The sequence below is a fragment of the Panthera pardus genome, unplaced genomic scaffold (assembly GCF_024362965.1).
Source record: "Panthera pardus isolate Hobbes unplaced genomic scaffold, ASM2436296v1 HiC_scaffold_17, whole genome shotgun sequence".
In the NCBI taxonomy this organism is placed as follows: domain Eukaryota; kingdom Metazoa; phylum Chordata; class Mammalia; order Carnivora; family Felidae; genus Panthera; species Panthera pardus.
Window position 1 is genome coordinate 104,866,059 of NW_026526732.1, and position 72,089 is coordinate 104,938,147.

The window sequence follows — 72,089 nt, forward strand, 5'->3', positions numbered from 1 at the left end:
CTTTTAGTATTCAAGTCAATTTCTTGGTTATTTAGGGTGATTTGATAGTTATCTAGTTGTGTTTATGGGACAAGACCAGCATAGGGACCTCCAACTCCACTGCCATCTTGTAAAATGTTCTTGTATTGTTTTTATCCTGACTTGGTGTCAGAGCTTTATAGAATGATTTTGAATGTGTTCCTTCTATTCAATTTGTAAGATTTTAATAAATATTGCCATTTTTTAAAATGCTTAGTAGAATTCACCAATAAAACAATGTAGTCTTGGGCTTTTCTGTACTGGGACATTCTTGGTTCTTAATTCAACTTTCATTCTTATTTCTGGTCTCTATGTCTTGGATTCAAGATTCACAATTCAGTATTGGTAACTTGTGCATTTTTAGGAATTATCTTCTTGTTTTTTTCCTAAGTTTTCTGATGTGTTAGTATATTATTGTGTATTGTAATCTGTTATCACACTATGTATTTCTGTGGTACCTTTTATATTGTTTTCTGTTCCATTTCTAATTTTGTTTTTTGGTCTTCTCTCTTTGTTTTCTTAGTTAATGTAGTTAAAACATTGCCAATTTTATTTTTTTTAATTGGTCATTATTTTCAATGTTATGTTATTGTCTATTCTAGTGTCTATTTTATCTATTTTTTGTTTGTTTATATTTTACTGTATAAACAACTCACTTCTGGAGGCTGGGAAATCCAAGATCAAGGCAATAGCAAGGTCATATTCTGGTAAAGGCATGCTTCCTGGTTGATAGCTGGTGCCTTCTCCCTTTGCCCTCACATGGAGAAAGGGCTAAGGATTTCTTGGGAGCCTCTTTTATAAGGCACTAATTCCATCTATGAGGGTTTCACACTCATGACTTAGGGACCTCCCAAATGTCCCACCTACAGGTGCAATTTTGGGGGTTCAGAATTTTAACACATGAGTTTGGGAAAGACACAAACATTTAGACCATAGCTTATATTCATTTTACTTCAATACAGCTGTAAAAAATGCTTAGATCCAATTTACTTGAAATAAAGCATTTCAAAATTGCATTATGCATCACTTCTCTAAGTATCTCCTTCAGGACTAACAACCCATGGATTTTATTTATTTATTTATTTATCTATTTATTTATTTATTATTTCCTTCCTCCACTAAATTTCAGGTAAATTTCTTCTTTTTATAGTTTCTTGTGGTATAATATTTATTTGAACTAATTTTTTAACACAAGCATTTATAGTGTAAAAAGTAAAAAAAGAGTATATTAAAACAAGAAAATCAAATAAAATGAAAAAAAAAACAACACAAAACAAATAGAACAAGACAAACAACAACAAAAAAACCCAGAAGCATATTCATAGATACATGAAACAAACTGTTGGTTACCAGAAGGGGATCATTTGAAGGGTCAGGTGAAATAGGTGAAGGTAATTAATAGGTACAAACTTTCAGGTACCAAATAAATAAGTCATGGGGATGGAAAGCACAGCATAGGGAATATAGCCATTAATAGTATAGTAAGTTTGTGTGGTGACAGATACTAACTTGATGTATCATGCAGATCATTTCAAAATGTGTAAACACATAAAATAAATATGTATACCTGAAACTAATAGAATATTGTATGTCAGTTATACTTAAAAATAATTACAATGATCCAAAATAAAACATCTATTTTTAAAACAATGGGTTGTTACAAATTCAAGGTAATTAATTATCAAATGCCAGCAAGAACAATTAAGGATATTACTCTATATTTGACTGAATCTTATAAAATGATTGACATATACATTTAGTATAAATTGGACAATCTGGAAATATGTATAAATTTCATCTTTCAAATACTTCATATTTAATATTACCTAGTATTACTTTCTTTAATCCATGAACCTGGAATGTTCTATTCATTTGGGTCTTTAATTTCTTTCAATGACATGTAATTTTCAGTGTACATGCTTTCAAATTTTTCATTAAATTTATTCAATAAAACATCTTGAAAAGTTTTATATACACACACACACATATATATACACATTATGTATATACGCTCATATATATATACACATTATATATATACACATCAAATACATATATAAATATATACACATTTATATACAAACACACATATACATACACACACCAAAACCTCCACAGAATAATCTTTGTAAAATAATCTGCTAGATAATGCTTCTACTGAAATTCTTTGGATTTTATACAGTTGAATTATATAAAATGTCTGTATTATCTCAGAGTTTCTGTAAAAAGTTTAGTTGTATCAACAGTATTTCTCACTTTTGACTATATATTCAGAGATAAGTGATTTCACAGTATGGCTATGTGTTCTTGATCTCTATTTTTAAAACAAAATTAATTCAAGGAACATTTTTTTTCTTACGGAAAATAAATATCCTGGAAATATAAGATAAGTGGATCTATAGTCATTCTAGACTATACCACAGTTTTATTTCCAAAGGCAGCAGATGGGCCTGAATATCACATAATCTTTTATTCTATTTATCTGGAGTTTAATTATGGCCTACACCAGGAAGTTTGTGCAGAAAAATAATACTCTTCACACCATTGTATTTGGTTATAAAGCACAGTCCTTGGCATGACTTCAGTCCAGAAAAATGTCTATTTACATGACTCCAAATTCATTCAGAAGACAATAAACTGACGGGGCGCCTGGGTGGCTCAGTCAGCATCTAACCTCGGCTCAGGTCATGACCTCACAGTTCGTGAGTTAGAGCTCGGCATCGGGCTTGTGCTGACAGCTTAGGGCCTGGATCCTGCTTCAGATTCTGCATCTCCCTCTCTCTCTGCCCCTCCCCCACTTGCACTCTGTCTCTCTGTCTCTCAAAAATGAATAAACGTTAAAAAAGAATTTTTTAAAAAAGACAATAGCCTGATAAGAAATTCACCAACTTTGATATTTTCCCTCTATTCTCTCTCTGCATATTGAACTCTGTATATTGAACTCTGACATGAAGATAAAAGTATTTTAGTTTGATGACTTCTCCAAATTCATGTATTATTTTTTAAAGTTATGAAAGAAACTCTTTAAATGATAGGGTACTTTAAATCAACACTGACAGACTAATGCATTTTACCTTTAGGATTATAAGTGTATATTTATTTTTCAAAGAAAAGGAGCATGTCAAGTTTTGAAACTTATAAACTATTAATTTTTTTTCTTATGATTGCCAGAATTGGTAGGTATATTGTTCCTTCACTCTTAGAGAACTTAAATTTTAACTTCTCCATGCCTTTATCTCTCCATTCCTGTTTTTTTTCCCCTTATTGTTAAAATTAGGCTTTTTTTTAACTTATGAAGTGACAATAATTCATACTTGAAAAATTGTTATACTAATCCAAAATAACTTTCACATTAGTTTTGTGTTATCAGCTTTAAATTTACTACCTAACTTTGTGACTGAGCTAAGTGTAAACAGTGTTATCTGAGAGATGACTGAACTAAATTATTTTGTTTTGGGTTATCGACACCATCAATTCAATGAAAAATTAGTAATAGATAAAACTGTGTCTATAAGAAAAAAATGTATTTATTTGTTAACCAAGGTGTACAAGTTGGAATAAGCTGGAAGAAAACAACTTTGGGACATTCATTGTAATGTTGAAAACATACGATCCCTGGGTTATTATGTTGTATTTAACAAGAAGAGCTTGCGTGCATACTGGAGACATGGGTGAACTTCATTAGGGATGTAGAAAAAGATGAATGGATATTCTGCCTTCGTAACATCAGGTGAAAGCACTTGTTAGCCAGCTTCTGCTATAATCTGACTGGCATGTGATACAGTAATTATGATAAACAGCCACATTTAGAGAAGTGGCAGATAAAAATAAATAGCATGTATAGGTTAGATATAATCTCATGGTCAAACCCTATAAAAACTGAATAGGTCTCTGAGGGTCAGAAAAACTGCAATAAAAATTTTGCTAGTAGAGTTTTGAAATAAATAGCTTAAGGGCATATGATATTCGAAAAAAACAACAAGCACAAGTATTTTGCTGAGTACAGCATATTTTAGAATGGAGTGAAGCACTAAATAAAATTACTCAGCTAAATATATGAATAAAAGCAATATAATCACTTGAATGTGAATGAGAACATAACCCTGAGGTTTTGACAAGAGAATCTTGTTTTTTTCTCCTCTCCTGCTTAAGAAACTGATTTAAAAGAAAGAAATTGTATTGAATTTTCAGACTGCTTTAAATATGTTTTGTGTCCTCAGGCTTACATTATCTGAGAAATAATGAATTGTTGGGAAGACAGTGATAGGAGAAGGGACTTGGGGAGAGGGTTTTAAGAAAAGGAGACACATTAAGATTGGAATAAATAAGTAAATAAATACATTGCTATTCCTTCTATAGTTTATTATTGCTGCCATCACCATTATCATTTTAAAAATCAGTATATGTGTAAATTATCATTCTAAAAGTTTCAAGAAAATTTAGTGGTAGGACAGAAATATGGAAAATGTCCATTTACACCTCCGTTTATAGATAAGATTTTGCTACGTATTTTTCATTTCTCGGGCTAATGCCACATGTATGCACAAATACATGTAAATACACACAGAATCATACTTCCGATGAATTGATCCATTTAATACATTTGGTCTGATTTGATGCTTTGATGCAGCTGTGTGTGTTGGCACATTTCCCAAGAAGGAATACACAGGCCTACCTTCCTTTTAATGGCTGCATAATTTCCTGCACAATATAGCTTTATCATACCTGCATAACCACTTTCTCAGAGATGGATATTCACATCAAGTTCATGTTTTTATGTTTTAAACAAATTTGCAACAAACATCCTTGAACTTAAATATTTAAGTTATGATAAAGTATTCCTTTAAGGTAGAATTTAAGGCATTGTATCAAATACACATACATTTTATTTTCGGATACATACTGTCCATCTAATTGCCCTCCAAAAAATTGTTTTACATTTTTGTTGTCCTACCTGCAGTTATGCCCCCCTGGCTACTGTCTCACACTCTTACCGGTACCATACATTTTCCAACTTTTACATTGTTGATAGATGATTCTATAAATCTTGAGACAGTTTCTATCTTCTATTAGATAAATATGTGGACTCAAATTCAAAGGCCTTTGGGAGTCAGACATGTAAAATAAATGTTTAAATCAGAGTAAAAGAGTGATAGCTTGGCCACGACAGGTTTTACAACAACAGATATTGACATTTAGACTTTTTGGAAAATACTCTGCTTACCACATACAACAATATTGTGGCTTGAGGACCACTGATTTCAAACACGACTCTAAAAGTACAGAATTCTCTCTTCTGCACTTTCAGAGTCTGTCCTCCTGCATATATTTTCAAGGTCGGTCCTTGTCCGTGCCAACTCAGAGATCCATATGGGAACATCCTATTTTGAGGACTGAGGTGTGAGAGAATCATTCTCTGTTACCTTAGCATGGGGTGAGTTATTTCACAGTCTGCAGAAAAGTTACTTATCACAGCCAGAGTCAGCATGATAAAAGATAAAGCATTTGTTTAAAAAAAAAAAAAAAAAAACTGACATGTTTTCTGCTATTTTCATGCAAAATATGCAGTTTGCTGCAATAACTCAGCTTTTTAAAGATACCAATTACCTCTCCAGTGAAACCATGAATTTTAGGCTTTCACCCCATCTCCTACCACCTTTCCATTCCTGTCTCTTAACACATTGCTGAAAGTTGTACAACTGAAAAGTTCTATTTAAAAACTGCTTTTTTTTTTTTTTTACTTTTTGTAGCCATTCAACTTACTGTATTTTAAGTGGCAGTGCTGTGCTTTATTAATTGGATTGTCATTAAACTACATTGTAGGGCAGTTTTTATTATTTAAAAGGAAATTGTTCTTCTGTTCATATATATTTTCTCAAGGTGGTGAAAGTCCCTCTTCTTACAGTACCCGGAAGGGCTATAGATGGTCACATATCTCATGGCCATGAGCCTGAAGACTATCATTAATTTTCTTTAAAGTTATTTCTGGCTTTTATCCGAAGGCCAGCTTTAATATCCATGAGGTACTGGATTCTTGAGTCTTGGAAAACTGTCATGATTTTAGTGGGCAAAGAACAGTTACTTTTCCAAAATCAGCATCCACCTGCTTTAAAAGAGCTCACTCAGCTGCTCACTGTTCTACTTTCCCTGGGTTTGCAAACATATGAATGTGGTAAAAAAAATTCTTGTAGGATGAATTTTATGATCGAAACCAAAGCCAGCCCCTAGCCAAGTGATGAAGTAAGAGTGAATGACAAGGGGTATTTGGAAAATCTGTAGGAGTATCAGAATTGGAAATACCTTTTTTAGACCCCAAATTTGGCACATTTATACTATGAATTCACAGCGCATTTGCTGTAACATTCAAAACCATTAGTTTCCTAATAGGATGTACTGGGAAAACTTCAGTTCTCCTCCTGTGTGTCTTTCTTTTACTCTCACACAGAAGACTTCACTTCTGACACTTCCTGTCACCAAATGTGTATGTTTCCCCTGCCCCCCCCCCCCCCCCACACAGCAAGTAATTATCTGACACAAGCTAGGTATCTATTTAACTCAATTCTTACCTGAAGACAGCTTCAGATCCTGCAGGTTAAGGATTCAATCCCATGAGACTGCCCCCCTTTTCAGATGCCAGTTACAAGTAATAGATCCCCCGGGTTACCCACCATATCTATCTGACTTGGCTACAAAAAAGAGGTTCTCATGATCTCCTCTCCTTGTATTTGATTATTTACTAAAGCAGCTCAGCTCACAAAACACAGAGAAACACTTACTTATGTTTATCAGTTTATTGAAAAATATGAGAAAGGATAAAGCTGAGTGGCCATATGAAGAGATGCATAGGGCGAGGTCTGGGAAAGATCTGAGTGTGGGGGCTCTGTCCCCATGGAGTTGAGGCATCTCACCTCCCTGGCATGTGGATGTGTTCACCAACCTGGAAGCTCTCCAAACCCACTACTGTTGGGATTTTATAGAGGCCTCTTCATGTAGGCATGATCAATTATTAACTCCATTTCCAGCCCCTCTCTCCTCCCTGGAGGATGGGCTGAAAATTCTAAGCTTCTAATCATGATTTGGTCTTTTGGTGACCAGCCCTCACCCTGGAACCATCTAGGAGCTCACCCAGAGTTACCTCAGAAGAATAAAAGACATTCCTAGTGTTTTATTACTTACGAAATCATAAGGGTTTTAAGGGCCCTGTGTCAGGGATGGGGTCAAACACCAAATATTAGAATAAAAGGTTCTCTTGCCATTAGAAAATTACAAGGGTTTTAAGAGTTGTGTGCCAAGAACCAGGGGCAAAGACCAATACATATATTTTCTGTTATCTCACATAGATAAAGTAGTACTAATAAAAACCTATCTCCTTAGGTTGTCTGGATTAGCCACATTGAGGTAAATAAGAGAAAGCACTATGCTAGCTCTAGTCTCTCAGTGAATGTCATTAACTGAGAAGTACAATATAATGATTCAACAACTCTCTATACGTTACTCGGTGCTCATTATAGTAAATGTACTCTTAACCCACTTTATCCATTTCACCTATCTCCCTGGCTACCACCCCTGTGCCAAACACCAGCTTGTTCTCTGTATTTAAGAGTCTAATTTTTTGTTTGTCTCTGTTTTTCCCTTCATCCATTTATTTTGTTAAATTCCACATATGCATGAATTTATACAGTATTTGTCTTTCTCTGTCTGATTTATTTTACTTATTTATTTGTTTATGCACTTTAGGACCATCCATGTTGCCACAAATGGCAGTATCTCATTATTTTTTGTGGCCAAGTAATTTTCCATTGTATAAATATGATACTTCTTTATCCATTTATCTATGGATAGATGCTTGGGCTGCTTCCATATCTTGGCTATTGTAACTAATGCTGCAGTAAACATAGGGATGAATATAGTTTTTCAAATCAGTGTTTTCATTCTGTTTAAGTAATGGAACCCAGTATTGGAATTACTGGATCACATAATAATTCTATTTTTATTTTGCTGTGGAAGCTTCATACTGTCTTCTTCAGTGGCTGCACCAATTTGCATTTCCACCAGCAGTGCATGAGGGTTCCTTTTTCTCCACATCCTTCCTTGCCAGCACTAGTTATTTCTTGTTTTTTTTTTTTTTTTTTTTTTTTTTTTTTATTCCAGCATCTCATTGGTGTGAGACAGGTGTGAGAGCATCTCATTGTGGTTTTGATTTGCATTTCTCTAATTATCAGTGAAGTTGAGCACCTTTTCAGGTGTCTGTTGACCATTTGGATATCTTCTTTGGAAAAATGTCTCTTCAGGTCCTCTGCCTGTTTTAATCAGATTATTATCTTGAGGGGAGGTGTTAAGTTATATGTTTTATATCTATTTTGAGTATTAAACTCTTTCTGGGAACAGCATTTACAAATGCCTTCTCCCATTCACTAGGTTGCCTGGTTGTTTTGTTGATGGTTTTCTTTGCTGTGCAGAAGCTTTTTGATTTAGGTACAGTTGCAATAGTTTAATACTGCTTTTGTTTCCCTTGCCTGAGGAGACAGATCTGGAAAAATTGCATGTTTTCTTTGAGGATGGTTATAGTTTCAAGTCTCACAGTTCGGTCTTTAATTCATTTTGAGTTTATTTTTGTGTGTAAAATTAGAAAGTGATCCAGTTTTATTCTTTTGTGTGTAGCTATCCAGTTTTCCCAGCACCTTTTGTTGAAGACACTGTATTTCCCTATTGTATATTCTTGTCTCCTTTGTTGTAAATTGTTTGAACATATAAGCATGGGTTTATTTCTGGACTTTCTACTCTGTTTCATTGACATATGTGTCTATTTTTGTGCCAGGATTATACTGTTTTGATTATTATAGCTTTATAGTATAATTTGAATTCTAAGATTGTGATGCATCCAGCTTTGTTCTTTCTCAAGATTGCTTTGGCTATTCAGGGTCTTTGTGGTTCCATACAAATTTTAACATTCTTTGTCTCGTTCTGTGAAAAATTTTGTTAGTATTTTCATAGGGATTGCATACAATCTGTAGATTGCTTTGGGTAATAAGGACACTTTAACAATATTTTTCTTTTTCCTGTTCATCAGCATAGAATTTCTTTCCATTTGCTTGTATCATCTTCAGTTCCCTTCATCAGACATTAATAGTTTCAGGGTATACGGCTTTCACTTCCTTAAGTTTATTCCTAGGTATTTTATTCTTTTTGGTGCAATTGTAAATGGATTTTTTTCTTAATTTTTCCATGTGCTACTTCATTATTAGTATATAGAAATGCAATGAATTTCTGTATATTAATTTTATATATAATTTCTAGTAGTTTTTGGCAATGTCTTTAGGGTGTTCTATATATAGTACCATGTTGTCTGCAGATTTTTTTAAGTTAATTTTTTTAAGTTTAATAAGTTTTACTTATTTCTTATTTTACTTATTTCTTTCTTATTACGTATTTCCTTATTTCCTTATTTACTTATTTCTTATTTACTTTACTTATTTCTTTACTTATTACTTACTTATTTCTTACCAATTTAGATGTGTTTTATTTATTTTTCTTATTTGATTGCTATGCCTAGGACTTTCAGTACTATATTGAAAAAAATGATGAGAGACAACATTCTTGTCTTATACCTGATCTTAGAGAAAACATTCTCAGTTTTTCACCATTGAGTGTGACAGTTACTTTTTTTTTTCCATTTGTGGCCTTTATTATGTTGAGTTGTTTCCTTTAAACCTACTTTGTTGAGAGTTGTTTTTTTTGTGTTTTTTTTTTTTACCACCAATGGATGGATGTTGTACTTCCTCAAATGCTTTTTTCTGCATCTACTGAGATAGTCATATAGTATTTGTTATTTCTCTTGTTAATGTGACATATCACATCGATTGATTTGCAAATAGTGAACCACCTTTGCATCCCTGGAATAAATCCCATTTAAGTGTAAGAATACTTGTTTTAATGTATTGTTGAATTTGGTTTGCTAATATTTTGTTGAGGAATTTTGCATCTCTGTTCATCAGAGATATTGGCAGTCTTTTCTTCTTCCTCTCCCTCCTCCTCTCTCTCGCATCCTCCACTCCCCCTTCCCCATCTTCCTCTTCCTCCTCATATTTTTCTTCTTCTTCTCCTTCCTGTAGTGCCTTTATCTGGGTTTGGTATGAGGGCAGTGCTAGCCTCATACAATAAATTTGGAAGATTTCCTTCCTCTTATATTTTTTGTAAGTTTGAAAAGAATAGGCAGTAACTCCTCGTTAAATGTTTGGTAGAATTCACCTGTGAAGCCATCTGGTCCTGGACTTTTGTTTGTTGGGAGGTTTTTGTTTGTTTGTTTGTTTTATTATTACTGATTCAATATAATTGCTAGTAATTGGTTAATTCAAATTTTCTACTTCTGATTCAGTTTTAGGAGATTGTGTGTTTCTAGAAATTACCCATTTCTTGTAGCTTGTCCAATTTGTTAGCATAAAAATTTTTATAATCTCATAATCCTTTGTATTTCTGGGGTGTTCATTATTATTTCTCATTTATTTCTCATTTTAGGTATTTGAGCCTTCTCTTTTTTTCTTGATGAATATGGTTAAAAGTTTATCATTTTATATCTTTTCAAAGAATCAGCTTCTGGTTTCATCAACCCATTCTATATTTTTCTTTGGCTCTATTTCATTTATTTCTGGTCTAATCTTTATTTCCTTTCTTCTACTGGTTTTGGGCTTTCTTTGCTCTTTTTCTAGTTCCTTTAGGCATGAGGTTATGTTGTTTGGGATTTTTCTTGTTTCTTGAGGTGAGCCTGTATTCCTATAAACTTCCCTCTTAGAACTGCTTTTGCTGCATCACAAAGATTTTAGACCATCATGTTTTCATTTTTATTTATTTCCATGTAATTTTGATTTCCTCTTATTGTTTGGTAGCATGCTATTTATCCTCCCTGTATTTGTGTTCATTCCATATTTTTTCTTGTGATTGATTTCTAGTTTCATATTGTCATGATCTAAAAAAAAAAAAATTATCTTAATCTTCTTCAATGTATTGAGAATTGTTCTGTGACCTAACATGATCTTTTCTGGAAAATGTTCTGTATCCACTGGAGAAAAACATGTAAAATGCTTTTTTTTTAATGGAATATCCTGAATATATCTGTAGATCCAATTGGTGTAGTGTATCATTAAAGCTACTGTTTTCTTGTTGATTTTCGTCTGACTGCCCTATCTATTGATATAAGTGGGGTGTTAAATTTCTCTACTTTTATTGTGTTACATTAAATTTCTTACTTTATGACTGTTAATAGTTGTTGTATGTATATTATTGCTCCAATGTTGGGTGTATAGATATTTATAATCCTCATATCCTCTTGTAGGATTGCTTCCTTTATCATTATATAGTGTCTTTCTTATTACAGTCTTTGTTTCAAAGTGCATTTTGTCCTATATAAGCCCCCTCAGTTTTCTTTTCACTTCAATTTGCATAGCAAATGTTTTAATGTCCCTTCGCTTTCTTTCTGCATATGTCTTTAGGTCTGTATACTCTTGAGGGCAGCACATAGATGGGTCTTCTTTCATACATTCCGTCACTCTGTCTTTTGGTTGTAGCCTTTATTCCATTTACATTCAAAGTAGCTGTTGTTAAGTGTGTACTTATTGCCATTTTGATACTTTTTTATGGTTTCTTGCTTTGTTTTGTTTTTGTTTTTTAGCTTGTTTCAGTTCCTTTCTTCTCCTTCTTTCTTCCTTTGTGGTTTGATGTCTTTCCTTAGTGTTATATTTGGATTACTTTTTCTTTATCTTTTGGCTTATCTGTTATAGGTTTTGAATTTGTGGTTACCTTTAGGTTCATATATAGCACCTTATGTATATAGCAGTCTATATTATAGTCACCTAAGTTTGAATCCATACTAAACACTAAATGTTTACTCCCCCCCCCCCACACACATACTTTATGTCATACTTTACATCCTTTTATTTTGTGAATTCTTTGGTTGATTTTTTATAGGCATAAATGATTTTATTGCTTTGCTTTAACTTCCATACTGGTTTTATAAGTTATTACGTTGCTACTTTTATTATATGTTTGCATTTAGGTGTGAAATTTTTCCCTTATTAATTTTGTTACTTATGATTATGGCCTATCCTTTACTCAATGAATTCCCTTTACCATTTCTTATAAGGTTTGTCTAGTGGTGATGAACTCCTCTAACTTTTGTTTTCCTGAGAAACTCTTTATCTCCTTCCATTCTGGATGATAATACTGCCAGGTAGCATATTCTTGTTTGCAGGTTTTGTTTCTTTTCTTTTCTTTTTTTTCCTTCATTTCAGCACTTAAGTATATCATGCCACTTCCTTCTGGCCTGCAAAATTTCTGCTGAAAAAAATCAGCTGATAGCTTTATGCAGTTTCCTTTGTATGTAACTTTTTTCTTTTCTCTTCTAAAATTCTCTCTTTGTCATTACTTTTTGCCATTTTCATTATCATATGTCTAAATGTTGACTCTTTGAGGTTTATCTTCTTAGGAGCTTTCTGTGTTTCCTGGACCTGAATATATGCTTCCTTCCTCAAATTAGGAAAATTTTCAGTTATTATTCTTTCAAATATTTTTTTTACCCCCTTCTATTTTCCCTTCCTGGGATTCCTATCATGCAAATATTATTCCACTTCATGATGTTACTGAGTTCCCTTAATCTATTCTCCTTCTTTGTTAATCTTTTCTTTGTGATGTTCAGCTTGGTTGGTTTTCCTACTCTGACTTCCAGATCATTGATCCATTCTTCTGCACCTTCTAATCTGCTACTGATTCTAGTGTATTTTTTATTTCAGTTCTTGAGTTTTTTCATTTCTGACTGGTTCTTTTTATAAGAAAAGGGATTTCTTAATTGTTTCCTTTATCCTATTTTCCTCATGGAGAACTAAGAATGGTTGGTTCAGTTGTTCTGGTTCATTGGGAAAGTGCTTATTCTCTCCTTGGACTTCTGATATTGCATGATGATGTACTCATATGGATGGCCTATCAGAATATAGAAAGCCTTAACTTATCAAGGGGCATAAAAACTGCCACATCCACAACTGCAGCTTTCATTTTAAGTAGGTGTGCCTATAGCATCTCCTTCTCCTAGTACTCATTATCTAAGACCCCCATTCATGAAATTATCCTCTATCTCAGCCCCTTGAGCTCAAGACTAAAAATGCTTTTTTTATTCCTTTATTGCGTTCACTCATTTAGAATAGTATTCTATTTTCTTCTTCTTAAAATATCACCCCATATCTCTGAGCCCAGTTCTTATCATTCTCCACTTTTCATTTTTCACACATTTATCTGCTCCCTTGATTAATTATTTTAAAATCTTCCTCCTCTGAACTGCACCTTCTATATTGGTTTATTTAATTTCTTTCCACCCAACAGTGAATGCTTATGTTGCTCCCTGCTCAAGAAACTTTAATTATTTGGCTGAAACATTAATCTCTGTGTGTGTGTGTGTGTGTGTGTGTGTGTGTGAGAGAGAGAGAGAGAGAGAGAGATGGGGAGAGAGAGAGACAGAGAGAAAGAGAAAATGTAAATCATGGAAAAATATGTGTGGAAAGTTAGCTATTCAAAGAAAGAGCCTTTTAATATTTTTGAGTCTAATAAGTACACTGCAACATTGACTGATATGCCCCGATTCGAAAGACCCCCCGAAAACAAACCACCAGAGTCAAAGCCAAGCGGCAAGGGTCGTTTATTGCAGGTTCAAACCCGGTCCTCCACGCACTCATTGCCGGTGACTCTAAGAGGCCCCAAGCGAGGATCTTACAGCTTCTTTTATAGACAGGCACAAACAAGTTAGGGATTTTTCAAGGTTACAGAGCTGTTATTGGTTGACATTTAAATTTGAACACTCAGCAGAACTTGATTGGTTCCTGCCTTTATTTCAAACCACTCAGCAGAACTTGATTGGTTCCTGCCTTTAGGTCAGACCACAACCGGGCACGCCCTGTCTGGTTTCGGGAATGGGGGGGGGGGGGGGCAGGTCTTTTCTTTGCAGTTGTGAATACACCTGATAATTTTTCTCTTAGTCTCTCATTACCAGGAAGTACCTAATCATTGTATGTTAGAAATCCAGAAACAACAAGGAAACAACCATTTAGAAGCAGGCACTTCCATCACAGGCATAGTTTTTTCCAGTATCATGGATTTAGAACTTGTAATAAACCAACCACCATTGTGAAAAAAATAATATTTTTATGATGGAAAAAAAATCTTCCAGATTAAAAGTTGAGAGAATAGGTTGAAGAGGCTTAAATTGTTTGTTTTCTGCTGAATTTGTATACTTGGTTTTGTTTGTTTGTTTGTTTGTTTTCTCTGCTTTCAACATTTTCCTATGGCTGCTTTAACACATTACTACAAACTTAGTGGCTTATAACATTATAAATTTTACAGTTCTGGAGGTCAGAAATCTGACGACGAAAGTCAAGGTGTGCTCATTTTTGATGAAACAATACTTATGTTTTAAAGTTGGATTAGAAAGAAAATTCTCAAAAACAGTTCATTGGTGCACCTTAATCTTTCTGAACCTCAACCTAATATTCAGAAGCAATCAGACTCAATTAATCCACAAGGATTTATTCAGAATATAACATCCATATAACATCCAACAACCAGCTATACACTGGTTGAATATTAAACTCTGGAGAGCTTTTCAAAAATATCTTAATGGACTTTGCCACAAACCATTTTTTTTAAATGTTGGTTTAGTCCCCACTGTTGTTGCCACTGTTTTTTTTAACTCCCCAGTTTATTTTAATGTGCAACCAGGTTTGAAAAACACAGTATATACCTTCAATGTTAGTAATTTTCTACTTACCTAGAGTTTGCCCTGATTTCAGTTATGGTATTTGATAACTGTATTGATTTAGAAAAACACCAAGTTGCATATATCAGAAACAAAGCAAATATCCTCAGCTAACAAGAACTCCAAAGGTAAGCAGTCCAGAGCTAAATTAGATGCTTCACAAGTCAATCAATGCTATTAGGTCCTTTAATTTTCTCTTCAAACAATAGACTATTTTTCCCTTTCAACCCTGCTGTTTTACCAGAAAAGAATAAGAAGAATTAACAAGAAGGTAGGAAAGATTACATTATCAGAAAAACATTTTGTCCAGGGGCACATGGATGGCTAAGTCAGTCAAGTGTACAACTTTGGCTCAGGTCATAATCTTATGGGTTCGTGAGTTGGAGCCCCTCATCAGGCCCTGTGCTGACAGCTCAGAGCCTGGAGCCTGCTTTGGATTCTGTGTCTCCCTTTCCCTCTGCCTCTTCCCCACTTGCACTCTTTTTCTCTCTCAAAAATAAATAAACATTAAAAAAAATTAAAAAAAAAAAAAAAAGAAAAACATTTTGTCCGGTAACCCCCAACTGACAGCTATGTAAAAGCTGAGAAAACCTGGGAGATACTTGGCAGTGTTTTTTTTTCCATCTTTGTTCACACCAGTATTAGTCTTACTTTGCATACTTGAGTTATATGTATGCCATTTTGATATTCTTGGTTGGCTTACAACAGTCTTTTCTTACACATCAAAAAGTCAATAATGTTACTGTGGGAGAAACATAACATATATAACAAGAACATAACATATATAAAATCTCTCTAAGTACTCATTTCCAAAAGAAGAAGAATTTTCCATGAAAAATGTAGATAATATTCTTAATGGTAATGTCAAAATGTGGTAAAATTGTACTGCCAATAAAATTATGTAAATGTGATGTCCTGTTAACCAACCTTTACAATATGCTATTTGATCAGTGCTCATGAAAGTTATTTTTCATTGGCTAGAAAATCATCTCTATTACTTATCACTATTTATTTTTTTTAATTTTTATTTTTAATTTTAATGTTTATTTATTTTTGAGAGAGGGAGAGACAGAGTGCAAGCTGGGCAGGGGCAGAGAGAGAGAGGGAGACACAGAATCCAAAGCAGACTCCAGGCTCCGAGCTGTCTGCACAGAGCCCAATGTGGGGCTCGAACTCATGAACTGTGAGATCATGACCTAAGCCGAAGTCGGACGCTCAACCGACTGAGCCACCCAGGTGCCCCTACTTATCACTATTTAAAAATTCAGATGGTGTGGACTTTGTCTTGTATTATAAGTATGAAGAAAAATGTCTTATTTTAACCTCCTTTTAGTTCAATTATAAATGTAATTGCTCTGGACATTAAGTATATAATTATATGTTTATCCCTTAACTTTTTTATTGCTTGATGAATTTCTTTGGGATGTAATTTCAGAAAAAAATATATTAAGAGATAAACTTCCAAGGTTGATATACTTCACCTTCAACAATTCCACTTGGTAATATAGAGGCCATGGAAAAATTTCGATATTTGTTTCTTCTTCTAGTCAGGATTCAATCACGGGACAGAAATCACACAGTACTTTGAAAAGAAAGTGTTTAATATAAAGAATCATTAATGATAACAAGGGATTTTCTATAAAGGACTAAAGAGTGATCTAAAGAACCCCCATCCTGGGACTAAGGGAGACTATCCTTTAAAAAAAAAAAAAAAGATAAATATCAAGGCTTGAATTCAGATCTCCTTAGAGAAAACGTGATTACAGACCTGTGATGGTAGAGGTGGGTGGGTAATCTAGGTCAGATCTTATCCACAGTTGTTGAGGAAGCAGGAAAAATCCTTTGAGGGTACAGAACAAAACCAGGGCTAGTACTGACAAACAGGAAGTGATACCTTTTTGAATTGCTGGCAGAGTGAAGCTGAGAACAAACCACTGGCACACATAAAAAATCCTCATTGGTAATTCACTAGAACGTACCACTGAATGTCAAGGGGAAGCAGTCAAGGGGCGCCTACTAATACTTGGTGAGGGTGATATACATGGCTATTTTCTCACTGTGTCCTCAAAGGTGGAAGCAGAGAGAGAACTCTCTGGAGCTTCCTTTACAAAGACATTAATCACATTCATGACTGCTGTGTCCTCACAACCTAATCATCTCCCAAAGCCCCTACATCCAAATACCTTCACATTGGAGATTAGGTTTAAACATATGAATTTGTGGAGAAAACACACATTAAATCTCTAGTATTCTACCCCTGACCCCCCAAATCCGTGTCATTCTTATATGTAAAAAATATGCATTCCATCCCAATAGTCTCAAAACTCTTAAAATATTCCAGCATCAACTTCAAAGTCTAAATTCAAAGGCTCATTTAAGTGTCATCTTACACAGATATGCATAAGACTCGGGCACAATTTAGCCTGAGGCAAATTCCTCTGCAGCTCTGAAACTGTGAAATCAAATATGTAATTTACTTCTAAAATGTAGTGGTGGAACACACATTGACTGGACATTCCCTCCAAATGGCAGAAAAATGAACGAAAAAAAAAAAAGTAACATGTTCTGAGTAAATCCCAAACCCAATGGGGCAAATTCTAATAGAATTTAAAGCTTGAAAATGATCCTCTTTGTCTCAGTGGTCTGTCCTGCAGGCCCACTGAGCAGTGGTCCTGCCGCTTCAGATTGGCAGAGCAGGGGTTGGGCCCTTACAGCTCCAGATGGCCTTGTGCCCACAGTTTGGCTGGACAGCTCCATGGGGGTTGTCTGCCTAAGGATTTTTTGAAAACTTGTATACTCTGCATACTGCAGAGATGGCATAGTGTAGACACTACCAATTTTTCATCTACACCCTCAGAGGGACAGTCACGATGTCCTGTGCTTCATTGGGACCTACTAAAGCCACACCTGGGGCAGCTCAGAAGCCAACACCAGTTCATGGAGTGGGGAGCACTCAGGTGGTTGTACACAGTGAGCTGAGGTCCCATAGGTGATGGCGATCCATATATTCTTTCCTTGTGCTGAACAATAGCTCATGGTTTCTGTTGAGATGGTTAAACTGATCTTATCAAACATCTTCTGGTCATACCCTTCATGTTCTCTCCAGAACAGGCTTTCTTGTTTTTAATATAGATAGGCTGAGAATTTTCCAAATCTTTGTTTTACTTCCCTTCTGGTTAATAAACAGGTCTTAAAGTCATTTCTGACTTTAAATTTTACTGTAGTAGTCCAGAGTAACCAGACCTTTCCTCTACCACATTGCTTAGAAAGAACTTCAGCTAAATATCCAATTTCATCACTTACACATTCTATCTTCCAAAAAACACTAGGACACTAACAGAATTCAGCCATGTACTTTGTCACTTTATAGTGAAAATTGCCTTTCCTCCAGTTTCTTTTATTTTTAAAAAAAATTTTGATGTTTATTTTTGAGAGAGAGAGAGAGTGCAAGCAGGGAGGGGCAGAGAGAGAGAGAGGGAGACACACATGTGAAGCAGGTTCCAGGCTCTGAGCTATCAGCACAGAGCCTGTTGAAGGGCTCAAACTCACTAACCGCGAGATCATGACCTGAGCCAAAGTCAGACATTTAACAAACTGAGACACCAAGTCACCCCCCTTTCCTCCAGTTTCTAATAAACCTGAGTCGTCACTGGAATGATTTTTACTGTCCATATATCTACTAATATACTGTCCAGATTACTTATGTATTCTCCTAGAATATGGAGGCTTCATCTACAGCTCTCTTCTTTTCTTTTTGAGTCCTCACAAGAATTGTCCATTCATGGTAGTGCCGTTTTTTTCTATAGCATACCCTTGAAAACTCATAATGTCTACCCATTGCCCACTTCAAAGCCACTTCCACATTTTTAGGTATTTGTTACCACAACATTCTGTTTTCAGTACCAAAATATGTATTAGGGTTCTCCAAAGAACCAGTTGGAGATCTATATCTGTATCTATATATCTATATCTATATCTAATCTATATCTATCTACCTATACCATCTATATCCTTATCTATATCTAAAGATTGTTCATCTTATGGAGGCCAAGAAGTTCTGACTTGCTGCTTGTAAGCTGGAGAATCAAGAAAGCTGGTGGTGTAATTCAATTCAAGTCCTAATGCATGAGAACCATGGGAACTGATAGTGTAAGTCCCAGCCTGAGTCTAAATTCCCAAGAACCATGAGTTCTCATGTTCCAGAGCAGGAGAAGATAGATGTTCCAGCTCAAGCAAAAAGGAACGTTGTCCTTCCTCCACCTTTTTGTTCTATTCAGGCCCTAAGCTGATAGAATAATACTCATCTGCATTGGTGAGAGCAATCTGTATTTCTTAGACTATTGACACAAATGCTAATCTTTTCCAGAAACACCTTCACAGACACATCCAAACACAGTGTTTTACCCAGTTATCTAGGCATGTATTTGCCTTTTTAAGGTTACATATAGAGTTAGCTATCACAATTTATTTTAATAAAATTGTATGGGCATTTCATAAGATTTAACATATATTTAGATTTAATAATTTAAAAAAATTCTCAGAAAAATAGGAATAAAAGGTGGTTTCCTTAATCTGTTAAAAGATATATTTTATAACCTATAGAAATTTCATATTTATTGGCGAAAGTATTTTTCCTGACATGGGACAGAAAACAAGAATCCCCTCTTCCATCCAGAATTATGCTGGAAGTCACAGATACTTGAATAAAACAACCAAAGGAAACAAAAAAATATATAAGAAGAATGAAATAAAATAATATCACAGTTGATTGGTTATGTATACAGGAAGTCATAAGAGTCTATAGATAAACTATTAGATTAAACCAGAGGAATACTACTCGGCGATGAAAAAGAATGAAATCTTGTCATTTGCAACAACGTGAATGGAACCGGTGGGTATTATGCTAAGTGAAATAAGTTAGAGAAAAGACAGATATCATATTATTTCACTCATATGTGGAATTTGAAAAACTCAACAGAGGAACATAGAGGAAGGGAAGGAGAAATAAAATAAAAACAGAGAGGGAAACAAACTATAAAAGACTCTTAAATACAGAGAACAAACCGAGGAATATTGTGGGGTGGGGGGAGGTTAAATGGGTAATGGGCATTAAGGAGGACACTTTTTAGGAAGAGCACTGGGTGTCATATGTAAGAGATGAATCACTGGGTTCTACTCCTGAAGCCAAGACTGCACTGTATGTTAACTAACTTGAATATAAATTTTAAAAAAATAATCAAATAATAAAATAAAATAAAAATTGTCAAAAGAGCTGAAATCACTCTTCAAAGGAAAAGAAAACCTGAATAGCTAAAAGACTTATGAAAATGGAAAAAACAAGATCTTAACACTCTAATTATTCAGGCAATTCACTTTAAAATTACAGTAAATCTTCATTGAACTTCCATCAGAATATCTATGTTTTTTAAGTGACAATAACACATATTTGCAAAAAAGTGGAGTAATTGGCATTCTCATACGCTTCCGGAGAGTATATGCATTTGTACAAACACTTCAGAAAACTGTTTAGCAATACAATGGCTGAGTTATTTATCCAGTAATTCCACTCTTAGAAATAGCCTCCACAGGGGCGCCTGGGTGGCTCAGTCGGTTAAGCGTCGGACTTCAGCTCAGGTCACGATCTCGCGGTCCGTGAGTTCGAGCCCCATGTCGGGCTCTGGGCTGATGGCTCAGAGCCTGGAGCTTGCTTCCGATTCTGTGTCTCCCTCTCTCTCTGCCCCTCCCCCGTTCATGCTGTGTCTCTCTCTGTCTCAAAAATAAATAAACGTTAAAAAAAAAATAAAAAAAAAAAATAGCCTCCACAGTAAGATATATATATATATGGACATCAATAGACTTATGAACAAGATTTATGGCAACATTATCCATAAAGTTGAAAGTTTGGAACAATTCCAATGTAATTCAATGTTTTCACAAAAAAATATTTTGGCAAATTCATGCAATGGGATAATTAATATAAAACAATGAAAAAATTCCAACTATATCTTCATGAAACAACATAGATAAATCTCATACTCATATTACTTGCTGCTTTTATATTTTTTTCTTTATCGCTATATCTTTCTATTTCAATTACAATATGTTTTGGCGTGGATCTGCTTTTGTCGATTTTGTTGGGGGTCCTCTGTCCCTCATAGATCTGGGCATCTGTTTCCACACCTCCCAGATTAGGGAAGTTTTCAGCTATTATTTCTTCAAATAAATTATCTGCCCCCTTTTCTCTCTCTCCTTCTTCTGGGACTCCTAGAATGTTATTACACTTGACATCACTGAGTTCCCTTAGTCTATTCTCATTTTATTCCATCATTTTTTTCTTTTATTCAGCTTGATTACTTTTGTCAGTCTGTCTTCTAAGTCATTAGTTTGTTCTTCTGCTTCTTCTAGTCTGCTGTTCATTCCATCCATCATGTTTCTCACTTTGTTTATTGAGCCCTTTATCTCTGCTTTGTTATGCCTTATCTCTGTGTTAAAGTTCTCACTGAAGACTTGTACTCTTTTCTCAAGTCCAGTGAGTATCCTTATTATCATTGCTTTAACTTGTCTATCAGATATGTTACTTATTTTTGCTTAGGTCTTCTGCTGTGGCCATATTCTCTTCTTTCATTTGGGACGAATTCTGTCCTCATTTTGTCTAAGTCTCTGCACATAGAGACTCTCTGTGTTAGTCAGTGATGTCTCCTGTTTGCAGGTAATGGATTTATGAAGAAAAAGTCCTGTAATGCCCTGCAGTATAGTGTCCCCTAATTCCCAGGGCCTAGTGCTTATTTATGGGAGTGTCTCCCATGTGTGCTGCATGCACTCTGGTGTTGTGTCCAGCCCATTTTATCTTTTGGGCCCATCATCTGCGGAGGCTCTCTTTGCCTGTTGTGGGCAATGTTTGGTCCCTGGCCTGAATGTGGTGAATTTTATCTAGGTGTGCTCTAGTCTGCTTGTGATATAAGACCTGTCACTGCTGTCACTGGAATTGAGGCCTCACAAAACTCCCAGGTCAGGAGATACAGTGTTCTCAGGGGTTTGGGCTGGCAACCTGCTGCACTGGAACTGAGGCAAGTGTTACTGGGAAGGCTGATTTCACCAGAGCATGGTGGGGTAGGTGTGTTTGGTGTAAGCAAGTTAGGCATGGACTTTTGGTGCTGTGCTGATTCCTGCAGGTCTCTTTGTATTTATGCTGAGGGACGGGGTGGGCAATGTCACCTACCAGTTCCTTTGTTCCCAGAGGGTATCTCTCTGTGAAAGCTGCCTCTCTGGGACACACTCTTTGATGAGCAAATAACCTCTTCACTGTGTACCCAGGCACTCATCAGATTGCTATTTCCATACTGTATGTTCCAGACTGTTTGCCCTGCCTTTTGTCTAAGAGTAGCCCCAGAGCCTCCAGGCTCTTGCTGAGCCAATCCTGCTGACTTTTAGAACTCTAGGCTTAAAGCTCTACTGGTTGCAAGAACTCATGAAATTTGGGACCTCTTGTTTTCCAAGGAAATTGCTATGGGGATTCATCTTCCTTATGTGCTTCCCAGTGTGCTAGTCTGTCTCTAGCCCTTCTTTGTATCCGCGGCTCCCTCCCTAACACGCTAGCCAGATTCCATTCATCTCCCAAGTGGTGTTTCCGAACTTCCTACCTTCATTGGCATAGCCTGTTCTCTACCTTTAGTTATGGAGTTTGTTCTTCCAGTCTCCAAGTCGATTTCTGGGGTGTTTCAGATGATTTGGTAGTTACCTAGTTGTGTCTGTGGGACAAGGCGAGCCTACAGTCTTCCTACTCCACTGCCATCTTCCCCTCCTCTCTGAGAACATTTTAATTTTTACTATCTTTCTTAGTTTCAGTACTTTCTCCTAAGGTCTACCTTGTTTTGCTGATTATTTAGCACTTATTAGAAAGATACCTCTGTGATCCTACCCTTTGGATTAATGACATAGTGACAAAGAGGGATCTGTTTAAAAGAATCATACCTTCTGTGACAGAAGACTATCTTTAAGACTTATTTAGAAGTCATAGAATATGAAACATTACTTTCTAACTTGAATATAAATATATAGTGATTTAAACACCTTGAGTTAAATGTTTTGGGGAGCTTTGGTTTAGATACACCCGTTTTTATGTCCGAATTCTCTTTTTATTTACCTTTTATATATTTTCCCACTGGATTTGAGATTAAAAAAAAAAAGAATGTCAGTATCACCTTGAGTTCACCAGGATGGAAGCTCAAAAGTGCTTTCATAACCTTATGGTTAGGCTCTTCAGAATACCTTTTGTGCTGTATTTTCAGAGGCAATGTGAGACTTCTCTTGTATTCGAAGCTGGGAGTTTTGACTAAAGGCTGAAGAATACAATTTGTTTAAAAAAATTCTCATTAACCCCATGTAATCTCTCTGTCTTCAGTGGGAAATACCTTCCCCAATTTGCCAATCTGTCAGATAGTAATCTTGTTTATAGCCCCCTCTGTTAAATGTCAACCAGCTGAAATAAGGTAACTCTATGATTTTTAATACGGAATGTGTTTGGGGTTTGTGTGGTTTTGAAATAGCAAGGTAAGGCAATGACATAATGCTCATTTTCAGTAGCAATCCCCAGGGATGCTGGTGTGCAGAGAAGGGTGTCTATATTATATGTAGTCAGAGAAATAACTTGATTTCTTGATTCTCAACTGTGAGTTGAGAATCCTTTCTTGATTTCTCAACTGTGAGTTCCATTAAAAGCACATTTTTGATAGGTATAGAAACACTGGAAATTATTGTTTTCCTAATAGTCTTCTGAAAAATGTGATCATATCTCCTGAAAAATTTGGATTGTATGTATGTTTAATTATCATGTGTGCAAATGGGTAATATTTAATATAAAATATGATTGTTTCTAAGATACTGATTTCCCCCAGATTCCAATATGTTCTCCACTGTACTTGAACCATGCCTCTGTGGGAAAGAACAAACTTATAGTTTGCCTTTGTTACTTGTACTGGTTTATTGGTCTTTATGCCAAGGCATTTTCATTCAGGTATTGTTTTTCTCTCTCTCATTATTCTACACCCAAGCAGATGCCTATTCTGTGCCATTCCTCAAACTGTTAAGATATATGTTTGCCAGTGATATATTATTTATAAGTACTCAAGATAACATTTCTAAAAGGTATTGTACATAAGTATCATTAAAGAGGATTGTTAAAGTATAGATTCATGGACCCCAAATCAGAAATTTTGCTTGAATAGGTAAATAGTCTTAGGAACCTCCAATTTTATCAGCTGTCATTTCTAGAAATATTTACATAGAGAGAGAGCCCTTAGACCAAGTCTTCAAGATCTGATAGATATTTGGCCTAAGGCCTTCAAACTATAAGCAGCTGCCTTTCTCTCTCCTTACAGGGCAAGCTAGCCTTCTTTTCAATACCTCTCTCACTGAGCCCTAAACGAGGATTCTTTTATAGTCATTTACTTACATGTAAATGAAATCACATGTAAATTAAATTCTAACACTTATTTATTCATTCAGCAAATACTGAGTCCCTACTATGTGCAGACTACTCTAGTTTGTTGGGGTTATAGCAACACATAAATCAGAACCATTTCTGTCCTCATGGACATTTCTTTCAAGAAATAGAGACAGCCAATAAACATAGCATATCAAATAAGTACATTTTATATTATGCTAAGGAAGTGTTATGGAAAAAAAAGAAAAAGTGGAGTTAAGGTTAGAAAGTTGAGGGATGTGAGTCTGGTGGGACAAGATGAAATTTTAGATAGTACAGTAAGGGTAAGCTTCATTGAGAAAATGACAAAGATTTGAAAGAAGAAAGGTGGGCCTGTATATACATTGGGAATGAGTATTCCAGGAAGAGATAGCCTTAAAGGAAGAGTATGTCTGTATAAGAGTCCCCCTTACCTGTGATTTTATTTTCTGTGATTTCAGTTACTTGTGGTCAGTCACAGGCCAGAAAGAGATGTTCCTCCTGATGTATTATCACAAGGTCAATGGTGGTCCAACACTGTGTCACAATGCCTACGTCATTCGCCTCACTTCATCTCATTATATGAGTATTTTATTATCTCACATCATCACAAGAAGAAGAAAGGTGAGTACAACACGCTAAAATATTTTGAGAGAGAGAGAGAGAGAAAGACCACATTAAAATAACTTTTATTACAGCATATTATTATAATTGTTCTATTATCCATTATTGTTATTAATCTCTTACTGTGCCTATTTTATCAATTAAACTTTATCATAGGTATATATGTGTAGGAAAAAAGTATAGGATACACAGGGTTTCTTACCTTCCATAGTTTCAGGCATCCATGAGGGGTCTTGTAACGTATCTCCTGAGGATAAGAGGAGACTGCTATAGTCTTTAAGGAATGCCAGGATACTATATGTCTGTGTGGGCTAAGCACAGTACCAGGACAGTCGTGAGAAGGCCTTTAGCAATGAACCAGGAAGCCAAATCCTGTAAGATCTTTCGATCCATTATAAGAACTTGTTCTTTACCCTGACTGACATAGGAACCCATTAAAACACTTTCATCGGAGGAACAATGGAGTCAAGTCTTTAGAGGAGTTTTAATGTAAAGAAAGGTCTGGTGTTAAGCGAAATGGAAATAAAAGAATGTGTTTTGTTTTTAAGATAGAAGAAATAAGAGCATATTTGTATGGTGATGAGAACAATTGAAAAAATAGAAAAAAAAAAGTGAGTAACAGTAGATACCAGGAGGGAAAACCACTGGAGTAATGGCCTTTGATGCAGAAGAGGGGTAGGATCTAGTGCAAAAGTGAGTGGGTTGATTTCAGAAAGCACAGAAAGCTCATCCTTCAGAATAGGTATGGGATCCCCCAGCTCAACTTGGAAATGCTATTGTTGGAGTTGACTGGTACAGTGACTTGGAAAAATAAGAATTAGTGTGAAGAGAAACTGAGGTTATGAGAGGTAATTTGTGGTGTCAAGGGCCAGGCTAATACTATGAGAGTGTGAGTGGATGAAGAAGGGTGGATATCAGAATGTTTGGGGAGAAAGATTTCAAAAACCGAGAAGTAAGGTGTTAGAAGATTCATCTTACCGACTAAGATGAATACCAGTTTTAGGATAACAATAATATAAAAATTAAAACTTTTACCAAGAATTGAATAACAGTTCCTTGGAGAACCACAAATGGCATGATATATATACTCAAGAGTTTTTACAGAGGGCATAATAAAGATTGTCTAAGAGTGAGAATGAAAGGAGATCTGACCCTTCAGGCTTAGGGGTGGCAAAAGTTTCCCACTGTTGCTCATTGTTGGGTTCCTCCGCATTTCTTAACAATTTTATTAATTCTACCAACACCTTTGTAACTAGCACCTACATTAAAATTTGTTAGTTAAAATTCTTGAATGTGCTATCTCTTTCCTTCTGATGACTTAGCTTGCAAAATTCCAGAGGCTAATGTGTGAAGTAGTGAACTCCTTAATATTAAAATTTTTCTTTTTATTTAAAGTTAAAAAAAATTTTTAATATTTATTTTTGAAAGAGCAAGCAGGTGAGGGACAGAGAGAAAGAAAGAATCTGAAGCAGGCTCCAGGCTCTGAGCTGTCAGCACAGAGCCCAACCCAAGGCTCGAACTCAGGGACTGCTAGATCATGACCTGAGCCGAAGTTGGACGCTTAACCGACTGAGCCACTCAGGGCTCCAATATTAAAATGTTTCAGATGAAAAATTAAGGATTATTTGTCTATGATGTATAAAACTATCTCTATTAGGTTGGAAGTTGGGTTTAACGTTCTGCAACTTTCTTTCCAATTTTACAACGGTGACATATAATTGGAAGCATTCCAGACAACAAAGCATTAAGTGAATCAGAACCACACAGAATTGTTGTATAATTCTTATTTTTAAAATACATTTCCAGTATTGAAAATTAGAAGTGCCCATCACTTTTAATTGTGTGGATTTGTGACATTCTCAAGCTGTGGTTTCTTCTAACTCGTGTTCAGTGAATAGTTGATCTATCCTAATAGATTGTAGCCATATTCAACCTAACCCTTACACCATCAAAGGATGTTCAACAATCATGTTCTACCAGCTAATTTTTGTTCTCTATTTTCTAGAATAGTTTATTGGATGCACCTTGAGAATATCCAAATCTCATGTGTGTTTTTATTACTCATTATATTGTTGTTATTTTTATTCTTTGGCATTTTTTCTTTAGCATTTTAATTTAATTAAATTAAATTTTAATTTTAATTTAATCAGCCATTATGGGTTAATAGTAGAATATCAAATAAATATAGAATATCAGATAAACATAAGAAAGAAAGGATCCTGCATTAAATAAACAGTATACATTGCTGATCGTACTTATTTTGGATAGAATATCCAAATTGTTGGCTAAAAATATTGACCATATGGTGGTATAGCAATGCTCATCAGTAAAGAATGTAGAACACCATCTGCTTTACACATTCTTACTGGCTGAAAACTAATGCTAGCCCCTCTTACCATAATGAAATATACTTAACAGTATACGTAACAGTATACACTTAACAGTGTACATTAACAGTTACAGTATATATAGTAAACAGTAACAGTATAAGTATAAAAATACTTAACAGTAATTTAAAACAAAATTTTAACTAACAAAAATAGGAAATATTTTTTTCCTGTTTACCTATTAATAAATATATATTTGGGGCTATCAGAAAAATTAAATGCCACATCATTAGTGTAAATAAATAAGGTATACATATAACCATTCATTACTATATATAATTATCAACAAGAAGGAAATTAGGAAAGTAACAAAATAAAATTTGCTGAGCACCTACTTTATGCCAGATACTATGCTATGAATATTGTGTCTACTATTTCATTTGATCTTTATAAAATCTGAGTGATGGATATGTTTATGTGTATTTCATATATGAAAAAATAAGTAAGGAATATTATATACCACAAAGTATGTTAGGGATTCATCTGAGGTTTAGACATAGGTTCTTCTAAAGCCAAATCCCCATGCTGTTTTGATGACATTATGTAAGTTGCTTTTGTATGAAGGTTAACCATCTAGCTATCTGGAGTCCCATGAATTTCTATGTATTTTCCTGTGATTTTGCAAGAAGAAGTAGCTGGAGGAGGAGGAAGGAACAAAGAGAGGATGAGGTGGACAAAGAGGATCAGAAAGAGGAGAGAGAGATTCAGAGAAAGAGAAAGATATGGGTAGGTCTATGAATTTATACTATATGAAACATAGTAATGAGGATATAATTTTATTGATTTGGATGTGACTTTGAATTTTTGATTTAAAGACTTGGCAAATTATACCAATTTATTCATTTAAAAATTTTCTGATTAGAATAAGGTTTATAATGGCTTATATACAATTGAAAGTAGCTTCTACATGAGACATTAGAAGACATCAGAGAGTTCTGAATTTATGGACATCTTATTCACAGGGAGAAAGAATAAATTCATTCAACCTGTCAGCTAATATTGGGAAGGACTGACAAAAACATTTGGAAGCAAGATTTTAAAACATAGGACTCTTGAAACCAAGATAGGAACCCACCTATTAGCCACTCAGTGGCTGAGTTTCTGGTAATGAGGAATAAGGCAAGGATCCAGGAGCAGGAGCCAGGTTGAGGTTCAGAGCAACCCACAGCAAAGACAATGAAAAATGACTCACTGGATACCAGTACTAAAGCCTCTGTATTATCCCTTAGAAAGGGAATGAAGGGCTCCACAGCCTGACAAAGGGCTTGGCACAAACTGATGGCTCAAAAAGGGTAGAGGTTAATGGATGCAAGAACAGCACCCTGGCCTGATCCCTACAGAAGTGATCATATTCACAAATCTTCTTAAGGCCCAAACTGATTCGATAAAAGCGTCCTTTATAATCTATAATCTAAATTATTAATCTAAATTAACTCAAAATAAACTGTAAAAATCTCAAACAAATACAATCTATCAAGGTTTCCAGGTGGAGGTTTAAATAGAATTTGCCATGAAGTGTGTGTAGTCATCTATACATTTTGTAGAAGTTATGTAGAAGAGGATTCATTGCAGTGATACAAACCTTTGTTTTTCCAAAAGCCTTTGACTGATGATCTTGTGCTTTAACACTGTAGGCTTCATGGATCTTTCCAAGATAATACTTGTGTTCAGATAGCACTTGAAGTTTGATTTAAACTGATACCAGTTTAGGGGCACCCGGGTGGCAGCTCAGTCGTTTAAGCGATGGACTCTTGATATCGGATCAGGTTGTGATCTCACGGTCGTGGGATCCAGCTCCACATCCAGCACTGTGCTGAGCACAGAGCCTGCTTGGGATTCTCTCTCTTCCGCTCTCTCTGCCCACCCCCTGCTTGCTCGTTCTCTCTTTCTCAAAAGAAATAAACGTTTATAAATATATGTGTGTGTGTATATATACGTATATTTATGTATATATATAATATATATACATACATATATTACATATACATATACATAATAATACATATATACATAATATTATATGTATATATACATATGTATATACATAAAAATGAATAATGATACCAGTTTTTACCTACCTTTTTTAATGAAAATATGTAAAGGGGTACCGAGATTTCTTAAATATGAAGGTAAGTTTTATTTTTACTACTAAACAAAATTAAAATAAATAGCAGCCAATAAATAGTCTTTAGTCAGTAACGTTAACTTAGAATTTCTGAAATGTATGTTTCCAGGAGAATCTTAGAAATCTTTACACTGGACCTTGCCACATTGCAAGACGACCACTCAACAGGGGCAGATTTGATACAGCACTCACATATTCATTAAAGAGTTCATCAAAACACAATTTGGAGCATGTGAGACTTTAAAATAGACCCTATACATGGGGGGCCTGGGTGGCTCAGTTGGTTGAGCATCAGACTTTGGCTCAGGTCATGATCTCATGGTTTGTGAGTTTGAGCCCCACGTCGGGCTCTGTGCTGAGAGCTCAGTGCCTGGAGCCTGCTTCGGATTCTGTGTCTCCCTCTCTCTCTCCCCCCCCCCCCCCCTACTCATGCTCTGTCTCTTTCTGTCTCAGAAATAAATAAACATAATTTTTTTTTTAAATAGACCCTATACAGGGAAACCTGGGTGGCCCAGTTGGTTAAGTGTCACACTCTTGATTTTGGCTTAGGTCATGATCCCAGGGTCATGGGATCAGCCCCACATCAGGCCCATATGGAGCTCCATGGTGGGAGCGGAGCCTGCTTAAGATTCTCTTTCTCTCCCTCTCTCTCTCTCTCTTTCATTCTCTCTCTCTCTCCCTCCCCCCCCCCGCCTTCCTCTGCCCCTCTCACCCTCTCATGTGCACTCTCTCTCTTTAAAAAAATAAAATAAAATAAATAATAAATACATAAATACATAAATAATAAATACATAAATAAATCGCTATACCAAAATGATTTCAACACAAAACTCCAGTTCTTCATTGAACATTGGCCTGGATACCATTTTCTACCACAGATCAAAGTCAGGATAATCAATTCTGAACACCTTTCTCTAGGTCCACACTTACCCTCTGGATATATTAAATCCCCTACCCAAAATGCAATGGAAGGCAAACATTGTTTTTCAGATATGCCAAAGAAGCTAATTGTAAATGCTTGCCCCTATTTTATTTTGTTTAGTTTTCTTTTTTAAAAAGACCTTGCAGAAGTTCAGTCATATACCTCTGTAATATCTCCAGCATACTTGTACAAGGAAATGACAGGCATCTAGAATAATTTCTCCCTAAAGAATAGCCAAAGTTATTTCTTTGGTGTCAGGTAAAATGTTGATTTGTTGCAGAGCTAGACATGGTCAACAGAGAGATACTTTGCTATCTCTTCTAACCCTTCTAAGATAAACCATATTTTCCCTTTTATATTAAATAAGAAATTATCTGAAAAAAATTAAATGCATATAGGTTATTATACTGTGTTTATACCAGATCTTGAAAAGCTAAGCCAATTCTAGGAAAGAAGAGGTTTGTTTATGTGTGAATGTCAGATGCAATTATGATTTCCCAATGAAGGTTATAAGAAAGGCATTAACTTAAATGGGTGCTTTTTTGATATCGTTGTGTATTTTTTTACATATTCTTTTTTTGGTTTTTATATGTATGGAAGTTGGACACTCTTCTTCTGAAATTTTTCAGCTGATAATTTATTCTTGTACTCTTTAATTTTCTAGATATTTGGAAATAACATTTATAAGGAAGTGACAATTATGCATTACTGTGTACCAGTCATCATTAAGGTGTTGTGTATACACCATCCGATTTTTTTAAATCATAAGAACCTATGAAATGGAGAGGAGGCACAGGGATATTAAAAGATTGCCTAAATTACTGTAATTGTTAAAAGGACACCCACATTTCATATTATACCTTGAATACAAAAGCACAGTCTTTTTATTAAAAAGTACTTCCAATTATATAGCTTCTACTACAGAAATGTAGTATGTTTAGACATTTGCTATAGAATCAAACAACTAATTTTTAAGTCTCAACTGATTGCTGAATATATTTTTAGTGCTTTATGCTATGGTGTGAAATTATTTTGTGTTTATTGTTTTGTACAATAATCTGCCAACCCAAAAACTCAGTGGAAAAAAAAATCATCCTCAACGATCAGATCAGTTATTTGGAACCACATATATTAAGCAACTAGTTGTTTTACATCGTGTCCTTATCTTTCTTGTTTTGCTATTGTTGTTTTCTTCTGAATCAATTATTTTGCTATTGGGTCAGTTGTGGCCATGTGTTAAGACCTTCCAGAAAAAAGGTTAAAAGAGTGCTTTGCATCTTACAAATGGGCAGTGTGTGGGGGAGAAAAGTGAAAGGATTTAGCTAACATCATACTGCAAAATATTCAGATAAAAGAAATAGTATCTAGTTTCTTTGACTTTCTGTTAGTTTCTTATGAAAAGGATTGTCTTCACCTATTCTCTACAATGGAAAAACTTTGTATTAATGGTGATTTATTTGCCAGCTGTCATATATGAAGTTAGAATAGCTTTTTGAGAAGTATAATGACTACCCTTTTCAGGGAAAATCCTTGTGCTCTTGGTTCCAAGAAATGGATCCAAACACTTTTCAAATCATCTTTGTTTATGGATACTAACGGCATTTTGGAACAAGGAAGCCCTTTCATTTGGCAAATAGTAAAAGGAAAAGGCAAATCTTAACGCAGGCATCTTCTTGTCAATGTAATTGCAACGCACCCAGTGGCTTGTAGGTTACCTTGTGTATCCATCAGATATCCATCAGATTTGTGTATCTATCAGAATATTTCCATGGATACATCTCCTTAAATAGCAGTTTTTTCAAGAAGTGTTTCTGCAATCACATGGCATGATTTTTAATGTTTTATTATCCATCCCTAGGTTTGTATTGCCCATATACAAACACTTTAATTAAAGTCTTTTTTTAGGGGCTCCTGAGCGGCTCAGTCAGTTAAACATCCAACTCTTGATTTTGGGTCAGGTCATGATCTCACAGTTTGTGAGTTCGAGCCCTGTGTTGGTCTCCATGCTGGCAGTGCAGAGTCTGCTTGAAATTCTCTCTCTCTCTCCCTCTCTCTCTGCACCCCTCCCCCTTAAAATCAATATTTTTTTTAAAAAAGGGTGCTGAGGTGATAGAGATCAATATTCACTGGCAAGCAGCATTTAAAAAAATAATAAGAATAAAATATTTTTGCATCTAATGGCATAGAAAACCTCCTTTTAGAAAAACAAAATAGTTTTAGAAAGGTTAGAGAAGAAAAGAGTGTAAAATGATTCGTGGCAGATGAGAGAAGTGAATTACAATAACAGCAACATCTTTGGCACATGGGAGGGCAAATATTGTCAGTTTGAACCCTTTGGTCGGTGTTCTTAACTTGAAGTCCACCATGAGCTAAGGAGGCACGTTACACAAGCCATGTAGCTATATCATTTGCTTTACATTAAGCTGGAGATGACACAATTTTTTTTTTCCATTAAGCTCTGGAGGATTTGAAATGATACAGCCAAATTCTGCTGCAAGCCTTTCTGTAAAATACTAGAAAATAATTTTGGTAAATGTGCCAATTTAATATCTAAGGTTACCAGGGTGACCTGATAATTTATAAAGCAGTCTTAAAAAATAGCTGCTCTTATGGAAATAACTTACTTTGCTTCTTGCTCAAAATTAGCATGAAAATATTTTCCTTTATCCCTGAAGAATCATAGCTGCATTTGAGTTTAAGAAGTGGGATTGGGAGAAGTAAAAAAAACTTGGTTGGGGGAAAGAAGATCTCACTTCTCTGGACTCTGTTTCTTTTATTAAAATTATGTTCTCTTGCTGTACCTCAGTCTTCTCATCCAGAGCATGTAGAGTTGAACCAGATGAATCAGAAGTGCTCTCAAACTCTGGCACTTTGCCAAATATTTGATAGCATGTCAAGATGGAGTACCCTAGCTTCCATTTTTCCTGTCATTACTGCAGTGGAGTACAACAGCTGCTGGGGTTCTGAATTTTAAGTTGAAGAGATGCTTACTGTAGGTCTCTTCTTCCTCCTCTAAATCCTAGTATTAGATCATGATGATGATGAAGATAGACATCTGAGGAAAAAGAGGCTTGACCAAATTCTTCCTTCTAGAGGAGCAGGAAAACACGTGCACATGCACACACCTACACCCCCCACCTCCTGCATACACACAGTGAAAGCAAGAGAAGGCAAGAGTGAAAGAGAGAGAAAGAAAAGAGAAAATGGATCCAGGTTTTGAAGCGATCAGGTCTATAATCACTTTCTTATAGAGTAAGCAGGTTGAAAGTTGGGTTGAATATTGAGTAGGTGGGCTCCATGGCAGACACATACGCTCCCCTGGTAAGCCGGTTTTGGTATGTTGCCTGTAGGATTCATCTTAAAGTTTAGCAATGGTCTGTTTCTTTAACCCTCTCAATGCTGTTAGCCATTTCTTATGCCATTAATCAATTACTTTTTTACTTAACTTCACTAGAATCAATTCTGTATCACTCAACCAAATATCAGAATATTTCCACAGATAATATGGCTAGCCTTGGTACATAACATAATTTCTGTAAGTCTATGTTTATTTCTCTGCAAAATATGAGAAAAGATTATTTGGTGCATTAAATAAGATAGCATATGGTAAGTGCTTAGCACAATGAATGACATATTAAGCATTCAATGAATTTTGGTATTGCCATAATTATTACTCTAACAAGATGGAGGAAATAGCATTAATCATAATTCCCCTATTCTGGTTATGTCCTGATGTATCACCCCTCTCCAAACTTGGTAGTGTAAAATAATCATTTTATTATGTCACAAGTTTTATTGTTTAAGGATTCAGAAAGAGCATATTGGGTCACTTGTCTCTGCTCCAGAATGTCCAAGATACCAGCTCGGAGGATGTATAGGCAGAAGTGATTCAAGGGCAGGGCATTATTATCATCTGAAGACTTATCCACTCGTAAGTTTGGCTCTGGACTTGAAGAATAGCAAACCATGGCACATATACTTTTTCTCAATGTGGCTTGGAGCATGGTAATATTCATGATAGCTCTAGGCAAAGTTCCTTAGCAAAATTTCAGCAAGCCAAATTCCACAGTATATAGCAAAAATTTAATACATTAATAATAATAATAATAAATGGAGTTTATCGTAGAAATACAAGACCAAGGTAAGATTTATGAGTCAATTAATATATTTCCCAAGTGAAAGAGATTTCTGAAGAAGTTGGTGAATATACTGTACAAAATAAAATATGTATACTAATGGGTATAATTGTCCAAAGCAACACTTTCAGGTCTCTGAATGACATAAAAGAAATTGAGCAGTATTTATTCTTTAAAAAGTGCAACATATTTTGTAAGAACAGACAGAAAAGTGTAACAGACTTTGTAAGAACAGAGATTATAATCTTATTACCTGGAGCCACTCCTATCTCCCCACTCTACCATTTAATTACCAAGAATGGTACTTTTACTGAATTGAGTTGATGAAATTGATCATTTTACCAACATTGATGTGGTCCTGACTAAGTGTTGCTCTTTAGCTAGAGGTAAAGACTTAACTAGAGGAAGGAAGCGTGGGAACCTAAGCCTTATCAGCTGAAATTGTGAATTCAGTGGGAAAAACCCAGAGCTTTTAACCTGTAGTTTTAGTTGCAACGAGGAGTGGATCAGTCTGAAATTTATTGAAGTGACCCAACAATGAGATTGCAGTAGAAGAGTTAGACCAGCTCTCCATGTATCCTTGGCTAAATGTGGAACTAGATCTAAGATAGCCCATTATAAAGTTGAAGTAAAAGAAAGTTTTAAAACGAGTTGAACTTTCAGTGCATTCCCCAACATATGTCAGTTGGCACAGGGTGGACCTATAAAACTTGAGAAGGTTGAGAACAATTGTTTTACATTGCCTAAAGGGTAATCTATGTAGAAGCAGTGGTGATCTCTGGGAAGCCAGCCTTAAAATATAAAGTAAATATGTAAAAATCTGAACATGAGTATCAGAGCCTACACATTATAAGGAAAGATAGGTTCGGCAGTTTAAATGCAGGCAAATTTGCTGCCCATACTCTTATTCTATATACTAGAGATTTTGAACTGTGTAAAAAGAAAGGAAAGGAGATGAAAGACATATGCCAGACTAGAACTGAAGATGTAAGGCTATTTTATTCATAGTTGACCTCATTTTGTTTGTATAAAATCCTAAGTAATCTAAGTTTTTATAAAAATGATTCCTTGAACTAATTAGCCTGTTCAGCAAGGTCTCAGAGTTAAAGATGAGTATATAAAAAATCAACCACATTTTTTATGACTTAATAATTAACAAGGTAAAATGAAATTTAAAAAGCAAAATAGTTCCATTTGGCAACAAGAAGAATAAAACAATTATAAATTTAACAAAAGGTAACCACAAAATCCATGCTGAAAGAAATGAAAGATCAAAGCCAATAGATAAATACATTCATGACTGTATGTTTCAGAATTGTTAAATGTCAATATGCCCCAAATACGTATATCTATAGATTCAATTCAATTTTCAGCAACATCACAGCAGACTTCCTCCCCCTATTAATTGACATAAATATATGGAATGAAAAAGACCTGTAATAACCAGCTCAGTTTTGAAAAATAAGACCAAAAGTGAAGCTCTTAAAACCCCTGATTAAAAAAAAATACTGTATAAAGTAATAATCACAGTAGTGTGGCAAGGATAGACATGATCAGTCGACAGAAATGAGTCTAGAAATAAACATTTAAGGTCAAGTGATTTTTGACAACAGAGCCATATTAATTCAACATTGATAGGATTTTTTAAATCAAATGTTGCTGAGATAACTGGATACTCAAATGCAAAAAAGAAAGGAAAAAGAGGAAAAAATTGAAATCAAATGAACTAGAATTTCAAGAGCACTGGGTGTTGTATGTAAGCAATGAATCATGGGAATCTACCCCCGAAACCAAGAGCACACTGTATACACAGTATGTTAGCTAACTTGACATAAATTATATTAAAAAATTAGAAAAAAATATATCTGAAGAAAGTACAAGAAAGGAAACTTTCAAGATGCAACATTTACTTAAGAATAACTTTACAATAGAGAATATAAAATGAATTTTGTGGGGGTTTTTGGAAAAACAGAAAAAATGTGTCTAGGTAAAGAAGGGGATAAAGTATAAATAAAGAATATAGAGAGTTTATATGTGCCCATTAATATGCATGTAATATTTCACAATAAAAAAACAGAAAAGAGCAATATATTTTTTTCACAGTTGGCCTCTTGGAAAAATGTAAACTCCATTGAAAGGCAATGGAAGGATTTTGTTTTCAATGTTGTTGTTTTGGTTTTAGCAGGGACACCTATGACTTTGTTTTGAAAATGCCCCAGTATGAGACACTGCCCTCTCAGAAGAGCTAAAGGACTCTGAAAATAAATTATCTAGTCCCAAGGAATCAATACTTAGGTTAACCTACAAACTTTTGTTCTTACATTAATATATATTTTTGCATCAATCATAGAGACTGTCTCATCATTTTTTAATCAATATATGAGACATAGAAGTATGCGGACAATTTTTCTTAGCAGAAATGAATGAATAGGAAGCATGGAAGGGAAAAATAAGAAAGCAGGAAACATAAAAATGTTATAGGATTAAATAAGGTCAAGGATAAAAGCAGGCATATAAATATCAAAAATATGGAGTTCATAGTTTCACTAAAGAAACTGCAAAAAAAGTATCCTGGAAAAGACATCTGGCATCTGAAGATAAATCTCTTCACAGATGCATGTAATAAATGCAATCAAATTAAATTTTTTTAAAATTTTTATTTGATTCGACATTGAGATCTCTGCTGTTCTCAGTGTGAGGAATTATGTGAGAAGAATATATAAACCACCCTCAGGAGTAACAATGTCATCGAAAGAGAAAAATAAAAAGATTTGGTTTCTTCCAGTTATTTGAAACAATAATTCTCATAAGTTGGTCAAATGGTTCACCTTCCAAAGATGATTTACATAAATTAGGCAGGCTTCTTTCTCTTCCCCAGACCAATATATTATTGTAAACATGCTATATATCAATTTATTTCTTAGAGATGTCAATCAATTATACTACAACATAAAGTAGTAAGGGGCTTAAGTCTGTAAGTGGAATTTGTGCCATTTTTTGTTGGGTGAGTGGGGGTGTGTATTCCACCCATTATCCAACTTTCTATCTTGTCTCATGATCTAGCTTCCATATGTCCATACTGCTTCCTCCATGTTTATATAATAGTCTTAAAGCTGTCATATATTTGAAGAAAATGATGGCAAGATACCATTTTTGGATAATAATATGCGTACCTAAGCTTTAGGTTGTCCTCAGTAAAGCTTATAGGAAGTGAGCAAGCATGTGTATTGGTGGGGGGTAGGGGAAAGAATACAAAGAAAAGTGCATAACTGATTATAATTCTAAACTGTAGGTGTAGAAAATATTATGTTCCTCCAGCACTCCCTCCCCAAGACTGAAGTATTCATTGCTGGTAGCTGATAACTGTTAGCTGAATATTTCTCTGGTACTTGGCTGAACAGAGCTATTTCATTCAAGGTTACATATAACCTCAGGGTAGCTGCAGAGGAATAAAGTCTCAGACCAATTCCTTAGTTTTGGACAACCCCAAAGAGCCAGCTCAGTTCTAGTTATCTCCATACAATCAGTTGAGCACTTTGTTTCAACTTTATCACAGTTCAGTTATCACTTCTTCATAAACCTGCATCCTTCATTCCCTTAAATGTGTTGATCTCGAGAGTGTTCATAATAAACATCTTAGTTGAAAATCTCTAGCTGAGTCTACCTCCTAGGAAACCTGGACTGAGACAGTTGGTACCAGAAATAGTCCAAGAGAACAGGTCTGATAATAGCATCTTGAAGCTCGATCAACCACCAGCTCAGCAGAAAGGAGAACTCCAGCACTAGTGGTAGGTGGAACACGAATAGCCCATTGTGGATGGTACTGCTCCACGTAGAATTTAACTGGGATGATGGAAAAAATGTACCAGCACATGAAATGTTTCAGGTGTTTGAGGATATGAAAGAAATTGTAATAATGAAGAGTGAGGAATTAGATCATCGAAATATTGGAGGCATTCAATGTAAAGGCCCACACCACTTAAATAATTAAAGGTATATAAAGAGATTCTCATCACCTGCAATCAGAAGATAGACAACGCTTGGGATGTAGCCTAAAATTTAATTATAAAAGTAGCAGAGCACTTAAGGTATTTAAATTCTCAAAGGTCAGAGTTCTGCCAGATCAAGGTAGGATCCCTGATTAAGAAAATGTGGAATGCTAAGTCATAGAACAGTGATACCAACAAAAATCTAACTGACATTGCCAAATTTGGCCCATTCATCCCTGTGAAAGACTTGAATTCTCCATTTGTTTGAAGGCGAACAGAGGTTTCTGTCTTGCAAGACACGTGTCATCTTCAGATCCACTGTAACGTCCCTCCTGGCCACCACACCAATATTTAGAGTTAAGGCCAGAAAAAAAAAAAGAAAAAAAAACAAGATGATATGTTCTCTGGGATTTCCTATGGGGCACTCATTTACCACAGCTCTGGGAGAGAGAAACTGGCATCATTGAGAAGTACACTGGTGGCTGTCCCCTGTAGGACAGGCTTGTGGTAAGAGATGCTGTTAAATAAAAGGGCTCTCTGATTGCGTTGGATATTAAATAGTACTAAAAATGACTAGGCAGATGGTGGTGTTTACTCAAACAAGATAGGTGCAATTATAGTAATGACTACTAACATCAAAGAGTCATCTGGGAGTCAAGCTGTCCCACAGAGAGCTGTGGAAATAGTTAATAGAGCATAGTATCTACAGAGGCGAGTTTGATGGGCCACCAACATGGGTGTTGCTTAATCTACAAATCCCTGGGAGGAGTGTCCCAACGATATCACAGCAAGTGTATAGATAGGGTAATGATTTCTGTGTACATACTGTAGAGATACAGTAATGATTTCTGCAGCCTTCCACAAAAGATACGTATGATCATTTATTTGGCTAACTATACCTAGACACAGTCTGATACACAAACATTTTGAAGACCTTTTGGCAAAAGTGAAGCTGACATTAATGACCAGGGAACAGAAACATCCCCTGACTCTACTTTTAATGTTTATTGAGAGAAAGAGATAGAGAACAAGTGGGGAAGGAGAAGAGGGAGAGGGAGAGAGAGAATCTTAGGCAAGCTCCATGATGTGGGGCTCAATCCCACGGACTGTGAGATCATGACCTGAGCCAAAACCAAGAGTTGGACACTTAACCAACTGAGCCACCCAGGCACCCCACCATCGCTCCACTTTTAAAGTGGAGGCTTTGGAGGACTAGTTTATCAATGGACGCCTGGACTCAGTACATTAGATCAGTGATCCCACCTCGTGGTCATATCCCATCTGCATGTGTTAATTAGAGTGAACATACTTGTAACTGACAGAAACTTCACATTGATTGTTTGGTTTGTGGGGTAAGGGCTATTATAGTAGGGAAAGGTACGTAGAAAAAAAACTAAAACTTCATCTCAGCAAGGTATTAATAAAAATTATATCACATCGTAGCAGCAGTAGAAACTAGTGCCAACCTTTAAGACCTAAAGCGTGTGATAGTGGTGCTTCCTATGATATTCCCTTTTAATTCACTACTTGGCCACCACAGAAGTTAGGCAGAACCTGTAAAATGATAGTGGACTATCACAAAGTCAACTGAGTGGTAGCTACCATTGCAGCTGCCATGCCAGATGTGTTATCTTTGCTAAAGTAAGTTAACATGACGTCAGGTGTATGGTATTTGGCCCCTGAGCTGGTTCACACCTTCTTTTTCCCACCTATCAGAGAAGAGGGTCAGAAATAGTTGGCTTTCTCCTCAGACGCCCAAATACAGGTATGGTTTTTCTCCAGGGCTATGTAAAGTTTTTGTCCCCTGTCGTCTCATCAGAGGGGACCAGAAACATCTAGATTTAGAATGCCTCAGTTGGAACAGTGTATTGAACAGATTTTTATTAGAACAAGATGAGCACAAAGCGACAAGTCTGTTGGAGGTTTCAGTAAGCCACACATACTCCAGAGCGTGGGAGTTAAAACCCGTGAAGACTCAAGGGCTAGCAATGTCAGTGAAGTTTTTCGGAGACCAGTGATCTGGAAAATGCTAAGGCATCTTCTCCAAATACAGAGCACATGGTTGAATCCCACATCTCCCCTAAGAAGGGAACACGATGCCTTGTAAGCTTCCTTGGGTTCTACAAGGCAACACATTCCACACTTGTTCCAACCCATTAACTAGATCTCATTAAAGACTGCTCGCTTAGAGTGAAGCTCCGCACAGGAAAGGAGTCTGCTGCAAGACTATGCTACAGAGCAAGTGGCCCTGCTGCTTGAACATATGGCATGGGCAGTGAATCACGCTTGCACTACTATTCCATTCAGGAATGACACTGGAAAGCATAGTGAAGAAAATTCTCCTAAAGACCGAGCATGGGTGGGGTACCTGATCATCTACTTTTTGTAGAAAGCAATACTTTGGTTCATCAGGGATCTAGGAAATATTGGAAGATAAGGAAAATTGTGTATATTAGGTTCCCAGGACTGCTGTAACAAGTTACCCCATCGGGAATTTATTCTCTCACGGTTAATGGAAGCTGGAAGCCCCAAATCAAAGTGTCAGCAGGATCGTACTCTCTCTGTGGGCCATTAGGGAGAATTTAACTTTGGTTTTTTTAGCTTCTGGTGCCTATTTAAATGCCTTGAACTGTGGCAATACTGATCCAATCTCTTCCGTCCTGGTCTCGTTGGCTTCTCCACATGTCTTGTCTTCTGTCTGTCTTCTCCTCTGTGCATCTCTTCCAGCTTACTGGATTTGGGACCAGATAGTTCAAGGCAGCGTCCTCACGTCAAGATCCTTAACTCAATCACATCTGCAGAGACTCTTTTCACAAAAGATAACATTCACAGGTGTTCAAGCTAAGTCCCCAGTAGAATATCTCTAGAGGAGACAGGAGCTTGGTGCCAAGTTGATTCCATTAGATCCCATATACCCTGAAAAAGTAAGTAATTCTTTTTGACTGCATTAACTTATGTTCCATTTATGGGTTTGCCTTTCCTCCAATATCATAAAATAGGTTTGATCTTCTGTCATGTGATGCACGCTATGTAACGTAACTCAGACTATGGGATCTATTTTATTGCAAAAGAGTTATAGGTGTGACCACAAAATCACAGACTCTACTAGTCCTACCCTGTACGACACTGCCCAGAGTTGCTGGTTTTTCAATAGTCTATTAAAAGCACACTGGAAACACCAACTTGAAGAAGATACTATATGAACTGAAGTGCACTTGTAAGCACAATTTTAGGACAGCCTTCAATATCCTTGCTTTGTGTTGTATAAGCATAATCCTAGGGGCTGAAAATATTGGCTTTCACTCCCATAATGATGACCCCTATATTTCAAAAGGAAATTTTTATAATTAATTGCGGTCCCAAATCACTTGACTTTAAGTTAGGGAGATTATCCAGGTTGGTCTTACTGTCACATGAGCCCCACAAACCTTAAACTAGTGGTCAGAGAAAATAGGAGAAAATGTTTCAAAACATGAGAAAGATTTGATGTTCCATTACTGGTTTTAAGATGGAGGGGGCCACATGGCAAGGAGTGTGTTAAGTCTCTTGGAGATGAGGGTTGCCCCAGATAAGAGCAAGAAAGGAAATAGCAAAGTTAGTTGTACAACCAGAAAGTGAATTCTTCCAATATCAAGAGTCAGCTTGAAATCAGATTTTTCCTCAGAACCTCTAAATGAGAACTCAGCCTTCCCAGGGAATCAACAGGCGTTCACCAAAAGGCCCTCTAGGACAATGTGAGAATTCCAGGAGCTATTGGGTTTTGCCCTACTTATAGCAAGAGAGTGTGAAGGTTCCTGAGTAACTTCTTGTAGGTTCTGGAGCAGTCTGAGCCACACCATGTCTTGAAACTGACCAGATAAAGCTACTGTCCAGGACACAGCCTAATGCTGAGGAGAGGAGTTGCAATGAAACAGAAGAGGGACAATAGAGATGAAGAAAAGAAGGAGTTCTAGATAAACATGGAAGAGAAGAACAGAGCCAGGGAATCTCAGAAAGCAAGCTGCTGTATTTTTAAATACATCTCCACAATAGCATAATTGGAATTATGTAAAATTAGAAAATCTATCTTGATTCTTTTAAAAGTTTAGATAAGATAATTTTGTTACAAGATGAGCAATGGAAAACATGACTGTCAAATTCTAAGACAAAGAAGAGAATAGGGGCTGAATACCACTGCAATGGTCAATGATAGTGTGCCAGAAAGATATGCCTACAAAACAGATCAAAAGTGTAACCTACTATTTCTAAATGATATAAAATAGAATAAGAAAAATGATATGACATGAAAAAGCAAAATACTTTGCAAAATTAAAAAGAAATCTCACAGATGATATGTAATAACTTAGGTATGAATTTAAAAAAAATTCACAGTTAAATTCTGATTTAGAAGAAATAGAGAGGAAATAAAACAGATAATACCTTAAGAGAAATAGAAAATGAGAGGGAGGAAACATTTTAAAAAGTGTTTACAGTTTGGGGGAGCTTGGGTTTAGTCGGTTAAGCATACAACTTCAGCTTAGGTCATGATCATGTAGTTCATGGGTTCAAGCCCCACATCAGGCTCTGTGCTGACAGCTCAGAGCCTGGAGCCTGCTTCAGGTTCTGTGTCTCACTCTCTCTCTCTCTGGCCCTCCCCCAACCATGCTCTGTCTCTGTCTCAAAAATAAACATTAAAAATTTTAAGTGTATAAAGTTTTTTTAAAGTGAAATATATGCAGAGTAGTCAAAAAACAGTATATGGATTATAAGGATTCCTGAAGAAGGAAGTCAAAGCAAGGTAACAATAAATACTTAAAACTGTAAGTTGAAATAACATACTTTATACTTGAGACTAGAAACCTAGAAAGATCAATAGCCAAACATACTCTTGTTAAATTACTGAACTTTATTATTATTTTTTCAATTACTGAACATTAAACAAAACAAAAATCACTTGGTCAGCTAGGCAAAAAGAGAAAATAACTTATAATGGAAAGAAAATTGGATTGCACAGACATTTTGGCAGTAACACTTTATGCTAGAAAAAATGAAAGAAAATGTGCGCCAAGAATTTTACATGAGAAAAACTGACAATCAAGTGTTAAGGATGCAAAGAAATTGTTGTCAACATGTAAGAACGCTGGGAATATAACTCCAGTAAGCACCTCTTGAGAAATCAACTAGAGAACAAGCTGTGCAAAAACCAAACGAATTGGGAAAATATCAGTTTTAAATTCTAGGCATGGAGGTAAGGGTTTAATAAAAGTGAGTTGTAGAAATGACACTACATGAGAGTTACAAGAGAATGTGTAGTTTGCAGTGGTTCTATATTCAATGTAGATAAAGTACAACTATTAAGTTATGGAGGTAGGGGCACCTGGGTGGCTCAGTTGGTTAGGCGACCTGCTTCAGCTCACATCATGATCTTGCAGTTTGTGAGTTCGAGCCCCATGTCGGGCTCGGTGCTGAAAGCTCAGGGTCTGGAGCCTGCTTCAGATTCTGTGTCTTTCCCTCTCTCTACCCCTCCCCTGCTCACACTCTGTATCTCTCTGTCTCTCAATAATAAATAAATGTTAAAAAAAAAACTTTTAAAAAAATTTAAAAATATGGAGGTATATGGGAAAAATGTAAACAAATTAACTTTTGTCACTATTCATACTGATGTCAATGATAACAATAACACTTTTTTGATACTATTGTGTGTTTAATACATGGTAAAGTAAATGGGATATCCTATCATTCCTTGTGTCCTTGAAAATCAGGATTAGCTTTGTAGAAGAAAGTATGTAGAAAGGTATAGTATAGAAGTAAAAACCCTCTAGTTTTGAATTTTAATTGGTAGTATGATTGATTGATTGATTTAAATATATAATAGGCTGACTTCTAAGATGGTCTGCAATGATCCCTGCCTCCTGGGATTAATGGCATAGTGTAACCCTTACTCAGGAGTAACTTGCTTCTGACAAAAGGGCTGGCAACATTGAAAGATTTCAGATCTGTTATTACAGTACAAAAGATTGTATCTTCCATCTTGCTAGGAGACTGGCTTTCTAAGCTTGTATCCTTTGATGAAACAAGCTGCCAGTTTGAAAAGGCAAAGAACTCAGGGTAGCCTCCATCCAAAGCTGAGGTAAGAACTGCGACCCTCAGTCCAACCCAGGAGGAACTGAATTCTGCCAACGACCGTGTGAGCCTGAAAGTGGATTCTCCCCAGTTGAATCTCCAGATGGGCCCTCAGCCCTGGACGATATTTTGATTGTACCATTGTAAGATATCTTAAATATTGTGTTTCTAAAGCCCAACATATGATCAGTGCTCAGGAAATATTTGTGAAGTGTGTGAGTATATTATAGCACATTTTTTAAATCCACACGCTATAAAGAATTACTGACTTTTAATTTATCTATGATTAGGTTTAATAGTTTTAAGTTCCTAATAAAATTTAAAAACAAAATAGTTCTTTAAGAGTTAACCATCCTCTGGAAATTATCAAATACAGCTTTTGTGTTTAAAAACCAAACAAACAAGCAAACCTATTCTTACTGTGTGGATAAAATTGTTGCCCAAAGAAGAGGGTTGTCTGGTGAGAGCTTTCAGCTAATTATGTCAATATGAATTCCTTTCAGATTTGTAGAGCATATAATGCCTCTTGGTATGGGACTGTTTGTAATTATAAGGCACTTAATATAAGAATTCAGAATGGCTGATTGATTGCTCATCAATTAGTCTGAAAGGTGGTCCAAGGCTGAGAAGTGAAACTAAAAGAATAAGTGTTATTAACAGATGACCAGTTACAAATAGGGGTTACAAATCAGCCCATAAAAATTCCCTAGGCATTCAGTCTTCTTTGTTTTTATTTTGTTATTGTTATTATTTTTTAATTTACATCTGAGTTAGCATACAGTGCAACAATGATTTCAGGAGTAGATTCCTTAATGCCTCTTACCCATTTAAGCCCATTCCCCCCTCCCACAACCCCTCCAGTAACCCTCTGTTTGTTCTCCATATTTAAGAGTCTCTTAGGTTTTGTCCCTTCCCTGTTTTTATATTCTTTTTGCTTCCCTTCTCTTGTGTTCATCCATTCTGTGTCTTAAAGTCCTCGTATGAATGAAGTCATAGGATATTTGCTTTTCTCTGATTTTGCTTAGCATAATACCCTCTACTTCCATCCACATAGTTGCAAATGGCAAAATTTCATTATTTTTAGTAAGGCATTTAGTCTTCTAAATGAACTTAGATAGAATGTAGGATATGGAGACCTATGACTTCCTAATATTTTAGATACAGTAACTGTTCCTTATTAGGATGGCTAGAAAGTAGCTCTGTTAGGTCATTGTTAAATTGAATCCTAATTTTTCTTTTGTGCCCAGAGCAAGCAGTGATTGGGAAATCACTTTTCCACTAATATCAGGAGGAGTTTGAAGATGGTGGTGTTGGAAATGTACGGCTTCTAAAGGAGAATGATTAAGTGATTTACAATTAAAAGTAAAAGGTATATGGTGATTTTACCAAGTATAAGTCAGACACATTTGTTTTCTTTTAACCCAACTGATAGTTTTACTATTCAGAAATACTTTTATAGTTCATGAAATTTAGACGTTATTGATTTTAAGAGATTTCTAAGAAAAAAAAATTGCTGCCATTTAGAATGTACTACACAAACAATTGTAAAATGCTTCCAGATTTCAGAGATGATAAATATGGGAAAATATGAATTATAAAATATCTGAGTCACTAAGTCAGTAAGGTCATAGATATGATGCTCTGGGGGCACATAACAGAAGGCCCTACTTTTCTGTTTCTACCGGATGCAGCCCGTTCTGTTATCTTCCAAGAACAATGAAAAAAACAAAACAAAAACAAGAAACAAGCATTCATTCCTCCTGCTTTAGTAAGTAGAAAATATTAAGTGATAGATTCTCTCCTTTTTCATTTAAAAAAGGCCTATCTTCTCAATATTAAATGAAATTCTGGTTCCTGGGAATATAACCTGATGGTAAATGACAGCTGTTATCACCCTACCCACACTTCATATAGACAATTATTTTCACAAAGCTCCTCAAAGCTGTCTTCCTTAGAGTGATGGATGCTCATGAGATCTAGGTTCTCATCTTTTGAATAGGGAAGCTGAGCCCATCTTTCCATCTCAAATGTGTGGCCCTGCACAGAGTAAGACAGAAAATCCAGGCATTCACAAAATTTTAGTGACCCTGAGAGCTAAATATTAGCATGAGTGAAATATATTTGTTTTATTAAACTCAGATTTTAAAATACTCTTGGGCAAATTAGTTTCCAGAGGTTGTTATGAGGGAGGGTTTTAAGTAAAAAAAAAGTTCCAGGAGGCCTATCTCTTCAAGAGGGTAGATAAATTCCAGAAATTTCCAGAATCCGAACCCAGTACTCATTTGCTAGTGCTGCCATAACTAGGTAACAGACTGGGTGGGTTAAAAGACAGAAATTTATTTTTTCATGGTTCTGAAAGCTAAAAGTCCAAGATCAAGGTTTCAGCTGGGTTTATTTCTTCTGAGGGCCTCTTTTTGGCTTTACTGGCTATTTTTTCTTCCTTTGTCATCACACTGTCTTTCCCTGTGCATGCCTGTGTTTTAATATATTTTTATAAGGACACCAGTCATATTGAATTAGATCCCATTCATATGACCTGATTTTATGTTAACTATCTCTTTAAAGGCACAGTCTCCAAATAGAGTTACATTCTGAAGTACTAGGGGTTAAGATTTCAATATATGATTTTGGGCCATGCCTGGGTGGCTCATTCGGTTAAGCATCTGACTTTGACTCAGGTCATGATCTTGCATTCCTGGGTTTGAGCCCCACATCAGGCTCTGTGCTGACAGCTCAGAGCCAGGAGCCTGCTTTGGATTCTGTGACTCCCTCTCTCTCTGCCCCTCCCCAACTCAGACTGTGTGTGTGTGTGTGTGTGTGTGTGTGTGTGTGTGTGTGTGAAAAATAAACAAACATTGAAAATTAAATAATATATGTATATATGTGTATGTATGTGTATATACACATATTATACATATATGAATTTGGGCAGGGGAGCACAATTCAGCCTATAACAGTCCAAGATTTTTAGACTTCTGAATGAATTTAGAATTACAGAGCTCCTAGGAATTACTCATCACCATGGTCCTGGACTCATATGTTCAAGGTTATGATGTCTGTCTTTATGTCTGAAACAATTTGAGACCTTTTAGGCCAAGGTGTTCTGGGCTTAGAGATAGAGTGGATCTGTAGTGGGATTGAATATTCTGGAAGGCAAATCTAGGAATTCTGAGGTATCCTCCATATCAATCAAATAACGACAGATAGAAATACAGACTATATCGGGGCGCCTGGGTGGCTCAGTCGGTTAAGCGCCGACTTCAGCTCAGGTCACGATCTCGCGGTCCGTGAGTTGGAGCCCCGCGTCGGGCTCTGGGCTGTTGGCTCAGAGCCTGGAGCCTGCTTCCGATTCTGTGTCTCCCTCTCTCTCTGCCCCTCCCCCGTTCATGCTCTGTCTCTCTCTGTCTCAAAAATAAATAAAACGTTAAAAAAAATTAAAAAAAGAAAGAAAGAAAGAAATACAGACTATATCATTCCACTTTGGCAACCAGAATCTGGCTGCTAAATTTCCAGCTGCACCAAGAGATGTGACACTAGCACTGTGGACCCAGATGCAAAATTAAATCAATTCAATGTCACCTAAATATATGGCTCTTTTCCACTGAATGTTCAGTTCACTTGAAAGCAGCTGTCTCGTTGTTTGATTTCACAAGGACAGTTGCTCAATAAATTCATCAGAAAGAGAGTGAGGAAGATCTACACAAGTGGATAATAAGATTAATGATTTAGAACTCTGAAAATATTTCCTGAAATTTTTACTTAAAATGTATCTGTTTGGATGTGAATGCCTAAATGGTGGTGTAATATTTGATTTAAAAAAGACACTTAGTAAAGGAAATGGTATTATTTGGATGGCAAATTCCTGACTAGCATTAATCAGCTTTATGGAAGTCTATGGGAATTTAAGTTCTAAAGTGTGAATATATTAGTAGCAATTTCACACTTTGCTAGGTTTATTTAAAAGGAAATGTTGACATCAAAGATCTTCTTTGAAGTACAAAATCCCCTATCTTTCTGAGTTATTATTCCTTGATACATTTAAGGCAGAACAGATCTGCCATATTTATCATATTCTATCTGATTTTTTTCAACACTTCAGAAAATTACGAGACTTCCTAGAAAATAGACCTGCCCTGCTTCATTTTTGCTCTAAATCTTAATTTACCTTTCTATTAGTATCTCTGATGAGAGAGTGCTCCCATGTTTACTATTTTAGTTTTGGATACTTGAGTGCCACAGTAGATGGGACATTTAAATGAGATAAAGTTGAAAGATTGAGCATTAACTTTGCTTTTCTTAAATACCTAACTCTAGAGTGTTGTTCCGTCATCACACTTTCCCACTTCAGAGGGTTTCTTTATTCGTAGATGAAAAACATACAATTACCCTGCTTCCCTAAAGAAAAGAAATAAGATAAAATAGAGGCTTGGGGAGATTTAATTAAAAGGAAATTTTAAGGAGATACTGTTCAGCTCAGTAATTATCCAGTTATGCCACAGGTTAGTGTCAGAATATGATTTAAATGAAATTTTCCTGACTCCCACATCACTGATCCTTATATTTTGCTGTTCTTTTTTTTTATTTTTAATATGGCCTGCACCAATATTTTTTCCATCTTTATCGACATATAATTGACATACGGGAGTAAGTGGAAGGCTACAACTTGGTGATTGATACATTTGTAGATTGCAAAATGGTTACCACTATAGCATTAGTTATTCTAATTAACCTATTGTGTTTTTACTGTATACATTCTGTATACCTTGCATGATTTTATCCTCAAAATGACCTCTGCAACAGATGACCATTGCATTTCATTTACATATATGGAAACTGAACCCAGGGATATGAAGTGATTTGAAGATTACATAGTTAGAAAGAAATATATTCGAGAGCAGACCCATACAATTTGACTACAGAGTTTTGATCATTCCTACTACCATCAGTTTCGTGTCTGAAGTGATTTCCTGGCCAAGTACCTGCACCTTCTCAAAGCAAATACAGTTAGAACCATCTGTAACTTCATTTTAGTTTGCCCAGCCCACGGTGCTGATTCAGCTGTGATGCTATTATTGTATTACACATGTGCTATAGAATAGCTCCCACAATCACTGGGGCATAGACAACTTTATATTCCGAGTAATTGAGATTTGATTTAAATATCACATTTAGGATCCTACTCACCAACCCCCCGCCCCCGCCCTTAGTAAGACACATTATGAAGGAGAAAGATTTATTCTGTTTTGTTTTGTTTTCTCCAGGCAAATCAATAAGATAGAATCGAAATATAATTCAGCTTTTTCATGTGTCCAACTGGTGCCTTTTTTTTTTCAGATTTTCATGTCATTTTCTTTTTCTTTCTCCTGTCATTTTCTACTCTCAAGGAAAACCACCTGGTCAATAAATATTTTTTCAGCACCACATACTTCCAAGGCATATGTTATACCTTGAGGATTTTGTGGTGGGTATAGTAAAGTTTTTGTCTACAGTGACTTTTCTTTTTGTCGTGCCTGTAGAACTAGAAAGACAGGGGGTATTTTACTGAGACAGGGAGTAGTTCTAGGAGGAAACTCACAGCCCAACAAATTGGCTCATAGCCAGTGGTAGATTGATAATAGGAACCTAATTGGGAGTGAGGAGGTCTTTGTTCTACCCCTGACTTTACCATGCTCTCCTTGTGAAACCATAGTAATGTCCTTCCTTGGACTCCCTTAGCATTTGACTTCTGAAGCTTTTTGATAAGAGTCTGGGAAATCCTTAATGCTTCTAAAGCATAAAGATTTATATTTTCCTTATTGACCTTTGTGCTTAAAGTCTCTAAATATTTTTTTTTAATTTCTTGTCAGTTAGTCAACTACATCTTTAAAAACGTTGGTAAAGAATTATTTCTTAATTTGAATTTCTGCTAGTTATCCATTGGAAAACATCCTAGACATAGCTAAATGTGTATGGCTTCTGAGGAAGGCTATACAAAATAGAGAGGAAAAGAAACTCCATCTTGTGCCATGCCTGCTATTCCCTCTACTTGGAGAAGTCGCTAGGCAACAATCTATTTGTAATACTTATGTTTTATTTAATATTAGAGTGATTTATCAAAGTGTACTTCTGGTCGAATGCCTCTTATTCATAGGAAGGAGAGATACTACCATTGGTTCAAAAACCATGTAACATGAGGCTTGGGAATGGATGGGAGCAAGTTGCAACTAACAGGATTGACTGAAAGTGTGAAACGCACATCGACACATGCAGAAACGTTCCCCCTGCATGGAGTCTAAATCCTTCATTTGCTCATTCACTCATTTTTAGAGTGAAATTTACTAATTTTCTGATATGTGTTGGGTTCGGAACTATACACAGGTATATAGAATTAGTAAACTGGGTTCATGTCTTCTGGGAATGAGAGGAGGAGCACAGGGTTTGATCTGATCTGTGATTTATTTTTATTTGTATTCTAATTCTAAATTTCTTCAACCATTAATGTTTCCTAATTTATAAAGTTGTTGTAAACATTGAGATAATTTGGATATATCTAGTCTCTGGGGTCCCACACTTGCAAGGCTTTAGAAATCCATTTTTTAATTGCTAAAGATTACCCATAGACATATACACACATAAATACATGCACATTAATACAGACACACAAGCATACATTTACACACAAACACATGAACATACTTGGATATCAGGTATTTGACACTCTCATCCCAAAGAGTTTAATAAATGAATCCAAATTTTAAAAAATCATATGGATATAAGTGAATTTAAATTTAAAAATCATAAGAACGTCTATTAAACATGAAGTTGGTGAGAGAAAATTGTATTTTTTTCATTCTTAAAAATGTTTTATTTATTTTTGAGAGAGAGAGCGGTGTAGGGACAGAGAGAGAGGGGGACAGAGGATCTGAAGTGGGCTCTTTGCTGACAGCAGTGAGCCCCATGTGGGTCTCGAACTCACAAACCATGAGATCATGACCTGAGCTGAAGTCAGACACTCAGCCGACTGAGCCATCTAGGTTCCCTGAAAGAAAATTGTATTTTAAAGAATATTTTATGCTTACCGTGAAAACTGGGATGAATCAATGTATTTTGTTCTCTAGATATTGTACTGCTTATCTTTTGTTGACTGGAGGATGTAAGAGAAAGCAAGAGTTTTGTTGATCAAACATGTATTGGGTATAATTTTAGTCCCTTATAGACTGTGGAACTACAAACAATTTAAGCTCTCAGAACATCAATTTTCCTATTGTTGGTATGGGGATAATAATCCTGTGATAGTTGGAGATTGGAGCAAAAGAATAGTGAAATAACATGCAAAAAGCCCTAACATTTAGGTCATCATTTTTTCTCTCTGCGGAATCTTCCCCATGGACAAAACAAAATGCACAGCCAAAAATTAAGCATTTCCTGAGATTCCTCAATAATAATGTTCCCCTCTGAGTCTACGGCCTTCCTGATCCATGGCTCAGTATTGTGTTCTGCTGGAGAAACACAGACCAGTAGCTGAGAAGTAATTTGAAAATAACTACTTGCTTGCAGTTTCTCAAAACACTGAATGCAATACAATTATCAAGACTTCAAAGAGAAACAAGTGTTAGCTCCCCTTTCCTTCTTGTTCACTTCTCAAATACTGTTCAGCTGCTCCAGAGACAGTCTATATGTTTCTGACACCAATTCCAATGTGTGTGTTTTCCCCTCATCACCAAGCAATAAACTCAATTCTGACAAAATCTGTATGAAGATAGTGCATGATGCCGTAGGGGCTCAGTCCTACAAAATTACCCTCCACCCCACTTTAGATGCTAATTAAAAGTCCAGGTTGTCACCTGTGCTTCTGACTGGCTGGCAATAAATGGGAGGTTCCAATGACCCCCTCCTTGGGTTTGATTGATTTGCTAGGGCAGCTCACAGAACCGAAGAAAATTTACTAGATTACCAGTTTATCAAAAAGGATAGATAATGGGGTGCCTGGGTGGCTTACTGGGTTGAGCATTTGACTCTCGATTTCAGCTCAGATCATGATCCCGGGGTCATGAGACTGAACCCCACACTGGGCTCAGTGCTGAGCCCAGAGTCTGCTTAAGACTCTCTCTCCCTCTGTCCCACTCACTCACTCATGCTCTCTCTCTAAAATAAAAAAAAATAATAATAATAATAATTAAATAAAAGAAAAGAAAAGAAAAGAATGTAACTCAAGGATAGTCAGATGGAAGAGATACATAGGGCAAGTTATGTGGGAAGGAATACAGAACTTCCATACATTGAGCAAGGCATTCTCCTTGAATCTCCAGGCATTCACCAACCCAGAAGTTCTAACTCCATCCTTGTGGGGATTTATGGAGGCTGTATTATTGCATAGGTATGATTGATTAAATCATTGGCCATTAGTGACTGAACTGAATCTCCAGCACTTTCTCCCTCCCCAAAGGTAAAGAGGTGGGAATAAAGATGGTCCCACCATCTAATCACAAAGTTGGTATCCCTGGCAACCCCTCCCATTTGTAGTTTACTTGGGGGCTTTCAAAAATCACCTCATTAATATAATAAGACTCCTTTATTGCTTTCATAACTTAGGAAACTTCAAGGGTTTTAGGAGCTCTGTGACAGGACCAAGGATGAAGACCACAAAGCTATTATTCATTACAAATAACAATATCGGTCTATGGGCCAACCCAATAAATGCTGACAAATTTGTCCTCCAACCTCAGTCCTTTGTAAAATATCTACTGCTTTATTTCCCACTTTATTAGATTTTCTCTTCCTCCACCAACCCTCCACACTTTATAGGAAAAGAGTGGATCCTTATGAACACCATTTATTGAGCTTATTTTGCTATCCCAGACTATGGACTTTTTATACATTATCTTAATACTTGTGAAACTTTGTGCTACATATAATTTTATGTCAATTTTAGAACTCAGGAAACTGAATCTCAAAGAATTTAAATAATTGGCAAAAGACCCTCAGCTGATAAGTATGTAAAATATTGAAGATGAGGGAGGAAAAAAAACCCAAGATTTTTTAAAATTTTTTAATGTTATTTATTTATTATGAAATTTATTGTCAAATTGGTTTCCATACAACACCTAGTGCTCATTCCAACAGGTGCCCTCCCTCATACCCATTACCCACCCTCCCCTCCCTCCCACCCCCCATCAACCCTCAGTTTGTTCTCAGTTTTCAAGAGTCTCTTATGTTTTGGCTCCCTCCCTCCCTAACCTTTTTTTTTCCCTTCCCCTTCCCCATGGTCTTCTGTTAAGTTTCTCAGGATCCACATAAGAGTGAAAACATATGGTATCTGTCTTTCTCTGTATGACTTATTTACTTAGCATAACACTCTCCAGTTCCATCCACGTTGCTACAAAAGGCCATATTTCATTCTTTCTCATTGTCAAGTAGTATCCCATTGTATATATAAGCCACAACTTCTTTATCCATTCATCAGTTGATGGACATTTAGGCTCTTTCCATAATTTGTCTATTGTTGAGAGTGCTGCTATAAACATTGGGATACAAGTGCCCCTATGCATCAGTACTCCTGTATCCCTTGGGTAAATTCCTAGCAGTGCTATTGCTGGGTCATAGGGTAGATCTATTTTTAATTTTTTGAGGAACCTCCACACTGTTTTCCAGAGTGGCTGCACAAGTTTGCATTCCCACCAACAGTGCAAGAGGGTTCCCGTTTCTCCACATCCTCTCCAGCATCTATAGTCTCCTGATTTGTTCATTTTGGCTACTCTGACTGGCATGAGGTGGTATCTGAATGTGGTTTTGATTTGTATTTCCCTGATGAGGACCGACATTGAGCATCTTTTCATGTACCTGTTGGCCACCTGGATGTCTTCTTTAGAGAAGTGTCTATTCGTGTCTTCTGCCCATTTCTTCACTGGATTATTTGTTTTTCGGGTGTGGAATTTGGTGAGCTCTTTATAGATTTTGGATACTAGCCCTTTGTCCGATATGTCATTTGCAAATATCTTTTCCCATTCTGTTGGTTGCCTTTTAGTTTTATTGATTGTTTCCTTGGCAGTGCAGAAGCTTTTTATCTTCATGAGGTCCCAATAGTTCATTTTTGCTTTTAATTCCCTTGCCTTTTGGGATGTGTCAAGTAAGAAATTGCTGCGGCTGAGGTCAGAGAGGTCTTTTCCTGCTTTCTCCTCTAGGATTTTGATGGTTTCCTTTCTCACATTCAGGTCCTTTATCCATTTTATTTTTGTGAATGGTGTAAAGAAAGTAGTCTAGTTTCATCCTTGCTGTCCAGTTCTCCCAGCATCATTTGTTAAAGAGACTGTATTTTTCCATTGGATATTCTTTCCTGCTTTGTCAAAGATTAGTTGGCCATACTTTTGTGGGTAATTCTGAGGTTTCTTTTCTATTCCATTGGTCTATGTGTCTGTTTTTGTGCCATTTTTATTTATATTTAAGACAGAGAGAGACAGAGCATGAGTGGGGATGGGGCAGAGAGAGAGGGAGACACAGAATCTGAAGCAGGCTCAAGGCTCCGAGCTGTCAGCACAGAGCCCGACGCAGGGCTTGAACTCAAAAACCCTGAGATCATGACCTAAGCCAAAGTTGTATGCTCAAGCGACTGAGCCACCCAGGCGCCCCCCCCCCCCGAGAAAAACCAAGATTTTAACAGAGGCTTATTTATTTTCAAAGCTCATGCTCTTAATTACTATCCTACCATGTTTTACTACTGTTATTTCAAAATATAGTGGTGGTCCATTGATTTCCAATGCCGCACTTATTAACTTGATGTAAAATACACTTGTTTGTTTATGAAGATATGTGTGTGTGTTTTGTTTCATTTAGTTTTGTTTAGTTTGACTTCTTTCCCATTAGATATTTTCCCAATTCTTCCCTATTGGATGCTTTCCTAGCTCTTTTAATTTTCAAAGGCTTGGTAAACAAGGATTGCATGTGGATGGGATTCCAGGTTCTCTAGCCATCTGCCTTTATGATTTGGCATAAGCTACTTTCTATGAGCCTTGTTTTCCTCATCAGGGGGAAAAAAGCATGCTTGCTAAAACACCTACATCCTAAGGTTATTTTGAAGGTTCAATGAAACGGTTAACATCCCGTTCCACAAACGCTAAAACAGTTTATTTCTATAACTTGTGGAGATGACAATAATGATGATACAACCTGATGGTGACTTTGAGACTTCACTGTAGGAAACTGCAAATTGTGAGTTCTTCTTTTTATAGGTACTCTACCTTTTCACTTAAAAAAAAATGCCTTCAGCTGGGGCACCTGGGTGACTCAGTTGGCTAAGCATCTGACTCTTGATTTCAGCTCAGGTCACAATCAGTGCTTTGTGAGATGGAGCCCTGCATCAGGCTCTGCTCTGACAGCTCAGAGGCTGTTTGTCAGCACAGAGCCTGTTTGAGATTTCCTCTTTCTCTCTCTGCTGTTCCCCTGCTTGCACTCTCTCTCTCTCTCTCTCTCTCTCTCTCTCTCTCAAAATAAATAAACATTTTTTTAAATGCCTCCAGCTAATAGAAAAAATATTTTCTTTCATTTGAATTAAAAATATCAGGATATTATTCAGAGGCTGTGAATATGTGATTCAATGCAGTCCAGATAAAAAGATACTTGAAATGTGAAATCATGAAGCTCTTAGTTACATCTCTTTCAAATTATTATTTATAAAATTCTTTTGCAATTATAATTTCTCAAAAGGCACTAGGACTGCTTTGTCCATTTATTTTTGATCTATGTCCTTACTGTATAGTTTCCATGTCATGAGGGAATTTACAGTTGTCTCTATATTTCATTTGTAATAGTCCCAAACAGGAACCAGTCAGATGTCTTTCAAAAGATAAATGGTTCAACTGTGGTGTATTTGTCCCATGGAATACTACTCAATAATAAAAAGGAGCAAACTATTGATGCATGCAACAAGTTGAACTACTCTGTAAAGAATTATGATTAATGAAAAAGACAATCCCCAAAAGTAACATACTATATGATTACATTTATATAACATTCTCAAAGTGGAAAAAAAAAAAAAAAAGGAAGAAAGAAAGGGAGAACAGGTTAGTCATTATCGAAGATTGGATTCCTGGAGGGTAGGGATTGCCTGCTTTGCTTACCATAACTTCAGTTTCTATCACTTGGTCTTGAACATAGTTGGTGCTTAATATATGAATGATCAATATATGAAGAATGAACGAATGAATTCATGCAAAGGTAGCCCCACTGTTGTTATACTCATGGCACAACTGGGTGATCAGTTTGGATAATAAGTTTAGAACTTGTACAAACCAGGAAAAGTACAGCTCAGTGATATATCACAAAATGAGCACCTATGTAACTACCACTCAAAGGAACAAATGAAATCCTGTTAATGCTCTGGAAGCTGCTCTGTGCATCCATCCAGACACTACCCTTATCTTCTCCAGAGACAACCATAATCTTGACAACCAGGATAATTACTTTTCTGCTTTTCTTCCCATCAAAGCATTGTAGTTTAGTTTTACATAAGTTTTGAACTTTATATAAATGGAGTGATACAGCATGTACTCTTTAATGTGTGGCTTTTATTGCCCAACATTGTGTTTATGAAAGTCATCTATGTTGCTACATAGCTATACTTTGTTTATTTTCATTACAGAATTCCAATGTGTGAATGAATATACTACAGTTTATACACTTGCTGTTAAAGGATATTTAAGTTTACAGTTTGAGGCCATTAAACAGCGGCTATAAACATTCTTGTACATGACTCTTGGGGTAACACTTATGTTGGATATATAATCAAGAGTAAAATATTTTGGCCATTTTGTAACCTATTTTTAGTTTAGTAGTTAATATCAAAGAAATTTCCAGAATAGTTGTACCAATTTGTGATCTTCTAAGCAATGAATGAGAATTCCTATCTCTCCACACACTTGCAGTATTTCATATGGTTTTCTGTTTTTTGTTTGTTTTGTTCTTGTTTTTCTTCTCATTCTAATGGATATATGGTGATACCTCATTGTCTTATTTTGCAATACATAATTACATATGATATTGATATACCTTTCATATGTTTATTTGCTATATATTTTCTTTAAAGAGTGTTGATTTAGATCTTTAGCCAACTGTTTATTTAGGTTGCTTTTTTTAAATTGAGTTTAAGAGTTCTTTGTATATTTTGGATACATATGTTCTTTACCATATCAGTTTGAAAGATATTTTCTCCCAATCTCTGGTTTATTTTTCAGCATCTTAAACTCTCAATATTTTTTTATAGTTTATTTTTTGCTTAGAATTCTGTATATTCTTTGTTAGATATATTCATATGTGTTTGATAATTTTGATGTTTTTGCATGTGATATTAATACAAATTTGCAGATATATAGAAATACCATTATATTTTATGTGTTTACCTCAAGTATTATGCCTAATAATTTATCTGTAGATTCTTTTGTTTATGCTATCTTTATCTGATCTAGGTATCACTGTATACTAACTTCATAAAAATGTTTTGAGGCTGTCAATTTTGCTCTCCCGTTTTCTGGAACAATGTATGTAGTATTTTGATTATCTTGTCTTTAGATATTTGGTAGAATTTCCTAGGAAATTACCTGGCCTCAGACTTTTTGTAGGATAGTTATTTACTTTTCACTTTCTTCTATGGAAATTGATTGGTTTAGAGTTTCTAGCTCTATCACAATAATTTTTTTTCAAACTAAATTTCTGACAAAATTATTTATTTCATCTGATCTTGGTTTTCAAATTATATAGTTACGCAAAGTAGTCCATTATGATTTTGAAAATTTCACATCTTTTAATGGCTATTCCTCCCTTATCATTTCTTATCTTGTATATTTTTAAAATAAATTTCTATTGTAGAAAAAAATCATTTGTAAATATAATCTCTCATAAGACACCAGAACAGCATTGCCCATTTATTTTTGGACTGTGTCTTTGCTGTAGTTTCCAAGTAGTAAAGTGAATTTACAATTGTCCTTGTGTGAAACCATGCAAGTAAACTCAAAATCAGGATATAAAAACACTGCTAACAATTCGATTCTGTGGTATATTTTAATAGCTCATTTATCCTTAGCAGTTGAATCAAGAGGGTATTGTCCTGATTGTCACGTCCCACATGAGAGGGAATGTGCACAGGTTGGAAAACATTAAGGCACATTGAGTACAATGAAGGGTAGAAGAGAGAACTCTCAAGCACTTTTCATCTAAAGTCTATACCTTATCAAGGTCATAAGCACTGAAGATCACAAAGTGTTGAGTTGGCATCAGTCTATTGGGTACTTTGCTTCTGCAAAGTTTTTACAAGTGATAGGTAGAGAAGCTTAAAAATGATTATACAAAATAAGATGAGGAACAGAATGACGATCCCAGTTTATCAAATAGTCCTAAATCAGGAGCCCAAACCTCAGGGTAACCAGCTAAATAGATCGAAGGACTATGGATTGTTATACAGAATTCATTGTAGCCAATGTGCTTGTTTTCTGATACTATGCAATCAGGTTTCTACTTCTCCAGAGAAATTTAACCATGTGCGTGAAACAGATGGTATTCACTCTTACACAAATGCCTCCTTGTTCAGCAAGTAGATAATCAAGGACTCTGTGGTTATCCACAATTACTTTAACAAATGAATTAAGTGATCTTTGCTAGGCTATTATTGCTTTGGTTGTGAAGTCAGCTAGCTCTCCTAATATTAGGGAGAACTTTTTGATCTTACATTCAGTGGCATTTTACCTTGATTCATCAGCTATCTAAACATTCATATGCTTTTGAGAAATGCTCTCCACCACAAACAAAAATGAAACCAAGTTGAGTGTAGAGGATTGCAGCTAAGGTCTGACTATCAATAGATTTGCGGGATGCAATTTCCCGACAGACCCTTTGAAGCCACAGTCAGTTGGAGGAGCTCGGATGACATTCTGTTAGAAGATTTCCTTCCTAAATGGTTCTTTTCTACAAACCTCACCAAAAAAAGTATAAATATTTTTGTATTTTCCTATTGGTGCCGTGGAATAGATCATATTTAGGTAAGGAGAAGACTGGGGGGAACAAGGGTCATATGATTGACTAAAGGGTTGTGTTTAGTTGAGCTAGTATGGTTACAATGGGAAAGAGTGAAATAAGGTAGGGGGACACCTGGTCATAACAGCCTAACCCACTAGGCAATATCTATAGGCATGTAGGTATAATAGGCAATGACATTAGGGAATAAAGATAAATTAGTTATAGGTAAGACCAAGGGGTCTCCAATATCATGAACAGTTGGAAGTTTCTGGGGACAGATCAGTCAGAGAGATTTCCCCCTTTTGCCATAGACTGAGAAATGTGGATAAGACCCCTATTTCTCCAAGAAAATGAGAGAAAAAACAAGGTAAGAACCAGCACCAAGAAAAAGATATGCAGGCCTGCTGCATTATGTCGGCAAAGCTGTCTGTTTCAGCCGTCATCCCCTTCAGTTCCTGGAAATCTTTACTTTCATGTCACCAGGTCACCAGTGCAGGTCCAGTCTGGCTTTATTTCCCACCCCCCCCCCCCCCGCCCCCGGCTTTTTTTTTAGGTGTGATACATGAATCCAGAAGTTTATTCCCTGGAATTTGGCAGCACAAGAGTTGGTTAACATTACCTGACAGGAGTCTTTCCAACAGAATTGATAGTCTTCTTAGAGTTGTCTTTTCCAATAGATGAAGTACCAGGTTGCAAGGTATGATGTTTAAGGTCTTTGTCTCCCAGGATCACACTGTGAAAAGACCTTTCTACTAATGCTGTTTTCAATATAAACAATTGGGTCTTTACAATATTGTTGTATAAATCCTTTATATCAGCTGTGGATCAAAAGAAGGGACTAGGTGCATTGGATGTCCTGTTACAAAAAGGAAAGAGTATTATTGAACATATGCAAATATACACGTTGTCCTGAAAAATAAGAACATTTAATAAGACTTTCAGAATTCTAATAGGGTCAGGTAGGGAGAAAAAGATAAGTGCTTAAACTTTTATTGTAAAAATACACTTTACCAAATTGCTGTAAGTTACAGATAGCTTAGAAAAGGAAAAGAGGTCTTTTAAATCTGAAAAACAAAACATTAAACAATTAATTTTCCATTAGAGCTTTAGAAATTCTTACCCAAGTTCAGTGTTATGATCTTAAATGTATGAAAACCAAGAGTCCTTATAGAGTAGTTACCACAGTCTTTTTCATGAATCTCTTTGAAGGTGAAGCACTTAAAATAATAACTCTGTAAATGGCACAGACTTAAAAATCACAATAGAGATCTGATGAGAGTTCATTAGGATGTAATTGACAAGGAAATTTGGTTATTTCTGTGATATACAACATTTCAGTATCATAAATAGAATTATGACTGATAACATTATACCAGGATATGTCAGATTTTTAGAAATTTTATATAATTTCTAGGATTTTATGTTAATAACATATATCTATACAAGTAAAATCTAAGAAGATTTAGCATCAATTATTTGACAGTGCTTTTCATGTAGTTTAACATACCAAATAAGCCTAATTATTTCAACATCTCTCTTTTTATGACGAGACCGAATAAATCTTCTGAGATGTTCCAGGGACACTCTGAAATATCTCATATGTTAAAGTTTTTCTAAGGCAGAAAGATTTTGTTCAGAATTTGATTTTGGGAAGCCTGTCAAAAATATCAAAGGTTCTAACACAGGTAAATATGATACGATATTCAGTTTTCCATTCAACCAAAGTTGACAAAAGAATGTCAAAGGCAAATATAGAAGGTTATATAGTTCTGAGCAAAATCTATCTCGTTTAATACCTAGAAGTTTCTGTATACTTGAGCAATCAAAGATCTTATGATAAAGATAACATGAAGCACAAGAATTATTTTGATAAAACGCAAAATCTTTTTTTCTTCTAAGTAGATTATTTTAAAGGTCAGGAAGATCTTTCATAACAACTTATCAAAAGCAGACCAATACTCCAAGAAAACTTTACCCTTTTAACAGATAAAAGAAATTTTTTGGTTTATGAAAGTACACTATTGGTATTAAAGTTGAATTTTAAAATCCCATCATAATAACAATTTAATTTTTAGTCAACTTTACTGTATATAAAATTTCTTTCTCCATATTCCTTTTCTATTTACATCTACAATTTATTATAACTATTTAGGTTTTGTCCTATATTTTTCCACTCTTATTCTGGAAAAATCACTTTATTTTAGAACAATATTACTTTCTTTTTTTTAATCCCTTACCAAAAAGATGTATTTCCATTCTTTACACCTTCTTTTACTGAAAACGTATATTCACCCAAGGCAGAACAAAGAAGGTAAATCTTATTGAGTATGCTGCAAGGGAGCAGCAGGAACAAAGCAGAGACAAACAAAGTGGCCTCTACAATTAGAAAACATTTATTTTTATTCAAGATGTACAGACACCTCTACTACACATGATGTTGGATATAACAAAAATAGAAATCACAGTATTGCCCTGAAAGCATTATAATTTAGGGGGAGAGAACAAACATATATCTGAAAACAAAAATTCAGGTAAAGTAGGCTACAGTTAATGTCAAATGAGATAAAATAATTGGAAAAAAATCTAGAAGGAAACAGCAAATTTTCTGCAAACCAGGAACGTCTCATAGGGCCTCCTGAAAGAGGTGGGGCTTAAACTCAGGCCTGAAGGATTACTATAATTAAGATACACAGGAGAGGAGAGAGAATCCAAATAAGAAGTACTGATATAATAAAAGTACAGTATGCTTATCTCTTTTAGGTAAACATTTAGTAGATTTGCTTGATTAAAAGAGGAAAAAGAGAATGTGTCAGGAACATGTTCTATCCTTCCTTCCTTCCTTCCTTCCTTCCTTCCTTCCTTCCTTCCTTCCATCCATCCATCTATCCACCTATCCACCTACCCATGCACCCATCAACCATATGGTCAGGGAGATAGGTAAGAGGCAGAGGTAGATTTGAACTAGGGTTGCTGTTCATTCAAACTTAAACTCTTTTTTAAAGTATAATAAATTTCTAATATGTGTTTTCAAGAGTTTAGTTGGAGATATAGAAATGGGATGAGTTTCTTTAGAACTCTTTTCCAAGGATTAACTTGATAGGTTAATAAATCTAGGTCAAGGAAACAATGCTAAAAAAAGGGGGGAAAAAAGAGAGGAAGATGTAAGCATACATACGCGTGTGTGCATGTGTGTATGAATACATATGTATCTATGTGTATATGTACAATACAAAAGAAAAAAAATATCATTCAGACATTTGGTTAATAGCAACCCTGTAACTGATGAATTATCCCCTTTAGTACTGTATCTGCTCTCTGGTTTGTGCAAGGTATCTTCTCTTCCAGTAGTCTTTTAAAATGATTCTCACCAAAGAGATTAATAAAGTGGGAAGAAAGAGAGTAAATGAATGCATGAACAGTCTTCCCCATAACAGGAAGAGCTCCCAGAACACTTCTTTCTGGGAGCAAATGGGGTAAAGTAGATGGAAGAGGTACATACATTCAATTTCCTTAGAGTGTATTTTGGTCTGAGAGAGTCCTTTAGAAGGTCATATAAGTACTCTGAGCCCAAGTGTGGACATCTGTTAAATTGCATAAAGATTAAGAGTATGATCAGATTATCTATGTAAGCACCCAAAAGGTAGTATTTAAAAGTCAACTAAGTTTGCATGCACGCACACACACATACACACACATGCACACACACACACACACACACACAAAGTCTCATCTTTGTATATTTTAAAACATGATGTATTTTTTTTGCTGAATCTACATGATTGAGATGCACATATGGATAGATTGCGGGAAGAAAATAAAGGGCAAATGAGTATAGCTTTATTCATATATCATAGATTAAAATTAGAATAAAAACGCACATATTTGATTATGATTTAAACCATTAATGTGACTTAATAGCACAAAGAATAGTACATTGGCTTTCTTTTAGATTTCTAAAATGTTCTATTTCTGCTCCGATGGGTTGAAATCCTCCTACTCCCACAAAAACAATTATAGTACATAAAATTAAATGATCATTTTAAAAGTGTTATATGGGGACCAAGGTAAAGTTGAAAAAAATCTAATCTGCCCATTCCTTTACTTCCCCCCAAAGAAAAAGGAGGTAGGCTCTGCTTATGTTGAAAAAATATCCTTGCGGTAAACTATATGCCCCCAGACTGCTTCATTCACCTCTCCCATATAGTAAAAAAAATACTGAGAGTCCTCATATGTATCTGTAATTTATGTTTTGTACCAATAAGTTTTAGTGGTATATGAGATGACCAGCCACTGTGAGGTTATCAAGTTATATGATATTTGGGGATTGACATCTGTCATGAAAAAAATAATTTCAAAACTGCTGAATAACAGTATGAACATGATAAAAGAAAGCAAAGATGCAATTCATCTCACCATGGGCGACTTTATAAGGTGCAATCCATAGTTAAACAAATTCATATTGATCCAAAGGTGTTTTACCAGCACTCAGCAATGCCAGCAATCTAATTTACCTCAAGATTCAATATAAGGTAAACTTGATTCATCAAAATGTTTTTAAAGGCTGTTTTGTTTCTTTGCCTTCTTTTATGGTTTAGCAAATTGGAGCTTTTAAGTTTTTTTTTTTTCCATAAGAGTTAACTATATTCATTTACCATGAGTTAGTAACCAGTGATAAAATAATCTCAAGGAGTGAATAACACACTATTTAAAAGCTCTGAAATAAGTTACTTTCTAGGCTTAATTGTTCAAAGAAGCCATCAGCATTAGATACAATTGCAGTTAACTCAATGAAGGTTGGTAAATTTCAAACAGTAGACTCTAATTATTAGGGGATGACTACAGAGGAAATGGTACTACCTATCTCTGGTTTCCTTGGGATAGTCACTATTATTTTTTAAGCCTTTCTTTAATATTTTACTATAAGCACAGCAGAAAATCAAAGTGCTTTCTTTTCCAGGTCGTTTGAAACACTATGGGACAAGGATACAAAAGAATCAGGTCTTAAGGCATTCTTGGGGATGGAGGGTTCATCTGCGCTGCACTGATGTATTAAACTCAAGAAGTAACTTGAGTATGAGATAGTGCTTTTGAGGTATTTTTGAAATCTAATCTTCCTCTGGATCTTGAGGTAATCTGATGGTATCACTGAGCAAGCTGATGATCTCATACTTTCATATATAGTGTCTCTGAGATTCAAATTTATATCACAAGTTGGTATGAAATCAGTTTTGTTTGTTGTTTTTGCTCATCTAGTTGTATTTTTAAGGCGCCCCAGCCCCTCGCTCATGTTTCCTGTCATTTTGGGTAATCTTTAGTTTCTCTTTGATTGGAACATTTTGTTTCTTTTTTTTTTTTTTAAGTTATTTATTTTTGAGAGAGAGAGAGAGAGAGAAAGCACATGCATGTGCATGCGCACCCATGAGTGGGGGAGGGACAGAGAGAAAGGGAAACCTAAAATCCAAAGCAGGCTCCAGGCTCCAAGCTGTCAGAGCCTGATGATGGGCAGCTCAGACTTGGGAATGGGGAGATTGTGACCTGAGCCGAAGTGGGATGCTTCACCAACTGAGCCACCCAGGCTTCCCAACTTCTGTTTTCTTCTAAGGAACAATATTTATAATGGTTTGTGTGTGCACAGTCATGGAGAATAAACAGTTTTGAGAAACCATGCTATTTTTACCTTTTGGCTTTCCTAATGTCACGCTGGATCTAATTTCTCTCTGATTTCCATTTTGGAAGGAACAAGAAAGACTGTATTTTTCTTCCTTTTTTTCAATTAAAATATATTTCACATGTAACATTTTGTAAATTTAAGGTGTAAACTATGTTAATTTGATACATGTATATATTGTGATATGATTGTCACTGTAGCTATAATTAGCACCTGGATTGCATTACATGATTATCCTTTCTTTTTAGTGGTTGGAATAGTTAAGTTCTAGTCTGTTAGTAAGCTTGATGATTATACTTCAGTATTATTGCCTCTGTTCAATATACTGTGTGTTAGATTCTTAGGACTTACCCCTACGTGTTCCAAGTTTGTATCCTTAAGCAACATCTGTCCTATCTCCCCACCCCCACTCCTAGTAACCATCTTAGTTTCTGTTTTTTACAAGTTGGACCTTTTTAGATTCCACATATAAGTAGAACACAGTACTTGTTTTTCCCTGACTTCGGTCAGGGCTATGTTTTTGAAAGTCCAATGCTTTGAGAAAGACTGAAATGCCTTCACATCTGAGGGGAAAATACCGAAAGAATTTTCTCCATTTCTTAAGACAAATTAATGAGAAATTCAATACTTTTCTTTCACTGTGAAGCATCTCTTCACCTCAGCTCCTGAAAAATCACTCTTCTTTTTCCTTCTGTAAGAGGTATTTTTGTTATCTGTTTTTCTCTTCCAGGCCCTTTCTGATATGGGGGATTAATAGTTCCGTGTACAAATATAAATGCCTGTTTGATGGAAACTTTTCTTTCCCTTGTTAACATGACTCGGGACAGCCTCTTCAGATATAGCTTTGTAGTGAGTAGAGAACAGGTTTTAACAAGAAAATAGCACATGATGATGGGATACAAATGCACAGGCACCAGTCAAGTTAAAGTTCTTTTCAGAAAACTTGTAGGGGAAAAAATGCATTTCTTTTTCTAGTAGATTTAATAGTTTTATTATCAAGTGCTTTTATGTATAAGACTTAGGGAACCTTTCTGTCTGTTGTACTACTCTTCTGTCAGGGAAAGTAAGAAATACAGACAATCTCCTTCACAGTAGGGAAGAGCAAATAAGTTTCCAAATGAGTATCAAAATTAAAAGCCGTTCCAGATTTTTATGGTGTTAATGTCATGGTGGTTAAAAACCTCAAATACACTCGGGTTATATTCTTAATAGTCCATGTAATTGTTTTGGGATCATGAGCAAAGTAGCTAGCTATAATTTTCCTGTTTCTCATTTAAAAATAGAGATAATTACAGTACAGTTGTCCTAGGATTGCAGAAAGGTTTAAAGAAGATACGACCCAACACACCTCTTAGCTGTTATTATCTATTATTATTATTTATTCAGGTCTTTCATAATGGAGTAAAATAATTACTGTTTCTACTTTTGCATTCCTAAGTACATTCTCAAATCCCTGCTTTCTCCCTGTTGTTCTTTCCATTTCATGTAAACTGTGTTACTCCAGGTCGATAATGATTTCCCATTTGCTGAATAAATGAGCATTTTTCAGACCTGCTCCTCAACTCGCTGAAGCTTCTGGCACTGTCCACCACTGCTTTTGTCTTGCAACTCTTTCCTTTTTCGCCGTCTCAGTTTGATTAGAGAACACAGAGGAATCTCACAGTGTGAGCCTCCTCTTTTAACTTCCTGCCTAGCTTCTAAGGAACTCTGTCGTTTTAAGTATATGTCCTATACTCTATGCTTTATATGCCATATATCACCTCTGCCCTTCTCTCCTGGTTATGTGTGTTGACATTTCCAATATGGGTTTTTCAAAAGTAACGGTAGCAAATTCATATACTTGCTACTTAAAACAGACGGTATTGTAAAAACCAAGAGACATTATTTGAGTACCAACTATGCTTGTAACAATAGGCTTACAATTGTAGTTTCTAGTGGTAGTTTGATAAACTATCTATGCTCCCTTAGTGCATTATCATACGTCACTGGGTATGGATACATTGGATCTGTACTTTGGCCTCAAGAAATCAGCTAGAAAAAGAATCATGGCTTGGGATCTATAGATGAGTTAAAGATATTTTATGTGGTCCCTGGAGACTTTCTTTTTGGAAGTCAGATATAAGGGCCTCTCCCATCGGGAACAGGTGATTAAAAGACAAAAGTTAGAACACGAAGTGCCCAGAAAATCTGGATACTACTGCTGCTATTATTTCAACACAAAAGGCAAAAGAGATACCAGGGAAAAAAAGATTTATTTCAATGGCAGAAAAAGCCTAGGACAGTGGTTTTCAAATTATAGTGCCTAGAAGAATCATCTGGGATGTTTATTAAAAATAGAGAGTCTCAGTCTCTACATATTTTGGGTAGTCTTTAGAGGGTATCTTATGTGTGTTCTCAAAGAAATCTTCCCCTGCAGACTACTTGGAGTCTCCTGCTAAGAGAGCAGAGCCTCTGATATATGTACTGGGAGTGCATTCCAGCCCTGGGTGTCACGGGCAACAGCTGTATTCTGCTGTTACTCCTCTCAGAAAATGCCACTCTGCCCGAGTGCTGGTTCCCAAGTCACAAGCAAAATGCAAGTACCAAAACCCCTGAGATTTGAAAATCCTATTTCCCTCCCCATGGTTCTCTCTGCAGGGGAGCCTCATGTCACGATGCTCTGCGCAGCAGTGCAGAGGAAATGTACTATTGCCCTATCAATGGTTTGCCTTTTGACATCACCCATATACTGGCAGGAAACTTAGCCCTTTTATTGCTTCTTCTTCCCCATACATAGGCCACAGCAAATACATGACTTAGAGATTGCAAGCTGCATGTATCAAGCACTATTCAAGGCTAGAGTGAACAGTTCGCACTTGAGGCTAGCGTGGAACACTGCAATGAAATGTTTGCCTGAATTTTTATAATGGTCCTTCTGCTGAACTCTCTGCCTCTGGTCTCACTCATTCTGGTCCGTGCTTCTCTCAGTTGGAATTGTCTTTCTCTACTACACATCTCTTTTTATTACTCTTTGGCTCAAGATCCCTCAATGAGACCAGTTGCTTTCGGGGTAATGTCTAATTCAGCAGAACCATTATTCTGTTCATCTTTCAGCCTCAGTTGTCACTTCTTGCCTCCACGCTTTGTGCCCGCCCATCTTTCAGACCTCAGACCTCAACTCTCATAGTCTGTGTCTTTGTAGTAACTTGCATGAGCAACACATACTCATTTACTGGTTACAAACCTTTTAACCCAATAATGCTGTAAGGTCATTTTGATTAGGGATCATTCTTATTCGTCCCTATGTCCATGGTCCCTAGCATAGGGTTTTCAGTATAGTTGCTAAGGTAAATCAGAAAGACAGATAAAGAGGAAAAACAGGAAGGCAGGCAGGCATGCATTTGTCTAGAGGCTAATATCTAGATATAATGGTTTGTTTAACACCCTCATATATTAACACTTTGTTTTTCTAATGGGTTTCCACTATAGAAATAAAACTAACATAGAGACAGTAATAAACTATTTCTTTTTGGCCATAATTGCCTAGTGCTACTGTTCCCACTACTTTGCTCTGAGGTGCATACTTACTAATGTGGCCATCAATCCATGCTGCTGGTTATTAAATGGGAATCAATAGAATGCCTCCACTCATATTGGTGGATGGGGAAGGAGGTCAGAGAGATTTAAAAAAAATTCCCAGGCTGAGGAAGAGAAAAAGAGAAAATCCTTAAGTTAGGGATTTTTTTTTAAATTGGTATCCTTCACAGTTGTTTTGCTGTTCTGAAATAAACCTTGAAAACACATCAGAAACTTCAGCCAAGCCAGGAAGCAATGGCCCACTTCCTTGAAGTCCTCAGTGGTATAATGAAAATCAATTGTAAATAATGCATTTAATTTTTAATGCTTTCCTATGGTGTTTTTCTCGACATTGAATCATTAAAAAGAAAGGAGTTGAACACAACTGTCACTTATCCATCGTCGTCTTTCAGCCAAAGCCAACATTTTACACTCTTCTCTGCAGCTGGGGCTACAGTTCAGATTTTTTTGTTAGCTGAAGTTTTGTTAGGTTCTAGGAATGGTGGGCTTCAGGGGGTCTAGCTCCCTGTTTCTACTCTTCCTGTGTCCTTAATCCAATGCCAACAGTTGGCCCCAGGCTCCAGCTTCTTTTACCACTCCTAGAACCAAGCTCCCCACAGTACACAACAGTCACTGGCTAATGTTCTCTCCTTTTTGGTTTGAGATCATCTCACCTGCCCTTCCCCGATTTCTGGAACCCAAACCTTTCCAAATTGTTTTCCTTTCCTAATATTCCTATGGAATATTAAACGCTTTCTACCCCAAAGTTCTTTTCTTAGGCACCCCAGAATTCACTTTTTGCTCCTTCACCGCCGCCCACCCTTGCAAATAACAACTTACTTAATATCCTAGATTGGATCTACTCTCGCATGGTGCCTAGTGTATATTCTGTTTTCCTGAGTATACTCTCAAACATCAGGACTCGGGCGGGTGTTTTCTGTCTTCTTTTACTTTAGAGGTTATAATATTTCTACACTGAACTGATATCAAATGTATATGCACGTGTCTGGACTACATTATTTTCATCCTTCTCCTTCCCACTCAGCCTCATTTCTTCCTATGCCATAATACCTTAAAATACAACTATTCCTGTGTTCTGCATGTCTACATGTCTGCAAACCTCTTCTCATCTGGATGTCTTTTTTTTATTGTGTTCTCCAATATTCCCCTTCTGCCTATTCAAGACACCTTTCTCCAAGTCCTATCCCAGCCCCTCTAACAGTGAGTGTAGCCTCTACTACCGTAACTTATAATATGCAATTTCTTTTGTAAGCTATTATACATCTACCTTACCTTCAAATAATGTTGTTGTTGGTGGTGGTGGTGGTGGTGATGGTGGCGATGATGATGATTTCCTGTTTGTCAATCTTGATTTCTGAAGCTAAGGGTCATGTGAGGACAGAGACTATAGGCTCAATTTCTTTTCCATTGCCCATTGCACTCAGTATATAACCAGTTGCACAGAGATGCTCTTCAATCGCCTGCTGATTATCTAATTTCTTCCCTCAGCTTAGCAAGCAACCGTAGTTTGTCCTTTTGTTTCCGGTATAGACGGTTCCAAATGTTGTATTTTCAATACATCAGTGCTTGCCTTCCACTGAAGTCTCAGATGTGACATGAGCTTGAGTAATTGAAATTCCTGTACCTCTTTCTGACATGCCAACAGTTCCGTGACGGAATATCCTAGTCTGATTTTTGCTCTCTCCATTAGAAAAGAGGCCTGTTTGCTAGTGGGAAACTGTTATCCATCTTTGCCTTAATTCTAATCTTCATTCTGTCTCCCCCTCCTCCCCTAGCAGTTTTCCAGATTTCATTGTGCATCAGGATTCTAATTCGGTAAAGTTCCTTCTGGGTGTGAGTGCCTGTATTCTTGTCCTCCTTAAATCTCTTTTTATTCCTCACTCCCCTCCACCCCGTGTTCTTCAGAGCTATCTTAGATTCTTCTCCTCATTATGGACTGGCATTTAATTTCTCCTTTATCACTGGAGTCTTCTCTGAAGGACTACTCTTAATTATTTCCCTAGTAATAAGAATCTAGAATATCAAGATAATGGCTACCAGAACTCCCTACAACTACATCCTACATCTGATTGAGCACATTGAGATCACTGTGCTGTTGACTGTAGCAGAGATTCCTGTCTTTCCTGGTGATGGGGTGCTAGCTTATCATTATGGGCAATGAGACCATTTCAGTTCTCTTTTGTTCTTACTGTTGAGTGGAATACTTTCAAAAACATACAAGGGTGGCTCAGTTGGTTAAGCATCCCATTCTTGATTTGGGCTCAGGTCATGATCTCCTGGTTCATGGTATCCAGCTGGATCAGGCTCTGTGCTCATAGCACAGAGCCTGCTTGGGATTCTCAATCTCTCTCTCTCTCTCTCTCTCTCTCTCTCTCTCTCTCTCTCTCTCTCTCCTGTGTGCATGCATGAGTGCATATGTACTCACTTGCTGTCTCTCAAAATAAATAAATAAACTTAAAAAACCACTGTGGGCATATCTATGAGAATTTTCAGTTTGTACTAATTTTCTACACTATTTCTTTTTCTTTGTGGGTGTTGTTAAAATCTTTTGGATTTTCTCTGGTTCTTAGTAGGGATAGAGAGAAGCTAATTAAATTGAGTGAAGCCTTCTCTCTTTAAATACTATAAAATAAGGTTGTAGTAGAAGGTTGAAACAAAAGGCACAATTGGCTCCTGCAGACAAGCTCATACATGCTTTCCATGTTAAATATTTGGGAATTTACACTGTATTTCAATTACTGTTCCCTTAAAAACAGGTTTGGGCTTTAATTCACTTATGTCTGAATGATGCAATAGTTCTCTACCAGGATGTGATATTTTCCCCTACGTACAGGATAATAAGTTACTTTCTTAGGACTTTGTGGATGCTGAGAGATGACATGAAACTCCAAGATCAGAGACAATGGACTTTTCTTACAGCATAGCAAGCATGCTGTCAAGTCCCACAGAGTGGTGGGGACTAACCTGGCTGGATGCTATACATGCAGTGAGTTTGCATTACAGTCCAGAAACTCTATGCTTAGGAAGTCACTGCTTCCATTGTAAGACTGCTGTTTGTCTTGGTAGAGACACAATCCTAGAAATGGAATGGATAAAGAATGATTAGGGACTTGCATTCTTGTCATATTCAGTAAAAATAGGCACAGATACTCAATACTCATATCAGATTACTGGTTTAATATTCCTTAACTTCAATTTCAATAAGAATGTCTTGGAGAATTTGTTTAAAGCCCATATTCCTGGACTGGACATAGCAGAGAGATTTTGATTCAACAGTTTTAGGATATTGCCCACGAAACAGCATTTTTACTT